Genomic DNA, 72,089 nt, shown 5'->3' with positions numbered 1-72,089 from the left:
CCTCGGACCACCCTCCCTCCATTTATTAGACTCCTTCAATGACATGGCCAATGGTTCGATCGCCAATGCGAACAACAGGGGGGACAGGGGGCACCCCTGCCTCGTCCCTCGGTACAGTCGAAAGTACTCCGACCTCCTCCGGTTCGTCACTACACTCTCCATCGGGGCTCTGTAAAGGAGCTTAACCCAAATGATAAACCCTACCCCGAACCCAAACCTACACAGCACCTCCCAGAGGTACTCCCACTCTACTCGGTCAAAGGCCTTCTCCGCGTCCATAGCTGCCACTATCTCCGCCTCTCCCTCCTCCGATGGCATCATTATCACGTTTAAGAGCCGCCGCACATTGGTGTTTAGTTGCCTGCCCTTTACAAATCCCGTCTGGTCCTCGTGGATTACCCCCGGGACACAGTCCTCGATCCTCGTGGCCAGCACTTTTGCCAGCAACTTTGCATCCACATTGAGGAGCGAGATCGGCCTGTACGATCCACATTGCAGTGGGTCCTTGTCCCGCTTTAGGATCAAAGAAATTGTCGCTTCCGACATTGTCTGGGGCAGGGTCCCCTCCTCTCTTGCCTCATTAAAGGTCCTCACCAGTAGCGGGGCCAACAGGTCTGTGTACTTCCTGTAGAACTCCACCGGGAATCCGTCCGGTCCCGGGGCCTTCCCCGCCTGCATGCTGCCCAAACCCTTGCTCAGCTCCTCCAACCCAATTGGTGCCCCCAAACCAGCCACCTCTTGCTCCTCCACCCTCGGGAAGCTCAGCTGATCTAGGAATCGTCTCATCCCCTCTTCCGCCGCTGGGGGCTGGGATCTGTACAGCTCTTCATAAAAGACCTTGAATACCTCATTTATTTTCGTCGCACTCCGAACCGTGGCTCCCCTTCCATCTTTGACTCCCCCTATTTCCCTCGCTGCCATCCTCTTACGGAGCTGGTGTGCCAGCATCCGACTAGCCTTTTCGCCATACTCGTAGGTCGCCCCCAGCGCTTTCCTCCACTGTGCCTCCACCTTCCCTGCGGTCAACAGGTCAAACTCCGTCTGGAGCCGTCGTCTTTCCCCAAGTAATCTTTCCTCCGGGGCCTCTGCTTATCTCCTGTCCACTCTCAAAATCACCCCCACTAACCTCTCCCTTTCCATACCCTCTGTCTTCTCCCTATGAGCCCTAATGGAAATTACCTCTCCCCTGTTCACCACCTTCAACGCCTCCCATACCACCCCCACCCGCACCTCCCCTTTGTCGTTGGCCTCCAAGTACCTTTCGAAACACCCCCTCACCTTCCCACACACCACCTCGTCCGCCAGCAGTCCCACATCCAGCCGCCACAACGGGCGTTGGTCCCTCTCCTCTCCCAGCTCCAGTTCCCCCCAGTGCGGGGCATGGTCCGAAACGGCTATAGCCGAATACTCCGTCCCATCCTCCCTCGGGATGAGCGCCCTACCCAGAACAAAGAAATCTCTCCAGGAGTAGGCTTTGTGTACATGGGAGAAGAAAGAAAGTTCCCTGGCCTGCGGCCTTGCAAACCGCCATGGGTCCACTCCCCCCATCTGATCCATAAACCCCCTAAGTACCTTGGCCGCCGCCGGCCTCTTTCCAGTCCTTGATTTGGAGCGGTCCAGTGCTGGATCCAACACTGTATTGAAGTCCCCTCCCATTATCAGGCCTCCTATCTCCAGGTCCGGAATGCGCCCCAACATGCGCTTCATGAATCCTGCATCATCCCAGTTCGAGGCGTATACATTTACCAACACCACCCACGTCCCTTGCAGCCTACCGCTCACCATTATATCACCCACCATTGTCCACTACAATAGTCTTGGCCTCAAATGACACCCGCTTTCCCACCAATATTGCCACCCCTCTATTCTTCGCGTCCAGTCCCGAGTGGAATACCTGTCCTACCCATCCCTTTCTTAGCCTGACCTGGTCCGCCACCTTCAGGTGTGTCTCTTGGAGCATGGCCACGTCCGCCTTCAGTCCCTTTAAGTGCGTGAACACTCGAGCCCTCTTCACCGGCCCCTTCAGGCCCCTCACATTCCACGTTATCAACCGGATTGGAGGGGCTCTCACCCCCACCCCCCCACGCCCCGCCGACTAGCCATCTCCTTTTCTGGGCCAGTCCCGTTTCCACGCCTCCCTCACCCTCCAGTCCCCCAGAGGGGGTACCCCCGTCCCGACCACCTCTTCTGTGTCCCATTCCCTTTCGGCCAGTGCAGCAGCAACCCTTTCCCCCCCCCCCCCTTCCCCCCCTCCCCTCCCCCCCCCGCTAGACCCCTCTCTAGCTTTTTTGCTCCCCCATGTCACTCCCGTAAGTCAGCTGACGCCTGCTGACCCCGGCTTCCCCCGCCGTCCCATTGACCTCCCCGCGTGGGAGTCTCCCAATCCATATGCATTCCTTCGTTCCCCTTCCCGGCTTTCCAAAGCCCGCTCCGCCCCTCTGGCACAGTTCCTGTCGCGGCCTTGTCTCTCTCCCCCAGCCCATGTAACAGTTCCTGCGTGTGATTGACCCCCTATATTCAACAACCATCACACATCAAACCCCAAAACATCCCCCCCACCCTCACAAATCCTCAGTTAGAGTCCAACGTTTCGGCTTGTACAAAGGTCCACGCCTCTTCAGGCGTTTCGAAGTAATAGTGTTGGCCCTTGTATGTGACCCACAGTCGCGCTGGCTGCAGCATTCCGAATTTCACTTCTTTCCGGTACAACGCCGCTTTGGCACGGTTGAAAACCGCTCTCCGCTTTGCAACCTCCGTGCTCCAGTCCGGGTATATTCGGATCTCTGCATTGTCCCACTTACTGCTCCGCTCCTTCTTGGCCCATCTCAGGACCCACTCTCTGTCCATGAACTGGTGGAACCTCACCACCATCGCCCTTGGCGGCTCATTTGCCTGGGGCTTCTTCGCCAGCACCCGATGTGCCACATCCAACTCCAGCGGCCTCGAAGGGGCCTTCGTGCCCATCATCGCCTCGAGCATCGTGCTCGCGTATGCCCCGGCATCAGCCCCCTCCACTCCCTCAGGGAGACCCAGGATTCGCAGATTCTTTCTCCTCGATCTGTTCTCCAGGTCTTCGAGTCTTCCCGCCCACCTCTTGTGTAGCGCCTTGTTCTGCTCCACTCTCACCGCCAGGCCCACGAGCTCGTCCTCGTTCTGACTGACTCTTTTCTGTACCTCCTGGATCTTAGCTTCGTGGGCCTTCTGGGTGATCCCGAGTCCTTCAATTGCCGAAAGCATAGGCGCCAACATCTCCTTGCGCATCTCCTCGCGCTGCTCCTCGAAGCAGCGCTTGATGAACTCCTGCAGCTCCCCTTTGTCCCTGGCTGCCGCCATTTTGTTTTCTTCCCCTCGCTTCTCCCGTTGCTCCAGTGCCGCTCCTTTGGCCGTTACACCTCTGGTCCGTTTCATAGAAGTTGGAGGGGGACCTCTCTCTTCCCTTCCCCACTGGCTGCGTCAAAAAAAAAAAGAAAAGTTCCGTTGGGGCTCCTCTAACGAGCCCGAAAGTCCGTGGTAGCGGGAGCTGCCGAATCTTGCGGCTTAGCTCCGCATAGCCGCAACCGGAAGTTGAGAGGGAATCCTTTTGGCAGTGTTCGCTTCACCAGTCTGCCCCAAAAAGTCCATGGAAACTCCTGAAAAAGGTCTGGGAGTCCGTTCCAGACGGGAGCTGCCGAATGCGCGACCTACTCCTCCTTGGCCGCCACCGGAAGCCTCATCCCTGCTTCTTCAATGGCCTTGGTAGATCTTTTCACAGTTGTTCCCTCTGCTGCTAGAATTCACCTTTGATAGAGTCAAGTCAGATTGCAGCTTTAAGCTTGCCCTTCCCCCGCCTGCATGCTGGAAGAGGCCCTGTTTATCCTGTTGCAGCCAAATCTTTTACTGTTTCTGCCGGGTCTGGTAGCCAAAAGACATAACATTCCTGGGACACTGTCAGGGGAATGCTGCAGTCTTCTTCCCACACCGGGAAATGTCAAACAAATGCCGTGGGGGCCCTGTAAAAGAGCCCAAAAGTCCGTTCCAAGCGGGAGCTACCGAATATGCGATCTAGCTCTGCATAGCCGCACCTGAAAGTCGCCTCCCTTTTTTCTCAGCCCATACGGTAGTGCCCCATCATATCCCATCCACATTCTCTCTTGTATGATTCCTATACTTTCTGCCTCAAAGGCTCTCAACCCGGCTTTGTCATTTAAGATTACAGGGATCCCTAACACCATCCCTCATGCTGTCCGCAGGGTTCCTTCAACTACCATTAAACCAGACCCTGGTCAGTTGTCATAACTGATAGTTAGTGATATTAAGGTGTCTTTTTGTCTGGGACAGGTGTTCGATCTGCTCATTGCTGATTCACAACAGAACCTCCCCGTTGTTGACCTGGTCGAGGTTCTCTCTGAACTGACCGACCATCCATTGCCCTTAGATACTGCACAGGGTTCGGTTCTGTTGCCTGGCATCGTCTGCCACCCCCCACCCCCCCTTGATTAATAGTTTGGGTGTGTCCTTCTAGCACAGCAACCAAAAGGCTGCTGGCTTTCTTCCCAGCCAATTCTATCTCTGTGTCTTGCCGAGTATTTTAATTTAAACTTTCCAAGGTCTGTTTAACTTGTCAGTTTAAAACTCTGAGCTTGTTGTCCAAATCAGCCAACGTGTTAATAGTGGATACCCCTGCCCTTTACGCAGTTGCCAAATCGTTTAGGATTTCCCTCCTCTCGTGCTCCTTCAGCCTGGGTTGATCTTCAACCTCGTCTGTACCTATCTTCCTGCCCAGCAGCCTAAAGCTCAAGTAGAGGAATATTTCCTGAGTGGAGAGGGGCATCAGTCTGGTAGTTGTGTCCCTGCTAGACCCATCACTACTGATACCAATTCATAGCACGTGTTGTCGAATACTACCTCCCCCGTATGTTTTAATGCCAACCAGTTTTGGGGCCCTGGGATAGTTTCAGGACAAATGGGGCGAGGTGTGGTAGCAGTTGGCCGTAGCCCATTCTAATTTCGCAGTAAATGTATTCTAGGTCTATAAGATGGTATAATCTAATAATATAACATAATATAGGGCGCACGGTAGCACAGTGGATAGTACTGTTCCTTCACAGCTCCAGGGTACCAGGTTCGATTCCCGGCTTGGGTCACTGTCTGTGCAGAGTCTGCACGTTCTCCCCGTGTCTACGTGGGTTTCCTCCGGGTGCTCCGGTTTCCTCCCACAGGCCCCAAAACACATGCTGTTAGATGAATTGGACTTCTGAATCCTCCCTCTGTGTACCTGAACAGGTGCCGGAATGTGACGACTAGGGGATTTTCATTGCAGTGTTAATGTAAACCTACTTGTGAGAATAAAGATTCTTCTTCTTATTAAAGATTATTATTAATCTTACAGGGGTATCTCTGTCCGAATTCTAGCCCTTTCTCCGGGCCATGGGCTAGACATGCTAACTCCATACACCCATGGTTAGTGTATCCCCACCACTCAATAGTGAGGGTAGTCCTTAAGGAGCAGTAATTGGAGCCCTCTCTGGTTGTTGTACCCATATGTTACACTTTTATTCGGCTGTACCCATAGGATACCATCTTCACAGTCACCCGCATCTGGTGGGGTAAATCACATGTAACTGGGGTACTCCAGACCGATTCTTCGGTTTTCCATCAAAAATCCTTCTGTAGCTCGGGGCCCTTGTGAAAATTTTGGAGGGCGGCAGGGGGGTGGGGGTGGAGTCCCACACAGAAAAAAATAGTATGTTGTTCATTCTGTAAGAGATCAAGGTAGCACCTGTTATTATTTATCAATACCTGATCGCTTTATCCTTCCCACCAGATATTGGCTCACGCTCTTACTGACTCTGCACCCCTCACATTTTTGAATATCACCCCAAGATCTGAGGTAGCCAAATCCCCATGTTTAATTTCACCTTCTGGGGATGTTGAGGTTTTGTGGCAAGTACCACAAGAGAGGATTGTTTGTAAATCCATGTGTTAATGAGTTGCCTTCCTGTGGTCGATGGGTTGAGTGGAGAGAGTTACACAGCCAGAGGCTGCGTGGAGGACAGGGTGAGTCAGAGAGCCAGAAGCCTCATGGAGGACAAGATGAGTCATGCAGCCAGAGGCCGTGTGTAGGATGAGGTGTGTCACAGAGCCAGAGGCCGTGTGCAGGACCAGATGAGTGACACAGTCAGGGGCCATCTGTAGGATGAGATGAGTCACACAGCCAGAGGCCGTGTGCAGGACGAGATGAGTGACACAGTCAGGGGCCATCTGTAGGATGAGATGAGTCACACAGCCAGAGGCCGTGTGCAGGATGAGATGAGTGACACAGCCAGAGGCCGTGTGTAGGACGAGATGAGTGACACAGTCAGGGGCCATGTGTAGGATGAGATGAGTCACACAGCCAGAGGCCGTGTGCAGGATGAGATGAGTTGCACAGCCAGTGGCCCTGTGTCGGACGAGATGAGTGACACAGTCAGGGGCCATGTGTAGGACGAGATGAGTGACACAGTCAGGGGCCATGTGTAGGATGAGATGAGTCACACAGCCAGTGGCCCTGTGTAGGACAAGATGAGTCACACAGCCAGTGGCTGTTTGTCGGACGAGATGAGTTACACAGCCAGTGGCCCTGTGTAGGACAAGATGAGTCACACAGCCAGAGTCCATGTTGAGGATTGGATTTGTTTATTGTCACATGTACTGAGGTACAGTGAAAAGTATTTTTCTGTGAGCAGCTCAAACAGATCATTAAGTACATGAAAGTAAACAAAAAGAAAAGAAAATACAGAATAGGGCACACAAGGTCCACAATGTAAATACTTAGACACCGTCTTCTGTGATGCATACAGGGGTGTATTATTAATCAGGTCCGTCCATAAGAGGGTCGTTTAGGAGTCTGGTAAGAGCGGGGAATAAACTGTTTTTGAGTCTGTTCGTACGTGTTCTTAGACTTTTGTATCTCCTGCCCAATGTAAGAAGTTGGAAGAGTGAGTAAGCCGGGTGGGAGGGGTATTTGATTATGCAGCCTGCTTTCCCCAGGCAGCTGGAGGTGTACTTTGAGGCAATGGATGGGAGGCAGGTTCGTGTGATGGACTGGGCAGTGTTCACGACTCTCTGAGGTTTCTTGCGGTCTTGGGCCGCGCAGTTGCCATACCAGGCTGTGATGCAGCCAGATAGGATGCTTTCCATGGTGCATCTGTAAAAGTTGGTAAGAGTTAATGTGGACATGCCGAATTTCCTTAGTTTCCTGAGGAAGTATAGGCGCTGTTGTGCTTTCTTGGTGGTAGCGTCGACGTGGGTGGACCAGGACAGATTTTTGGTGATGTGCATCCCTAGGAATTTGAAGCTGTTAACCATCTCATCCTCGGCCCCATTGATACTGACAGGGGTGTGTACAGTACTTTTCTTTCTGAAGTCAATAACCAACTCTTTAGTTTTGCTAGCATTGAGGGATAGATTGTTGTCATTGCACCACTCCACTAGGTTCTCTATCTCCCTCCTGTTTTCTTACTCGTCGTTATTCGAGATCCGGCCCACTATGGTCGTGTCATCAGCAAACCTGTAGATGGAGTTGGAATCAAATTTTGCCATGCAGTCGTGTGTGTACAAGGAGTATAGTAGGGGGCTAAATATGCAGCCTTGCGGGGCACCGGAATTGAGGACTATTGTGGAGGAGGTGTTGTTGTTCATTCTTACTGATTGTGGTCTGTTGGTCAGAAAATCGAGGATCTAGTTGCAGAGGGAGGATTTGAGTCCTAGGTTTTGGAGCTTTGACATGAGCTTGGCTGGGATTATGGTGCCGAAGGCAGAGCTGTAGTCAATAAACAGGAGTCTGATGTAGGAGTCCTTGTTGTCGAAATGCTCTCGGGATCAGTGTAGGGCCAGGGAGATGGCGTCTGCTTTGGTCCAGTTGCGGTGGTATACGAATTGCAGTGGATTAAAGCGTTCTGGGTGTATGGAATTGATGCCGTTCACGATCAACCTGTTGAAGCACGTCATTACAACTGATGTCAGGGCCACTGGTCGGTAGTCATTGAGACACGTTGCCTGGTTCTTCTTTGGCGTGGTATGATGGTGGTTGAAGGAGATGTGACTCACAGCCAGAGGCCGTGTGTAGGATGAGATGAGTTACACACCCAGAGGCCGTGTGTAGGACGAGATGTGTTACACACCCAGAGGCCGTGTGTAGGACGAGATGAGTTATACACCCAGAGGCTGTGTGTAGGACGAGATGAGTTACACAGCCAGAGGCCGTGTGTAGGACAAGATGTGTTACACACCCAGAGGCCGTGTGTAGGACGAGATGAGTTATACACCCAGAGGCTGTGTGTAGGACGAGATGAGTTACACAGCCAGAGGCCGTGTGTAGGACAAGATGTGTTACACAGCCAGAGGCCGTGTGTACAACGAGATGAGTTACACAGCCAGAAACACGTTGAGGATTGGATTTGTTTATTGTCATATCTACCGAGGTGTGAAAAGTATTTTTCTGTGAGCAGCTCAAACAGATCATTAAGTACATGAAGATAAAATAAAATAAAATAAAATACAGAATAGGGCACACAAGGTCCACAATGTAAATACTCAGACACCAGCATCGGGTGATGCATACAGGGGTGTATTATTAATCAGGTCAGTCTATGAGAGGGTCGTTTAGGAGTCTGGTAACAGCGGGGAAGAAGCTGTTTTTAAAAATAATTTTTTTTTCCGAATACCCAATTCATTTTTTCCAATAAACGGGCAATTTAGCGTGTTCAATTCACCTAGCCGCACATCTTTGGGTTGTGGCGGCGAAACCCACGCAAACACGGGAGAATGTGCAAACTCCACACGAACAGTGACCCAGAGCCAGGATCGAACCTGGGACCTCAGCGCCGTGAGACTGCAGTGCTACCACTGTGCCACCGTTCTGCCCAAAAAACTGTTTTTAAGTCTGTTCGTGCGTGTTTTCAGACATCTGTAACTCCTGACCGATATGGAAGAAGTTGTAAGAGTGAGTAAGCCGGGTGGGAGGGATCTTTGATTATACTGCCCGCTTTCCCCAGGCAGCGGGAGGTGTAGATGGAGTCAATGGATGGGAGGTAGGTTTGTGTAATGGACTGGGCGGTGTTCACGACTCGCTGAAGTTTCTTGTGGTCCTGGGCCGAGCAGTTGCCATACCAGGCTGTGATGCAGCCTGATAGGATGCTTTCTATGGTGCATCTGTAAAAGTTCGTAAGAGTTAATGTGGACATGCTGAATTTCCTTAGTTTCCTGAGGAAATATAGGTGCTGTTGTGCTTTCTTGGTGGTAGCGTCGGTGTGGGTGGACCAGGACAGATTTTTGGTGATGTGCATCCCTCGGAATTTTAAGCTGTTAACCATCTCCACCTCGGCCCCATTGATGCAGATGGGGGTGTGTACAGTACTTTGCTTTCTGATGTCAATGACCAGCTCTTTAGTTTTGCTGGCATTGAGAGAGAGATTGTTGTCACTACACCACTCCACTAGGTTCTCTATCTCCCTTCTGTATTCTGACTCGTCGTTATTCGAGATCCGGCCCACTATGGTTGTGTCGTCAGCAAACTTGTAGATGGAGTTGGAACCAAGTTTTGCCACGCAGTTGTGTGTGTACAGGGGGTAGAGTAGGGGGCTAAGTACGCAGCCTTGCGGGGAGCTTGTGTTGAGGACTATTGTGGAGGAGGTGTTGTTGTTTATTCTTACTGATTGTGGTCTGTGGGTCAGAAAGTCAAGGATCCAGTTGCAGAGGGAGAATTCGAGTCCTAGGTTTTGGAACTTTGATATGGTGTGTATATACAGAGGCCGTGTGTAGGATGATATGAGTTACACAGCCAGAGACTGTGGCCGGGATTCTCCCCCAACTGACAGGCAGGCCGTACCAGCGCCAAAGGGTGGCGTGAACCACTCCGGCGTCGGGCCGCCCGGAAGTTGCAAAGTCCTCCGCACTTCCGGGGGCTAGGCCGGCGCTCGAGTGGTTGGCGCCGCGCCAACCGGCGCCGGAGGGCCTACGCCGGCTGGCACGAGTTGGTGCATGCACGGGAGCACCAGTGTGTTCTGGCGCATGCGCAGAACCGCTGGCGTGATCGCTGCGCATGTGCAGGGGGTTTCTTCTCCGCGCTGGCCATGGTGGAGCTTTACAGAGGCCGGCACGGAGGGAAAGAGTGTCCCGACGGCACAGGCCCACCCGCAGATCGGTGGGCCCGATCGCGGGCCAGGCCACCGTGGGGCTCCCTACCGGGGCCGGATCCCCCTGCGCCCCAAGGACTCCGTAGGCCACTCCCAGAGCTAGGTCCCGCCGGTATGGACCTTGTCTAATCCACGCCGGCGGGACCAGCCGAAAACGGGCGACCACTCGGCCCATCGGGGCCCGGAGAGTCGCCGGGGGGCCCACTGCCAACGGCCCCTGACCGGCGCGACGTGATCCCTGACCCCGCCAAAAAACCGGCTCCGGAGAAGTCGGCAGCTTGTGTCAGAGCAGTGGCATATGTATGGTGAAGATGGATACCAGCCATTGGGTGTCGGATGATGAGTAGGCAGAGTCACACAGCTAGAAGCCGTGTACCTAACGAGGTGTCCTATATGGACAATGATGATGGTACAATCATTGGGTGTCAAAGCTGGCGGTCCCAGGAATTTGATTTCCGAACTCTGAAGCATTTCTCTTGGGAATAATGGAGGCTCTCTTCCATGAAATTCAGGGATGGAGGAATGCAGATGGGTAATGGGCAAGAGGTTAGGAACAAAATACATTAAACGATAAATAAACAAAGAACAAAGAATGAAGAACAGTATAGCACAGTAACAGGCCCTTTGGCCCTCCAAGCCTGTGCCGATCACGTGTCCTATCTAGACCAACCGCCTATATCCTTCTATACCCCATAAGTCTTAAAGGTCGCTAACATATCTGCCTCAACCACCTCACTTGGCAGTGCATTCCAGGCCACCACCACCCTCTGTAAAAAACGTCCCCCGCACATCTCCACTGAACCTATCCCCCTCACCTTGAACTTGTGCGCCTTTGTAACTGTCATTTCTGCCCTGGGAAAAACCTTCCAACTGTTTACCCTATCTATACCCCTCATAATTTTATAAACTTTTATCAGGACGCCCCTCAGCTTCCGTCTCTCTCGGGAGAACAATTCCAGTTTATTCAATCTTTCCTCATAGCTAATACCCTCCAAACCAGACAACATCCCGGTCAACCTTTTATATACTCTCTCCAAAGACTCTGCGTCCTTCTAGTAGTGTGGTGACCAGAATTGGACACAGTATTCGAAATGTGGCCTAACCAACGTTCTAAAAAGTTTCCAAAAAATTGCAGCTAATGCAGAGGAACTTGGTGCAATAACCTTCACTAGGGAGACGGCATTGAATAAACTGATGGAAGTAAGGGCAGGTAAGTCTCTGGGATCTGGGAATTCTGAAATACCACATCCAATGCATCCACTATCTTTGCTGCCACCTCCCTTAATACCCTATTATCTAAATGGAAAAATTCAAGATGCGTCTGGGCGTTGTGGCCTCGGTGTCTTTGTTCATGAATCGCAGAAAGTCAGTGTGCAGGTACACATGTAATTAAAAAGGCAAATGGAATGTTAGCAATCATTTTAAAGGATTGGAGTATAAAAGTAATAATTTAAAAAAAAATAATTTAGAGTATTCATTTAATTTTTTCCAATTAAGGGGCAATTTAGCGTGGCCAATCCACCTACCCTGCACATCTTTTGGGTTGTGGGGGCAAAACCCACGCAAACATGGTAAGAATGTGCAAACTCCTCACGGACAGTGACCCAGAGCCGGGATCGAACCTGGGAACTCGACGGCGTGAGGCAACTGTGCTAACCTCTTGCGCCACCGTGCTGCCCTGTATTAAAGTAATAATAATCTTTATTATTGTCACAAGTAGGCTTACATTAACACTGCACTGAAGTTACTGTGAAGAGAAGTGTTGTTGCAATTGTATAGGGTGTTGGTGAGACCACGGGTGAGATTTTCCGACCCCCCGCCGGGTCGGAGAATCGCCGGGGGCTGGCGTGAATCCCGCCCGCGCCGGTTGGCGAATTCTTCGGCACCGGATATTCGGCGGGGGCGGGAATCGCGCCACGCCAGTTGGCGGGCCCGCCCCCGCGATTCTCCGGCCCAGTTGGGCCGAAGTCCTGCCGCTAAAATGCCTGTCCCGCCGGTGTAGATTAAACCACCTACCTTACCGGCGGGACAAGGCGGCGCGGGCGGGCTCCGGGGTCCTGGGGGGGGGGGGCGTGGGGCAATCTGTCCCCGGGGGGTGCCCCCACGGTGGCCTGCCCCGCGATCGGGGCCCATCGATCCACGGGCGGGTCTGTGCCATGGGGGCACTCTTTCCCTTCTGCCTTCGCCATGGTCCCGCGCATGTGCCGCCCGGAGATGTCATTTCCGCACCCAGCTGGCGGGGCACCAAAGGCCTTTTCCGCCAGCTGGCGGGGCGGAAATGCGTCCGGCGCGGGCCTAGCCCCTTAAGGCTGGGGCATTCCGCACGTTTGGGGCAGCGCGATGCCCGAGTGATTTGCGCCGTTTTGGGCGCCAGTTGGCGGACATCGCGCCGATATCGGAGAATGTCACCCCACATCTGGAGTATTGTGTCCTTCTTTGAAGAAAGATCTGGTGGCATTGGAGGCAGTTCAGAGGAGGTTCACCAGATTGATTCCGGGGATGAAAGTGTTGACGTATGAGGAGATTAAACAATGTGAGCTTCTACTTTCTGGAGTTTAGAAGGATGAGATGGGATCTGATCATGGTGTATAAAATACCGAATAGGATTGATAACTTAAATGTAGACCAAATTCTGCCCCTTTTGGGAAATCTAGAATGAGAGGTCACAAATATAGGTTGAGAGGCGGTAGATTTAGATGAGGAGGAACTACTTCTCGGTGAGGGTGGTGAATTGTGGAATTTGCTGCCCCATATTGCGGTGGGATCTGAGTCATTCAATGGTTTCAAGAAAGAGGTAGATATATTTCTGATTTTAAAAACGGGTTAACGGGATCTGGGCAACAGACAGGGAGGTGGATCTGAGACCAGGAAGAGATCAGCCATGATCTGCTTAAATGGCAGAGCAGGCTCTAAGGACTGAATTGCCCACTTCTGCTCCTAATTACTAAGTTCCTATGTTCCTATGTCTTTAAGGATTAGCAAATCCTGTACCGTAATTGTGTCCTGCCACGTGTCAAATGAGGCAGGGTATGCTCCTTTCTGAAATTGTTTCATTTCCTGGTTGCTGTTTTGAACCTGTTTAAGGTCTTCGACCTTAGCCTGGCTGACAGTCATGGTGTTGATCCGTTTGGTGACGGAGGGTTGCCATGGTTCTCCCTCCCAGGCATTCTGCTTGGTCAATTTGCCCACCCTAATGTTCCCAATTTGGAAGGTCCGATGTTGGGCCTTAATTTTAATGGTGCCATACTCACCACCTTGGACAGTTTGAAAATGACATTTTTAAGAACATTTTTAAAATAAATTTAGAGTACCCAATTTAGTGTGGCCAATCCACCTAACCTGTACATCGTTGGGTTGTGGAGGTGACACGGGGAGAATGTGCAAACTTCACACAGACAGTGACCTTTGGCCGGGATCGAACCCAGGACCTCAACGCCATGAGGCAGTAGTGCTAACCACTGCACCACTGTGCCCCCCTTGGGTGGGAAGTTTTAAGGCTGTTTTCCTCAGGGGCTTGTCTTCATTGAATTTACAGTGCAGAAGGAGGCCATTCGGCCCATCGAGTCTGCACCGGCTCTTGCAAAGAGCACCCTACCCAAGCCCACACCTCCACCCTATCCCCATAACCCAGTAACCTCACGCAACACTAAGGGCAACTTTGGATACTAAGGGCAATTTATCACGACCAATCCATCTAACCTGCACATCTTTGGACTGTGGGAGGAAACCAGAGCACCCGGAGGAAACCCACGCACACACGGGGTGAATGTGCAGACTCCGCACAGACAGTGACCCAAGCCGGGAATCGAACCTGGGACCCTGGAGCTGATAAGCAATTGTGCTAACCACTGTGCTACCGTGCTGCCCACTGGGTTTCGTCTGGAAGAGGAGATTGTTCAAATACTGAACCAAACATTTGGGTTTTGAAAACCCTTCCAGACCCGTTGCGAGTCGCCGGTGAAATATGGAGGGGGAGTTATGGAAGCCTTGCAGCAGACACGTCCAAGTGTATTGCTGCCCCTGGAACGTGAAAGCAAACTTATACTGGCAATGCTGGTCTAAGGGGATAGGCCAGAAGCCGTCCTGGCCTTCCAGATGAATGCCGCATCCTGTTTTCCTGTTCTCATCCTCCACCATAGAGGATCCGTCCACATATGTTTTTAGGGCCTGATTATTTGTTCCCCTGGGTCCTCCCCCCTTTTGTTTTGGCACAAATGGCCCCTTGGAGTCATTTATTGCAGTGATGTAGCAATCATGGGGTTCCCTCCATAACTTAAATTGTCCGCTTCAAAGGTGGGGGCTCGGGTGCACTTGACCACGATACCGTGACCCTGGAGCATGAAGGTCCAACGGCTATACAGTTTTGGATAACCGTCCCATCTTTATTCTGGCCCCCCAACAATAATTGTATTGGGGTGTGATCCATGAGAATGGAAAGCGGGTTGAAATCGAGATGTAACTGAAACGTTGTACTGCCCAGTAAACCACTAAAAGGTGCTTTTTGCACACTGTGAAGCCATGTTCAACTGGGGTTAGGAGTCGAGAAGCATAGGCCACCAGGTTGAGTATCCCGTGGCACTCCTGCAGAAGCACAGCTATGTGTGCTGTCCGTGGCCACTACTTCCAGCACAAAGGGGACATCTGGGTTGGGTACTGTAGTGCTGGGGCTTGTGCGAGGGCCTGTTTTAACTCCGAGACAGCCTGCGTTTGGTGCTCGGTCCAATCCCATGGGGATTTCTTTTTTAAAAGGTCTGAAAAAGGGGGGGGAGGCTTTGATGGTGAAACCGTCAATGTGGTTTTGATAGTACTCCATCAAGCCCAGAGAAAGGAACACAACAAGCTCACATCCTTTGGCAAGGAAAGACATGTCACCGACTCGATTCACTTCCTTTCTCTCTCGTGCTTCCCCCCGGTCACTACTGTCCCCAAGTAAGAGACCTGTGATCTCATAATCTGGGCTATTTTGGGGTTTACTTTCAGGCCTAATATAGTGAGGAGGTTCAGCAGTTCCTTTAACAGTTTAAGATGTTCACTCCCTGGGTTTCATCTGGAAGACGAGATTGTTCAAATACTGAACCAAACATTTGGATTTTGAAAACCCTTCCAGACCCGTTGCGAGTCGCCGGTGAAATATGGAAGGGGAGTTATGGAAGCCTTGCAGCAGACACGTCCAAGTGTATTGTTGCCCCTGGAACGTGAAAGCAAACTTATACTGGCAATGCTGGTCTAAGGGGATAGACCAGAAGCCGTTGGTAATGTCCAGTATTATGAAATACTTGACATGTGGGGCCTGCCTCATCATGGCTTCAGGCCTGGTCGCCACTGTGGGTGCTGTGATTGGGGTGGTTTGGTTCAGTGCCCGGTAGGCGATCGTTAGCCTCCACGACCTGCCCGGTTTTCTTACCAGCCATTTTGGGGAATTATTAGTGGAAGCAGGATTCCCTGTTGTAGCAAAGTACTAATTACTTTGGCCACATCTCCCTCAGTTTGGTTAGGGAAGCTGTACTGTCTTTGGGGCTTTGGATCGGGGCCTTCTATGATGACTTCCCAGATCATCCGACCGCAATCGAGTTTGTGGCTCGCAAATGCCTGAGTGCATTTTACGAATATTCCCTGTCCCCCTGGGTCGTTGGTCATTGCGGTGGATTTGGTCCATAACTCCCTGATGGTGGAAATTCTGTCCACATTTTTCCGTGTGGCTACCTCAGTCGGAGATTCATATGCTGGTGCCGTTAACCATAGACAGCAGTTAGCGGGATCGAATGAAAGATTGCACTTTTGCATGATTTCGGAGCCCAGGATGTGTTCTACCTCGTGGTGTAACTTGACTAAGATGGCTGGGCGGTAACGGTAACGGTAACACAGCCTGAATTCTAACGGGCCTGTTTCTGGTCCTTCCAGTATGTCGCCTGTGAAGCCAACCAGCAGTATCTTTTTTCAGGTTCGCCATGTGTTACCAAGATCGCAGGATGTATTCAGGGTCATGCAGGATCCTCCTGTGTCCCATAGGAAATCGACAGGGCAGCCTTCTACCTCGCCTTGTGCCAGGGGTCTCCCCACACTATCCACTTGGCATTACATACCCAGGTCAGTGAGGCCTGGCACCATCACAGGCTCTGTCCAATTGTAAGGTCTAGGTCTTCCATGGGGGTTATTGTGGCCTGTCGGTCAACTCCCTCTAGTGGTATTGGTCAGAGACCCTGGTCGGGGAACCACTGGTAGGTTTGTGGGTGTTGACGGGGTGTCATGCACTCTCTAACGAAATAGCCTAACTGGTCACAATTGTAGCATGGCCCCAGTTGGGATGAATAGTTGGGGTCTGTTCTGGGCTGTTCCCAGTATGTGGGGTTGGGGGATACCTGGGGTCAGCTGCTCTCTGCTTCTGGGGTTGGGAACAGCCTATGGGAGCGGGTATCCAGCATAACCATGTCCCCTATTTCTGACCCCCGCTTTATTCTGTCACACAGGGCCTGGGTGTGAGTTTGGGGGGGATGGGGTTAGTTTTCCTCACTTTAGTTGGTTTGGGGGTGTCTATCTCATTTACCTCTGTCTCCCAGGCGGGAATCATCCTCCTGATGGCCCATGTTTCATTGTGTGTGTTGTCGGCTGGGTCGAAGCTCTCGCATGCTTTCCGACTCCCCTTGGTGGATCCATGTGGATAGGTGCTGCGCGTCTAGGTAGTCTCTGTTTAGCTACCCAAAATTTCTACGAATTGGGTCTATAGCCGACCTGCGTATGCCGTCGGGTGTTCCCCTTCTTCTGCTTGCAGTTATTTAGCCCGTCTACTGGGTCCGCTCTGTTGTATCCTACTGCAGTTCGAATTGCTGCCTTCATTTTCCAGGGTTCCCCAGGCTATGTTTTGGGGGTGGGGCAAGGCAGAACTGATTGCGGGGCTCAAACACATTAACATGAGTTTGAACTCCGCTATGCCATCTAAGCCGTTTAAAACCCTACAGTGGTTTGTACTCTCAAAGAGGGCATTAGGATGCCCCGTGGGTTTGAACACCCTGATTGCATTGGCAATGTCGCCGAGTTGTGCCATGGTGTACGAGTTTACAGAAGTAACATTGGCGTTCTGCCCGTCTGGCCGACTGGTGGTGAGTGGATTTATAGGGACAGGAGTATTTTCGGTGGGTCCAGTTGGTTCCATTGCTTGGAACGGGGGCAGGGATCCCCACTCATTATCAGGATCAGCCTCAACATATCCACTGGTGTCTTTCTCCATCGCCTCCCATTCTACCCATGGGTCAGTATGCTCGGATTCTGTGGTGAATGCACACATTACCCTTCGTTTAATGGTCAATTGTGGTTTTAATTTTTCGATCTCGCGCAGGCATTTGGAATGGTCAATTGAACGGGCTCTATTCTCTTTTCCTGCTTTGTGCAGGACTTTTACTGCAGGTCGTTATATTTCCTCTTCAATTCTTCTAACTTTTCTGGTGCTGTATCCATTTCTCAGACCACGCGCTCTTCCTTTTGGTAGGCTTTGTCGCACTGAGCCTGGAACAGGCTCATGTGCACCATGCTGCCGTGGGTCTTTTCCTCCCTCATCCCTACTTCATTTTCTCATCTTTTAAAAAAAATGAATTTAGAGTACCCAGTTCATTTTTTCCAATTAAAGGGCAATTTAGCGCGGCCAATCCACCTAGCCTGCACATCATTGGGTTGTGGGGGCGAAACCCACGCAAACACGGGGAGAATGTGCAAACTCCACACAGACAGTGACCCAGAGCCGGGATCGAACCTGGAACCTCAGCGCCGTTAGGCTGCAGGGCTAACCCACTGCGCCACCGTGCTGCCCTTTCATTTTCTAATCTTTGCATACGCAGTGTAGCATCAGCTAATTCTTGTTTCAGTTTTTACATCCTCTGCCTCTCTTCCGCGGAACTGAGCTAAACAACTAGTGATCGCAATCACCTCACTAATCTTGGAAGCCAGTCTACACGACTCTTTATGGGCATGGTTCCACCAAGTTCTACCTCCACTCCACTCATTTGGGCCATTTCTTACTCAGATAGCTTCTGAGGGTTTCATCCTATTCGACACAGCTGGCCATGTCTAATTCTCTCCCTTTAGGGTTCGTTGTAGGTGTATGGGAACTAGTTGGGGTAAGGGTCCTGTTTACACTAAATTCCCTCTCATAGTTTACCCAACTTCCTTGACTATCCTAGGTCCAGATACACAGTTTGTTCACCTCGTGTTACGGACACCTAGTTTATGGCCCAATTTACTACTTGGAAACCTGTACTCTTGTTCACTCACTTAATGCTGCCCGTAACGTGGGGCATTTGCCCTCTTAATTCAGGCTCAGATGGAGTGTTGGGTGGCACAATGGCACAGTAGTTGGTGATGTGTTGGGTGTTCTGGATCACAAACAGGTCACCAACACTGGAAGTGGTGCAACTCTATTTTATTATAAGGTTAACTATATTAACGTACTTGAACTGTGGGTAAATGCAATACCAGCTTTAACTGGCAGCACGGTAGCCTTGTGGATAGCACAATTGCTTCACAGCTCCAGGGTCCCAGGTTCGATTCCGGCTTGGGTCACTGTCTGTGCGGAGTCTGCACATCCTCCCCGTGTGTGCGTGGGTTTCCTCCGGGTGCTCCGGTTTCCTCCCACAGTCCAAAGATGTGCGGGTTAGGTGGATTGGCCATGATAAATTGCCCTTAGTGTCCAAAATTGCCCTTAGTGTTGGGTGGGGTTACTGGGTTATGGGGATAGGGTGGGGGTGATGACCTTGAGTAGGGTGCTCTTTCCAAGAGCCGGTGCAGACTCGATAGGCCGAATGGCCTCCTTCTGCACTGTAAATTCTATGATTCTAACTGTTGACCCTTGCCTAGTCCTAATCAGGTGATGCACTCAGCACATGGTGAATGTCTGTGTTGCAGGCTGTGAACTCTGTGCTCTAAGCTGGCTGCTACTAGAATGAGCGGGAACTCTTTTGTCCCTGTCTTTATAGTGCGTGTGCTCTCACTGGTGATTGGCTGCAGTGTTGTGTATGCTGATTGGTCCCACTGCATGTCCATCAGTGTGTGTGTGTCTGCACCATGATATACTGGTGTATATTATGACATCCCCCCTTTTATATAAAGAATATGTGCCTGCGTGACAATAAATATTGTGTAGTGAATGTACCTGACTATGTGTGTGCGTGTTATTTACATGACTATGTACATGAGGCTAATCTATTTACATGGGAATGTGCCTGGTGCCGAGAAATAGGGTGTCACACCAACAGCAAAATAAACATTAGATACAAACTAATGGAACGATGAAACAGGATAACAGAACAGATCAAAGAGTCCAACATCGTGAAACTCATAAATCAAGTCTCTGAGGTGGGCGATGAATTCTGGTTGACCGCCTCAAGGGTGGGTCAGGAGCCATCGGCTGAGGAACGGGCTGGGCCACGGCAGAGTGAGGAGGATGAAGAGTATTCGGAATCTCCACATAGTCCAGGTTGGGGACAACAGGAGGGCGTGGCACCGGTGGAGGATCACGTAGCGAGTGTGGGACGAGACGAAGGGCAACCGATTGCGGTGGCGAATGGAACCATCTGGCAGACGAACCAGGAACGAGCGGGGAGACACCTGCCGAAGAACCACAGTAGTTGCAGACCAGCCACCCTCCGGAAAATGGATGCGGACGTTGTCATCCGGCGCCAGAGCAGGGAGATCAGTCGCCCGAGCATCATGCGCTGCCTTGTGTTGTGCACAAGACTGTTGCATCCGCTGAAGGACCGTAACGTGGTCGAGGTCTGGGACGTGGTCCTGAGGGTGCGACCCATGAGCAGCTGGGCTGGCGACAGGCCCGTGGAGAGTGGGGCCGAACAATAGGCCAGCAAGGCGTGGTAGAAGTCGGATCCTGCATCGGCAGCCTTGCAGAGGAGCCGTTTGACGATGTGGACGCCCTTTTCCGCTTTGCCATTGGATTGGGGGTGCAGGGGACTGGATGTCACATGCACAAAGTTGTACCTGCTGGCAAAGTTGGACCATTCCTGGCTCGCGAAGCAGGGGCCATTGTCCGACATCACAGTGAGTGGGATGCCGTGACGAGCAACGGTCTCCTTGCAGGCATGGATGACCGCTGATGATGGGATGTCGTGCAGGCATATGACCTCCAGGTAGTTCAAAAAATAGTCTACAATCAGAACATAGTCCCTGCCGAGCGCATGGAACAGGTCCATGCCTACCTTAGACCAAGGGAACGTGACCAACTCATGGGGCTGTAGGGTCTCACGTGGTTGGGCTGGCTGGAACCGCTGACAGGTGGGGCAGTTGACCACAGTGTTGGCGATGTCCTCATTGATGCCGGCCGGTACACAGCCTCTCGGGCCCTCCGTCGGCACTTCTCGACGCCAAGATGGCCCTCGTGTAGCTGTTCCAAAACAAGCTGGCGCATGCTGTGCGGGATCACGATACGGTCCAGCTTCAGGAGGACACCATCGACTACTGCCAGATCGTCTCTGATATTGTAGAACTGCGGGCATTGGCCCTTGAGCCACCTGTCCGTCATGTGGCGCATGACACGCTGTAGTAGGGGGTCAGCCGCAGTCTCGCGGCGAATGTGGATAAGACGTTCATCCGTGGCCGGCAGATTGGAGGCCGTGAAGACCACATGGCCGTCAATCTGGCAGATGAACCCCTCTGGGTTACTCGGGGTGTTGACTGCCCCGGACAGAGCATCGGCTATGATCAGTTCCTTGCCCGGGGTGTATCGGAGCTGGAAATCGTACCGCCGGAGTTTAAGTAGAATGCGCTGGTGGTTTTGATTCGGGGACAGCCTATTCTTTGTTATAACAGCGACTCGAAAAGGCTCCCTCGGGTCCTCGGTGTCACTGGTCTGCGGGAAGTCGGAATCGGACTCGGTTTGGGGGGAGGTAACTGCTTGTTGCAGGGTTCTTCGGAGGTTTATTCCATTTCCTGGTTCAATTTGAGGCATTGTGCTGACATTCCAGGAGAAGGAAGGTTGTTTTACAGTTTAAAATTTTTGTTCGTTGATTTGGGATGTTTCCCCTTTAAATGGGCGTGGTCTGGGGCCTCTGATGTCATGACGCGCGTGACGTAGCATGTAGGAGGCGTTTGTACATGTGCAGATTGCAGTTCCTTTACTGATGGCCGTTTTCGTGATTGTGCAAGCGCGGCGTCGCGCAACTTCGCAAGTACAGTCCCTTTAGAAAGATGGCCGCCGACCAAAATCATTCTCTGGTCCGGGATTTCGGCCTCGAGGTGAGTACTGGCGCTTCTCTTACCTTTCCTTGCTGGTTGGAGTGTGTTTTCCTCACAGTATTTGCCGAATTTGTCGAGGACTGCCTGGAAGTCGCTCCTGTTTTGCCCCTTGGAGAACTTCAATTTTTAAAGATTTCTTCTGCTCTGGCACCGGCGATGGTGAGGAGAAGCTCTGTTTTTCAGGATCGGCCAGGTCTTCTAGTTCGGCTGCCAGCGGGAAGATTTCAAACTTTTGCCGGAATGCCCGCCAGTTTTCGCGGAGATCGCCGTGGCACTGGAGCTGCCGCGGAACCCGGATCTTGAACATCTTGCCTGGGTATCATTGCTGGTTGTCACTGTACGCTGAGGTATGGCTATCTGGACTGAACCAGTTCACTCCTGGTATCATGATGTGTTGGGTGTTCTGGATCACAAACAGGTCACCAACACTGGAAGTGGTGCAACTCTATTTTATTATAAGGTTAACTATATTAACATACTTGAACTGTGGGTAAATGCAATACCAGCTTTAACTGTTGACCCTTGCCTAGTCCTAACCAGGTGATGCATTCAGCACATGGTGAATGTCTGTGATGCAGGCTGTGAGCTCTGTGCTCCGAGCTGGCTGCTACTAGAATGAGCGGGAACTCTTCTGTCCCCTGTCTTTATAGTGCGTGTGCTCTCACTGGTGATTGGCTGCGGTGTTGTGTATGCTGATTGGTCCCACTGCATGTCCATCAGTGTGTGTGTGTGTGTCTGCACCATGATATACTGGTGTATATAAAGACAGTTGGCACTGCTGCCTCACAGCTCCAGGGACCCAGGTTCAATTCCAGCCTAGGATGACTGTCTGTCTGGAGTTTGCATTTCCTCCCCGTGTCTGCGTGGGTTTCCTCCGGGTGCTCTGTTTTCCTCCCACAGTCCAAAGATGTGCAAATTAGGTGGATTGGCCAATGCTAATCACAAAAGATCAGCCATGATCTCATTGAATGGTGGAGCAGGCTCGAGGGGCCAGATGGCCTACTCCTGCTCCTAGTTCTTATGTTCTTATGTTCTTACGTCTTTATTGGTGAGGTAAACAAAGGACAACCCAAATAGAAAATTCAACCAAATATATTTAACACACGGTAACACAATGTACCCTTCAATATCCCAAAATATTTGCTAAAAGGTCCCAAAATTCATAATCGGACCCGTGCTGATGGACTCAGTTGTGCTGCGGGTCCGATTCTCTGAGTCTCGCTTTCCTCAGAGTCTTCGTTGTGAAGGTGGATCTTGCACGCTGCTTCCTTCCATCTCTGGAAGTCTTCCAAATATTCACAGTCACTTCCATGTCAGGTCTTTGCTAGGGTTGTGTCCTGGTGGTCTATCTTTAGCCCCCCCCCCCTCCCTTCACCCCTTTCCAGAATGTTCTGTGGCTCTCAGCCAATGAAGTCGCGGGAGGGGGTCATATTAACCCCCAATGGAATTTGTACACTGTACAGGAGATGTTTGAAACGGTTCTTATTTACAATTTACATGCTGTCCTATTTTGGTACCCCCTGTCCCTCAGCGCCCCCCGCCCCCCACTCCCCCTTCCACTTTTTCGGGCCCTGTCTTAGGGCCTTTCCTCCGCCATAGATGGATTATTTGTCGCTCATTTTGCTTATTTGCCTTTTTGATGGGGGCCCTCTAACCCCCTCGTCGGCCTGTCCCTGGGTACCCTGCTAATGTTTCCTTCGGTCTCTCCCCCATTTCGCCCCCTCACCCTTGTTCCTGTCTGCATTCTGTGGCCCTGGTGGTTCCTATACGTTCCCCTGCCTCCCTCCCTTTCTTTTTTTCCCATTAAAATTTTTTTTAGAGTACTATTATAGGCCAGAGTTTAGAGAACACCAACGTATATCATGGAGTTCACCTGACCCACAACTTTTAATAGATTTTGGTTATGGGGAGCACAAGGGCCCACTTTACAGGTGTGATGCAACAGAGATCGAAGGTATTTTTTAAACAAAAACAATGTTTATTCAATGAATCCAGTTAACATTTTATAAACACACAGTAAACATCTTGTCAACTACCAATACGAATACCCCCCCCCAAGATACAGTACTCTATAGATAACCCTCAGTAACTCTCCTAACAACATCCATAAGCCAAACACCCCTTTTTCCTACAAAAACAGTAGGTTTGCATTCCTTACAGAAACAGGTATTACTTTGAAATTATCAAGTGATCTGGAGACATTCTTTAGCATGCAGAGAGCAAGACCAAAATACACCTCCTTGGTTTGAATGCAGCTCCCCAACTGAAAACGAAACTAAAACTCAGAGCCAAAAACAGCTTCCAGTTCAAAACAAAAGTAAAAAGCAGAGCCCAGCTCCACCCACACAATGACATTACTGCAGCCACTTGAGAAGACAAATATTTCTTAAAGTGATATTCCCATGACAGCACCCAATTATTTTCTTTCCAATCCACTTAACTTGCACATCTTTGGGTTTTGGGTGTAAACCCATGCAGATACGAGGAGAATGTGCAAACCCCACACGGAGACAGTGACCCAGGGCCTGGATTCGAACCCGGGTTCTCAGCGCAGTGCTAACCATTGTGCCGCGAGGTGCCCAATCCCCCCTCCCTTTTTATCCATTATTGGCATCATGAATAGTGTTCTTACAGGGAACAGATCAATCCAAGGGAGAGTCGTTGAGGAGTCTTGTAGCTGTGGGGAAGAAGCTGTTCCTTTGTCTGGATGTGCGGGTCTTCAGACTTCTGTACCTTCTGCCTGATGGGAGGGTCTGGAAGAGAGCAAAGCCTGGGTGTGAGGGGTCTCTGACAATGTTGCCTGCCTTTCAGTGCTATCCACTGTGCCACCGTGCTGCCCGACTCTGCAGTGATGTCTTAGGGATTCTTCCATTCTTCCCTCCCCATACAAACGCCATAATCATTTTATCTATTCTTTGGAAAAAGGCCTTGGGGATGAAGATCGATATGGATCTAAACAGGAAGAGGAACCTTGGCAGTACGTTCACCTTCAACATCTGTACCCTTCCTGCCAGGGAAAGAGGGAGTGCATCCCATCTCTGCAGGTTCTTTTTAACTTCCTCCACCAGACTGGTCAGATTCTGCTTGTGGATCTGACCAGTCAGTGGGAAAACCTAACTTTTGCCCAACTTGAGTATGTAGCCCGAGAAGGCTCCAAACTCTTCCAGGAGCTTCATGATTTCTTTCAAGCCGTTCTGTGGGTCCTAGGTGTAGAGGAGCAGATCATCCACATAGAGTGAGACTCTGTGCTCTCTGCCTCCTCTTCCGATACCCTTCCAGTCTCTCGCATCTCTCAGGGCGAACACCAGGGGTTCTATTGCCAAGGCGAGCAGGAGTGGGATAGCGGGCATCTCTGTCTTGTGCCCCTGTGCAACTGGAAGTATTCAGAGCTGGTGGTGTTGGTCCGAACGCTTGCTTTGGGGGCATTGTACAAGAGTTTCACCCACAAGGTGAACCCCTTCCCTCGTCCAAATCACTCCAATATCTCAATGAGGTACTTCCATTTGACTCTGTCAAAGACCTTTTCTACGTCCAGGGAGATGATCGCCGCCGGTGTTCTCTCCCCAGATGGGGTCATTATCACATTCAGCAGCTGTCTGCTGTTCGCAGTTAGCTGTCTACCCTTGACAAAGCTCATCTGGCTCTCTGCAACCACCACCCTCCGTCTATCATCCCCCACGATTTGCATGTCCAGTCCATCAAGGAACCATTTCATCCCCAAGTCCCTGTCCGGGGACTCGGAAATGTATAATCCCCGGTAGAAGGCCTCAAATGCTTTTTAAAAAATAAATTTTGAGTACCCAATTATTATTTTTTTCCAATTAAGGGGCAATTTGGCATGGCCAATCCACCTAACCTGCACATCTTTGGGTTGTGGGGGTGAAACCCACGCAGACATGGGGAGAATGTGCAAACTCCACACAGACAGTGACCCAAGGCCGGGATTCAAACCCGGGTCCTCAGCGCCATAGTCCCAGTGCTATTCACTGTGCCACATGCCACCCCTCAAATGCTTTGTTGACCCTTTTTGGTTCAGCTCCAGAGCACCTCTGCTGTCCTTTACTTGGGCTATTTCCCTTGTGGCTGCCTACTTTCTCCGCTAGTGAGCCAGCAGGCGCCTAGCCTTGTTTCCATGTTCATAAAAGGTTCCCTGTGTCTGGCAGAGTTGGTGCATTACCTTCCTGGTGGAAAGCAGGTTAAAGTCCATTTGTAGTTTCTTCCTCTCCACCAGCAGCTCTACTGACGGGGCCTTGGAGTATCTTCTGTTGACCTCCAGGTTGCAGTCGATCAGTTGCTGCCTACACGCCCTCTCTTCCCTGTCTTTACGAGCCTTGGAGGCTACAATCTCTCCCCCAATCACTCCAATCAATGCCTCCCAGAACCTGGAAGGTGAGACTTCCCCATGCTGGTTGTTCGTAATGTTCTTGCATTTGGCCTGTGATGTTTTTGGCCGAAGATCTTGTTGGCCAAGAGGTCCGTGTCCAACCTCCAAGTGGGGCATTGGGCATGGCCCGTCTCCAACCTCACATCCACGTAATGTGGAGCGTGGTCGGAGATGACTATCGTGTAGTATTCCACTCTGATTCTTTCTGGAAGCACCGATTCTCCCACTGCAAAGAAGTTGATGCGAGTGGACACCTTGTGAACTGGTGAGAAGAATGAGAATTTCCTCACCGGGGTGCAGGAACTGCTCTGTGTCTATCCACCATCTGCTCCATGAATGTTCCCAGTTCCCTCGCCATGCCTGCCCTTTTCCCTGTTCTGGGGTTTGATTAGTCCTTCAATGTGTCCTGCACATAGTTTTAAAATATATATATATTTATTCAAATTTTTCAACAGATTTTCAACAAACCACCCCCCCAACAAAAAAAAAGAAACAAGAACACAACAATCAAAAATTATACACAAATTATACATTGGATTTCCCCCAGATACAATAACCCCCCATATGACATTTAAAAGCACCTATAGGGAAGCCCCCCCACCCACCCAAACTCCCCCCAAAAGACCCCCCCCCCTCTCCCTCCCCCCGCCCCTGGGCTGCTGACCTCCTCCTAACGCTACGCAAGATAGTCAAGGAACGGTTGCCACCGCCTGAGGAACCCCTGCACAGACCCTCGCAAGGCATCAGCCCACAGACCCTCATCAATCTCCTCCCCCAGCTCCTCCTCCCACTTGCCCCTTAACTCCTCCACCGAGGCCTCCTCCTCTTCCTTCAGCTCCTGGTAAATCGCCGAAACTTTGCGTTCTCCAACCCATACACCCGAAATCACCCTATCCTGAATCCCCTGTGCCGGGAGCAGCGGGAATTCCCTCACCTGCCGCCTCACAAACGCCCTCACTTCCATGTACCTGAAAGCGTTTCCCGGGGGGGAACCCAAACATCTCCTCCCGTGCCCCTAGGCTCGCAAACGTCCCATCGATGAACAGGTCCCCCATTCTTTTAATCCCTGCCTGATGCCAGCTCTGAAACCCCCCATCCATACTTCCCGGGACGAACCGATGATTCTCCCGAATCGGTGACTAAACAGAGGCTCCCACCTCACCCCTGCGTCGCCTCCACTGCCCCCAGATCTTCAACGCGCCGCCACCACCGGACTCGTGGTGTACCTTGTCGGCGAGAGCGGCAGCGGTGCCGTCGCCAGCGCCCTCAGGCTCATGCCCACACAGGACGCCATCTCTAGCCCCTTCCACGCCGCCCCTCTCCCTCCATTACCCACTTACGGATCATCGCCACATTGGCTGCCCAATAATAGCCGCACAAATTCGGCAGCGCCAGCCCTCCCTATCCCTGCTACGCTCCAGAAACACTCTCTTCACCCACACAAATCCCATGATGCTCCTACTTACCCGTTTGAAAAAGGCCTTGGGGATCATAATGGGAAGGCAATGGAACACAAAGAGAAACCTCGGGAGCACCGTCATTTTGACCGACTGCATCCTACCCGCTAGTGAGAGTGGCAGCATATCTCATCTTTTAAAATCCTCCTCCATCTGTTCCACCAACCGCGTCAAATTGAGCTTCTGCAGGGCCCCCCAACTCCTAGCTACTTGGATCCCAAGGTACCGAAAGCTCCTTTCCGCCCTCTTCAGCGGTAGCTCGTCTATCCCCCTTCCCTGGTCCCCTGAATGCACCACAAAGAGCTCACTCTTCCCTACGTTGAGTTTATACCCCGAAAAGTCCCCAAACTCCCTTAGGATACGCATGACCTCCGCCATCCCCCCCCACTGGATCTGCCACATACAGCAACAGGTCGTCAGCATACAACGACACCCGGTGTTCCTCTCCCCTCCCGACCAGTCCCCTCCATTTCCTGGACTCCCTTAGTGCCATGGCCAGAGGCTCAATTGCCAGTGCAAACAACAAGGGGGACAGGGGGCACCCCCGGTACAGCCGAATGTGCTCCGACCTCCGCTGATTCGTAGCCACACTCGCCACCGGGGCTCTATATAGCAGCCTGACCCAGCTGATGAACCCCTCCCCGAACCCAAACCTCTGCAATACTTCCCAAAGATACTCCCACTCCACCCGGTCGAAGGCCTTCTCCGCGTCCATAGCTGCCACTACCTCCGCTTCCCCCTCCACCGAGGGCATCATATTCACATTGAGGAGCCTCCGCACATTTGTGTTTAGCTGCCTACCCTTCACAAATCCTGTCTGGTCCTCATGAATCACCCCCTGGACACAGTCCTCAATTCTCATAGCCAGCACCTTTGCCAGCAACTTAGCATCAACATTGAGGAGCGAGATTGGTCTATACAACCCACATTGCAGTGGATCCTTGTCCCGCTTCAGGATCAAAGAAATCAGCGCCCTAGACATTGTCGGGGGCAAGGACCCCCCTCCCTCGCCTTATTAAAAGTCCTCACTAGCAACGGGCCCAGCAGGTCCACGTATTTCCTGTAGAATTCAACCGGGAACACATCCGGCCCCGGGGCCTGCCCCGCCTGCATGCTCCCCAATCCTTTAACCAGCTCCTCCAGCCCAATCGGCACCCCCAAACCAGCCACCTCCTCCTCCTCCACCCTCGGGAACCTCAGCTGATCTAAGAATCGTCGCATCCCCTCCTCCCCCGCTGGGGGCTCAGACCTGTACAGATCCCCATAGAAGTCCCTAAATACCTCGTTTATTCTCACCGCACTCCGCACCGTATTCCCTGCTCTATCCTTAACTCCACCAATCTCCCTCGCTGCCTCCCTCTTACGAAGCTGGTGTGTCAGCATCCGACTCACCTTCTCCCCATACTCATACATCGCCCACTGCACTTTTCTCCACTGTGCCTCTGCTTTCCCTGTGGTCAACAGGTTGAACTCCGTCCGGAGGTTCCGTCGCTCCCTGAGTAGCCCCTCCTCGGGGGACTCTACATACCTCCTATCCACCCTTAAAATCTCCCCCACCAACCTCTCCCTCTCCCTCCCCTCTCTCTTCTTCCTGTGGGCCCTAATGGAGATTAGCTCTCCCCTGACCACCGCCTTCAGCGCCTCCCAGACTACCCCCACCTGCACCTCCCCATTGTCATTGGCCTACAAATATCTTTCAATACACCCCCGCACCTGCCAGCACACCCCCTCATCCGCCAACAGTCCCACATCGAAGCGCCACAGCGGCCGCTGGTCCCTCTCCTCCCCCAACTCCAGCTCGACCCAATGCGGGGCGTGGTCCGAGATGGCTATGGCCGAATATTCCGTTCCCTCCACTTTCGGGATTAGCGCCCTACTCAAAATGAAAAACTCTATCCGGGAGTAGGCTCTATGGACGTGGGAAAAGAAGGAAAATTCCCTAGCCAGCGGCCTGACAAACCTCCATGGATCCACTCCCCCATCTGGTCCATAAACCCCCTGAACACCTTGGCTGCAGCCGGCCTCTTACCCGTCCTGGACCTAGAGCGGTCCAATGCTGGGTCCAGCACCGTGTTGAAGTCCCCCCCCCCATTATCAAGCTTCCTACCTCCAGATCCGGAATCCGAACCAGCATGCGTTTCATAAATCCGGCATCATCCCAATTCAGGGCATATACGTTCACCAGTACCACCCGCACCCCCTGCAACCTACCACTCACCATCACATATCGAACTCCATTATCCACTACAATATTCAGTGCCTCGAACGACACCCGCTTCCCCACCAGTATTGCAACCCCTCTGTTCTTCGCATCCAGCCCTGAATGAAAGACCTGCCCTACCCATACCTTTCTCAGCCTAACCTGATCTGCCACCTTCAGATGTGTCTCCTGGAGCGTGACCACGTCTGGCTTCAGTCCCTTTAAGTGCACGAACACCCGTGCCCTCTTGACCGGCCCGTTCAGGCCCCTCACATTCCAAGTTATCAGCTGGATTGGGGGCTACTCCCCATCCCCGCGCCTCCACTCCCCCTCTTCCTCCGTGGGACCCTGCCCCTCCAACACCGATGCCCACACTCCCGCACAGCCCCCAAATCAAATCCATTCACCCATCCCCACCCAGCACTCAAACGAAGAGAACATTCCCCAAACCCAATAAACACAGTAAACATGCCCCCACGACAAACCCTCAATTTGAGTCCAACTTTTCAGCCTGGATAAAGTTCCATGCCTCATCGGGCGTTTCAAAATAGTGGTGCCGATCTTGGAACGTGACCCACAATCGCGCTGGCTGCAGCATCCCGAACTTCACCCCCTTCCGCTGGAGCACCGCCTTAGCCCGGTTAAAACCAGCTCTCTTCTTAGCCACCTCCGCACTCCAGTCCTGATAAATTCGGATCTCCGTGTTCTCCCACCTGCTGCTCCGCTCTTTTTGGCCCATCTCAGGACACACTCTCTGTCCATAAAGTGGTGGAACCTCACCACTACAGCCCTTGGCGGCTCGTTGGCTTTGGGTCTCCTTGCCAGGACCCGATGAGCCCCATCCAGCTCCAGGGGCCTCGGGAAAGCTCCCGCGCCCATCAGCGAATTGAGCATCGTGCTCATATATGCCCCGGCATCAGGCCCCTCCACTCCTTCAGGGAGACCCAGAATCCGAAGATTCTTCCTCCTCGACCTATTCTCCAGGTCCTCGACTTTTTCCGCCCACCTCTTGTGCAGCGCCTCGTGCGCCTCCACCTTCACCACCAGGCCCAAGATCTCATCCTCGTTCTCCGAGGCTTTTTGCCGCACCTCCCGGATCGCCGCCCCTTGGGCCTTCTGGGTCTCCTTCATTGGCGCCAGCATTTCTGTCTTCAGCTCCTCAAAGCAGCATTTAAGAAACTCCTGCTGTTCCTGCGACCACTGCGCCCATGCTGCTTGGTCTCCACCCGCCGCCATCTTGCTTTTCCGCCCTCGCACTTTTCGCTGCCCCAAGATCACTTTTTAACCGCTCCACTCCTGGTCTAATCCATATACTGTCGGGGGACCTTGCTGTCACCTTCCCACACTGGAAGCCGTCGAACAATTGCCGTTGGGGCCCCTCTGGAGAGCCCAAATGTCCATTCCTGGCAGGAGCTGCCAAACGTGTGACCTAGCTCGGCATAGCCGCACCCGGAAGTCTCCTGCATATAGTTAAAGACCCCCCTGCCATGATCAGTCACTGTGTGTCAATGTCGGGGATTTCCGCCATGGCTGTCTTTTTTTTAATATAAATTTAGAGTACCCAATTCATTTTTTTTCCAATTAAGGGACAATTTAGTGTGGCCAATCCACCTAGCTTGCACATTTTTGTGGGGGCGAAACCCACGTAAACACGGGGAGAATGTCCAAACTCCACGCAGACAGTGACCCAGAGCCAGGATCGAACCTGGGACCTCGGCGCCGTGAAGCAGCAATGCTAACCACTGCGCCACCGTGCTGCCTGCGCCATGGTCTCCTTTATGAAATCCGTGTCATCCCAGTTGGGCAGGTAATTGTTTACCGGGACTACCTGTGCCCCATCCAGGACACCACTGACTATGAGTACCATCCCCCTTGGTCCGTAACTGTCTTTGTCACCGTAAACACCGTCCTCTTGCTTATCAAAATAGCTGCCCCCCTAACCCTCGTCCCATCTCAGGAGTGGTAGGTCTGGTCTGTCCCACCCAGCCCTTCCTTACCCGCAGTTGATCCTTCTCCCTCAGGTGCATCTCTTGGAGGACGACTATGTTGGCTTTCAAACTTCTCAGATTCTGGGTCTTTTCACTGGGCCACTAAGTCCATTGACGTTCCAGGTGATAATCCCGGTGGAGGTTTTTTCTCCCCCCTTTCTGCGGGATGAACCATATTTACCCGGTGGAAGCGCCCCTGCACTCCGGGGTCTCCCTTGGTCCAGGGGGCACCCAACATGGCCATAAACTGTGTGTATGCCACGTGGGTGCACCCTTCACTCCGGGGTTTCCCGTTGTCCAGGGACCCACCAAAATGGCTGCTTGCAGCGCCATCTTGTTCCTTCAACCCGAATCTTACCTGCTGAAGCCAATCTAGAGCCTTTCCCTTCCTTCTCATTGTGTTCCCCTCATGGTCCCCCTTCCCTCCCCTGTCCCCCTTTCTACCCACCCCCTGTGTCCCCCCTCCCTATTTTGTTAGGGGGCTGTCCATTTTGGACGTCAGGGGACATAATGGCCCAGTGAAAAGATCCACAGTCTTCGCCCATTTCTCCCCTAACATTCCCCATCCCTGCTCCTGAGGTTCCCCCTACCCCGCTGTCAGACACTCCCTCCCCACCGGAGGAACGCTGCAGCCCCACTTGCTTTCATGCACCTTGCGCTAGCTTTCCCCGCTACTGTGATGCCCCCCCCCCCCTCCCTGGGATGATATTACCTTATTTCCATGCCTGCTAGATTGCTGTTCCCTCTGTCTCCTCTTTACCCTCTCCTGCGCTCCGCTGCCCTCACCCTTCCCTGTGACCTGATGTCTTTGCACAAAGCAAGGCAGTACTGCACAAACATTGTTCAAGTCCATCACTGTGCTTTCTCCTTTCTTTCTCTGCCTCGTCCTCAACGCTGCCTTGTCTGCCCTTTTCCAGGCCATTCATCCGTACAAATTGTCTGCCTCTGCCGGGGTGTTAAAAGAGTGTTCCTTGTTTTGGAATGTAACCCAGAGCCTGGCTGGGAATAACATCCCAAATTTTACTCCACTTTTGTACAGGGCCGATTTCGGCTGGTTGAACTCGGCCCTGCACTTTGCCAGATCTGCCCCAATGTCCTGGTACAATCATATTCTATGTCCTTCCCAGTTGCTTGCCTTTGTCTGCCTTCCCACTGCAGGATCTTCTCCAGATCCTGGTACCTGTGTAGTTTGGAGATTACCTCCCTGGGCTGCTCCCTGGCCTTGGGCTTCAGTCGAGGTGACCTGTGTGCCCTGTGATCTCCGGTGGCTTGGGGAAGCTGTCCCTCCCCACTAAGTTGCCCAGCACTGGGCCACAGAATCTGTCGGGTCCCTGCCCTCAATCCCCTCTGGCAGGGCCATGATCCGGATGTTTTAGCACCGAGACCGATTCTCCTGATTCTCGACTTTCCCCTTCAGGCTCCCCTGGGTCGCCACCAACCTTTTTATTTCTGCCTCCAGAGCAACAATTCTGTTGTCCTGGTCCGTCGACACCTTTTCAAGCTCTAGGATCGTCTGCCCCTGTGCTTCCAGTTTCTTCCCCATTCCATCGATTGCCATCTGCATGGCGACCAACACCTCTGTCACTGCCACCTTGACCTCCACCTGAATCTCTAGTTTAGTTACCTCTCTCATTGCCATGAATTCCTTTGTCAGGAATATCTTCCATCCATTTCCAGGCCGGGGTGGGGGGAGAACATTGTTCGGGTCGCTGGTCTCCCTTTCTCAGTGGTGGCCGGTGACCCCTCGCCTCGTGGGTCTGCCGACTCGCTCACTTGCTGCTCTTGACCTTCTCTGCAACTTTTACCTTCTCTGCGGCCTCTTGAACTCCCATTCACTGGCATACTGCACTTTCCTCTCCCTTTCTTGTTTGCGGGTAAAATGAGCCCAACATTTCGGGCTAAACTCATCCAAAAGTGCCTATTTTATTGCATTCTGGGGGAGATCCCCCTGATGTACGACTGCTCAGCACATCCCCGTCACTGGAAATCTCCACCAATGGAATTGTTGATGGCTGCTCAGTGGGACCCAGCAGGGGCTCGAACCTGGGACCCTGGTGCTGTGAAGCCACAGTGCTATCCACTTGGCTGATTTAGCACAGGGCTAAATCGCTGGCTTTGAAAGCAGACCAAGGCAGGCCAGCAGCACGGTTCAATTCCCGTACCAACCTCCCCGAATAGGCGCCGGAATGTGGCGACTAGGGGCTTTTCACAGTAACTTCATTTGAAGCCTACTTGTGACAATAAGCGGTTTTCATTTCATTTCAAAAGGGGTAAAGTGCCTTTGAATCCCGCAATGTTTCTCAACGCTGCAGCACCGAGAAACATCCCACTAAACATGCCATTCACCGGACTTTAACTGAAGTCCGCTGAATCACACCCATGTATAACAGAAAGGAGTGCCTGTTTATACTGCTCTGTGTCTGCTGTATAATGGTCTTATTTTGGAATTCATTTAAAAAGCTGTTGTAAAGTGATGGCCCACTTTATGATGCCAGAAATTTGATCGAAGTACATTATCAGAGTATTTTTGTTTACAAATTGAAAATGTCATGAAAAAGCTCATGGAAGTGTAAGCATAGGAGTGGAAAGTGTTGCAGGGTTATTTTAACGGCGGCATTCACCTCAGAATGAGGGCTAGATGGCCATTTTGTAATATGAAGGCAATTTAATGATTCCTTATTTGTGCAAATCCCTTAATTTTCCAAATGAATGTAACATTCTCAGTGAGATTAAGAGTGTTCTATACATAGAGCAGTGTTGAAAATTAATCATTGTACCACACACATAAAAAATGCAGATTGATCCATGCTTTACAATTCAATTAATGGCCAATTTATATGCAATGAGCTTTGGAATTATATTTGGTCGAACTAACAAAAGGATAAATATGTTTACTACTGCTGTGAGAACGAGAGTAGGAGTTTCTGGCTAGATTGTGTAAATAAATGCAGCACATAGTCACACAGACTGGAAAGCTCCCAGATTTGATCTCTGGTTTGAGATGGGTTAGCCGGTTTTTGCTGCATCAGCAGTTAGGGCAATGCATTTGGTCTCAAGAGCTAAGAATTCTGCCGTGTTCGCAGTGCTGATCACTATCCGGTTCTTACCGGGTAGCTCACATGTGGAGGTGATGGACAAGGATATGTCTAGGGATCTGCTGCAACACTCTCTGGTCATGATCCTATATAAAGAATGGGTGAAATACCAGAGGACTGCAGGGCCTGTGGGACTATACAAACAGAGCACTGCCTTCAAAAGGGGGGAGAGAAAAGTAAAACAAAGAGATTGAGAATTTCATAAATATGCATTTAGATAAGTTCCTGTTTTATTAAATGTTTTGGAAAAGATTCCTTGCTAAAAAAAAAGGAAAATGTTTGAACAGGCGATGACTTTATGGGAGACAACGCTGAGTGGATTAGAACGAAAAAGAAGGAAGTTACCATCGTCCCAGATGACCATAGGCTGCTTTCCCCTTTGAGGTAATTTAACCTGAGGATCACCACACCTCAGGCAAGGGGCAAGGTTGAGGAGGCAAGGCCTTCGTGAATAACCTGAATAGATTAAAGCAGTTGCTAATTAGTTAATCACATTACCCCTTTCTGTTTTGTGGTGAATCTGTCCTCCACTGTTGACCTATTTTAAACATTCTCAGAAGTAAAGAAGCACACTGCTGAATTAGGCCAATAACCAATGTAAAATAAATACATTGCATTGTCATTATTTTAAATGTTTCTGTTTATTGAGTTCACAGAAGCAGCCACACGGGAAGCGTTGGTTTATTTACAGGGATATGAAAAGACTGTGTACACAGGTCCCTATGGGACTACTTCGCCGGCTCACACCTGGCTGATTTAGCTCACTCGGGGCTGGTTTAGCTCACTGGGCTAAATCGCTGGCTTTGAACGCAGACCAAGGCAGGCCAGCAGCATGGTTCAATTCCCATACCAGCCTCCCCGAACAGGCGCTGGAATGTGGCGACTAGGGGCTTTTCACAGTAACTTCATTGAAGCCTACTCGTGACAATAAGCGATTTTCATTTCATTTATATACTCTAATTTTGTCTCCTGCTGATAAGGGGGCTCCGCTCCTCAGCGAGGAAGCTCGTACTTCACGAGACTCACGGGGATGCTAATTGGCCCGACCCTGTGGGTCCCATCTGGGTTAACATTCCTCCCTCACAAAGCCCGAAAACCCGTCCTGTTGTGTTGGGTGTTCTGATGCACAAGTGATCCAACACGGCTGTAGATGGTACAACTCTGTTTTATTGTCTTAACAACGACAACTACTAACTGCTGGCTTGGGTACATGCTTCACCAGCTAACCTGTGGACACAGCCCTATCACTATCCTAGTGAGGCACTCAGCACATGAGTGGCACGCTGTGAGCTCTGTGCTCTTAGCTATCTCCTGGTAGAATGAGCGGGAACTGTGCTGTTCCCTGTTTTCGTAGATTATCCTAGAATTTACAGTGCAGAAGGAGGCCATTCGGCCCATCGAGTCTGCACTGGCTCTTGGAAAGAGCACCCTACCCAAGGTCAACACCTACACCCTATCCCCACAACCCAGCAACCGCACCCAACACTAAGGGCAATTTTGGACACTAAGGGCAATTTATCATGGCCAACCCACCTAACCTGCACATCTTTGGACTGTGGGAGGAAACCGGAGCACCCGGAGGAAACCCACGCACACACGGGGAGGATGTGCAGACTCGGCACAGACAGTGACCCAAGCCGGAATCGAACCTGGGACCCTGGAGCTGTGAAGCAATTGTGCTATCCACAATGCTACCGTGCTGCCCTCAATATTAATAACCTTTTATCATCACAGGTATTAAGTTACTGTGAAAAGCCCCTAGTCGCCACATTCCGGCTCCTGTTCAGGTAAGCTGGTATGATAATTGAACATGCGCTGCTGGCCTTGTTCTGCATCACAAACCAGCTGTCTAGCCCACTGAGCTAAACCAGCCCAGGTACCCAAAATAAATTTAGAGCACCCAATTCATTTTTTCCAATTAAGGGGCAATTTAGCATGGCCAATCCACCTACCCTGCACATCTTTGGGTTGTGGGGGCGAAACCCACGCAAACACGGAGAGAATGAGCAAACTTCACACAAAGTGACCCAGAGCCGGGATCGAACCTGGGACCTCAGTGCCGTGAGGCAGCAGGGCTTACCCACTGCGCCACCTTGCTGCCCTAATAGTGCGTGTGCTCTCACTGGTGATTGGCTGCAATGTTATGTGTGTGCTGGTTGGTCGAACTGCCTGTCCATCAGTGTGTGTGTGATTGCACCATGATAAGCTGATGTGGATATCATGACATCCCCCCCTTTCACAAAGGATATGTGCCTACATGCTAATAAATAGAAATGTGTACTGAGTGCATCTGAGTATGTGTGTGCAATATTTACAACATGTACATGAGGCTGAACTATATACATAGGAAGGTGTCAGGTGCAACAGAACAACGAGGTTGTACCAATAACAAAACAAATGCAATCAGCAAACGACGAGAGAAAACTTCTGGAACAATGAACAACAAGAAAAGAAACACGTTAACTGTAAAACAATTCAGTGAGTCCAATGTGCTAACAGGCTCATAAGTCAAGTCTCTCAGGTGGGCGACGAATTTGGGTTGACCGGTAGGGTGGCACACCACTCATCGCCCGGATCAATGCTGTGCACTGGCAGTGGCTGGTGGTTCCGACTTGGGGACATCCGGTTCTTGTGGATTACCACAACGCGGAAGGGCTCCCTGTCTTCGGTATCGCTGGTCTGCATACTATCTGGAGATGACTCAGTGTAGGGGGGCTGAATCGCCCGTACGTCCCTGCGATTCTGGCGGAATTGTTGGGAGTTGGCAGGTTGAGCTGCTAGACAGCAGGCAGCATAGTGGCCCATCCTGCCACAGCGGAGGCATTGTCGCGCTTTGGCCGGACATTGCCGCTTTAAGTGGGTGGAGCCACAGTTGCCACACGTCGTGACGTCATGGCGTTCGTTGCGTTCATTGCGCCACCGCGCATGCGCGGTGCGGTCCTGCATAGAGCGTGCCTGCACATCACATCCCTCTGCATCAACGTCCCCTCTTTTGGCGCGTACAAGCGCGGGAGGCCTCGGAAAGCGCGCGAAATGGCTGCCCTCGTCCGGGCCGCGGGCCGGGAGGAACTCGACCGACTGGACCCGCTCCGCCTCGTAGGACCCCTGCCGTGCCGTTTCGGCCGCCTGGATTTGGGAGTACCAGTTGGTCGCATTCTCATGGAGGACGCAGGTCTCCATGGCAGTCGCTAGGGTGAGGCGCTTTATTTTAAGGAGCTGCTGGTGTGGGGTGTCCGAGATGACCCCAAAAACTATCTGATCCCGTATCATGGAGTCGGAGGTGGCCTCATAGCCGCAGGACTGCGCGAGGATATGGAGGTGTGTCAAGTAAGATTGGAAAGGCTCATCCTTACCCTGCAGGCGCTGCTGGAAGAGATACCTCTTGAAGCTCTCATTGACTTCCATGCTGAAGTGTTCCTCGAACTTCAGAAGGACCGTCTTATATTTTGTTTTGTCCTCACCTTCCGCGAATGCCAGGGAGTTATAGATGTGGATGGCGTGTTGCCCCGCCGTGGAGAGGAGGGTGATCTTCCTGGTGTCCGATGCATTCTCCCTGTCTGTGGCTTCTAGAAAGAGCTGGAAGCGCTGTTTAAACAGCTTCCAGTTTACGCCGAGATTCCCAGCGATTCGGAGCGGCTGCGGTGGGTTGATGGTTTCCATGGAGCAGGATGGCGGATTTCTGAAAGGGTGCAGGTAGGTCTCACAGTCGCTGGTTAGCTTCCGCTACTGGTATCATGTCGTGTTGGGTGTTCCGATGCACAAATGATCCAACACGGCTGTAGATAGTACAACTCTGGTTTTATTGTCTAAACAACAGTAACTACTAACTGCTGGCTTGGGTATGTGCTCCACCAGCTAACCTGTGGACACAGCCCTATCACTATCTTAGTGAGGCACTCAGCACATGGTGTATGTCTGAGTGGCGCGCTGTCAGCTCTGTGCTCTGAGCTATCTCCTGGTAGAATGAGCGGGAACAGTGGTGTTCCCTGTTTTATAGTGCGTGTGCTCTCACTGGTGATTGGCTGCGATGTTATGTGTGTGCTGGTTGGTCCAACTGCCTGTCCATTAGTGTGTGTGTGATTGCACTATGATATGCTGATGTGGATATCATGACACGTCCGACAAAGGAAGAGGAGGAGGAGGAAGAGGAAGTCTGCACCTCTTAGCCTGTGGCTGCCTCTCGGGCACGGCGGGGCAGGACGATAACAAGTTATCGACCGATGCTTCCTCGTCGGACGTCGCGGCGACGCCACCATCGGTGGTTGGTCATCGGGAGACTCCCCATCAGTGCCGTCCGATAGCGGAACCTCCATTGCAGAGTTGGAATCCTCAGCAACCTGCATCTTGGTGTCAAGTCCCCTGTGGGACGGCGCCTGTGGAACTGTCAGTGCCGGGGCAGCCTGGGGCTGTGCCAGTTCCTCCAGAAGGGGATCGCACATCACTGTGAACCTATCGCCGAGATGATCGAGGTGCCTGTTCGATTCCCAGTCCTGCACACGAACCCGGTATGAAACAGGCCCGGTCGGCTGAATGACAGTGCCAGGAACCCACTTGGCGCTGTCTATGAAATTGCGCATGTGAGTCGCATCACCTGGTGCAAATGGACTAGGTGGGGCACGTTAGAGGGGGCAACGCCCCAGCTGTTCCTGTTCTCGGTGTACCTCCCCGCTGATATCGGGCAACGCCAGGCTGAGGCGCGTTCGAAGCCGACATCCCATGAGAAGTTCCACTGGTGCCACACTGGTTGCGACTTGCCGCATGGAGAGGTAACAGAAAAGGAAACATGACAAACGTGTGTCAAGGGACTCCGAGTGCTGCTTATTCGTGCTACGCTTGAACACCTGGACCGCTTTGAGCCAACCCATTCGAAGCAGGGTAATATAGGCAGTGCGTATGTGGCGCACTCCATTTGTCCGCACAAAATTCCCGAACTCCGCACCAGTAAATGGTGTTCCGGTGTCGGAGGCCGGTACCTCTGGAATGTTGTGCATGCTAAATGAGAGCCTGAGTTTTTCGATTGTCACGCTCAAAGTCGTGGGTGAAATCCTGTGGACGTCCAACAATTTGGAGTGCGCGTCGATGAGGAGGAGGAACACGGACCCCTGAAAAGGGCTGGCAAAATCAGCATGGTGACGTATCCAAGGCTGACCCGGCCGCTCCCAGGGATGAAGCAGTGCCGTAGGTGGGAGCTTCTGGCACACTCTGCACTGTTGGGCGAGCCACTCAATCTCCGCGTCTAACCCCGGCCACCTTACATAACTTTGGGCGAGCATCTTCATCTTAGTCACGCCAAGGTGTCCGTTATAGAGGTCAGCCAAGATGGGGCCTTGTCCCCAGTGAGGAACCACCACACATGGCCCCCAAAGGAGTATACCGACCTCCACGGTGAACTCAGTGATTTTCAAGGTAAAAGGTTTCAGTTCACTGGGAAGGACACGATGTTGGACCCCATACAAAACGACATAACGGACTTTGTATAACAGGGGTCAGTCTGTGACCATTCACCTATCCGGGCTGCTGACAACTTTGTCGCCCTGGGGAGACGTCACCATTAATTTATAATCGCTGCAGATGCAAACCGTGCCATCGGTGCCCACAATGACAAGAGCTGCACTCCCACCCTGAGCCTCTCAAAAGCGTGTCTTTTGACAACTGAGACAGTGGCATCTGTGTCTAACTCCATTAGCAATGAGTGGCCATTGACCCGAACCGTGACTCTAATGAGGGGGACCTTGGGCGCTGCAACACAATTCAACTGCAGAAAATCGTCCATGCGCTCCTTCACAAAAAAGGTCCAGAACTGGGGGGGGGCGGCCAGTTCTAGCGGAGCTCCAGGTGGACGGAACATCCTGCAATTGTCGCTTCCTCCAGACTCTCCGATCGCATGTCCCGCAATGCCCTGGGTCTTTGTCTTCCAGATCGGGGAGGGGTCCCTTCCGGTCGTTGGGGCCTTAGGCCACTAGCCCAACCCCCGGTGGGCTGTTGCCCCGGCTGAGGGGGCGCCATGCTCTGGGGAGTGGATGCCCTATGCTGAGGACTTCCATCCGTTGCAACTCCTGTATGCCTTGTTCTGCGCTTTCTCGCAACAGGGTGATTTCCACGGCCCGTTTGAAGTCCAGCTGTGGCTTGGTGAGCAGCGTCCGTTGGGTCACTGGGCTATGCACACCACACACCAATCTATCCCGCAACATCTCAGAGAGGGTGGCACCGCATTCGCAGAATTCTGCAAGATTCCTGAGATGCGTCAAGAATTCCGTTAGGGACTCCCCAGGGGTCCACTTGGCCGTATTGAAGTGGTGGCGCTGGATGATAACCGAAGACCTGAGATTGTAATCATCCATCACTAGCGCTACCAGATCCACAAATGACTTTGAATCTGGGGTGGCGGGGTAGGTCAGGCTCTAAATCACACTAAAAGTGGGCATTCCACAGGCCGTCAAGACGACCACAGCATGGCGCTCACCCCCGACAATAGCGTTGGCCGAAACAAATAGCGCATCTGCTTGACATACTGTGACTAATCTTCTATGCCTGCATCAAATGCGCCCAGCTTCCTGAAGTGCAGCATCTTAATGGCGGATGAACCATCCTCCAAAGGTCTATGGTGAAGCGGCTGGATACAGCGAAAACGGTGCCGGCTGCAACTCCACTTAATCCTCGTTGCCAGTATTAAGTACACAGAAACTGACACACAGAGACTGTTGGGAACGAAAGGTTTGTTCACAGGAATATGAAAAGACACTGTAGACAAGTCCCAGTCTACCGCGCCGGCTCACATTCATATATGCACATTCGGCTCACAAAGTGTACACTTTGATTTCCTCTCCCGCTTATAAGGGGGGAAGCTCATACTCCACGAGTCTCATGGGGAGGCTAATTGGCCTGGCCCCATGGGTCCCATGTAGGTTGCAACACTTCTCCTGCATGAAACCAGAAACCAAACCCCACACAGACAGTGACCCTGGGCCGGGATCGAACCTGGGTTCTCATCACTGTGAGGCAGCAGTGCTAACCACTGCGCCACCGTGCCGCCCTAGGTGCTTGTTAATTTTTTGGCATTTGATAAGTTTCGCAACTTGTTTTTATGCGCATAAGGAAATAGAACAGGAAAATAAAGTAAGGCTTGCTGTTCCGTAATTGGTAAGTTAGGGGGTCCGAAGGCCCTGGTGCGGGCTCTGAGCTGGCAAGCTGAGCCTGTTAGTGTGGGAAATGAGTCTCAGTATGCCCTTGGCCGGGCATTCCTGCAGAGTTCCGTTTAGTAGTGGTGTTGTCCTCAGCGCTGCAAGCCCCAGGAAACATCCCGCTAAGTGCGCCCAAAAGCAGGACTTTGTTTTCTCATTAAATGGGCAGCACGGTAGCACAAATGGCTAGCACTGTGGCTTCACAGCGCCAGGGTCCCAGGTTCGATACCCCTCTGTGGCACTGTCTGTGCGGAGACTGCACATTCTCCCCGTGTCTGCGTGGGTTTCCTCCGGGTGCTCCGGTTTCCACCCACAGTCCAAAGACATGCAGGTTAGGTGGATTGGCCATGATAAATTGCCCTGAGTGTCCAAGAAGGTTAGGAGGGGTTATTGGGTTACGGGGGTAGGGTGGAAGTGAGGGCTTAAGTGGGTCGGTGCAGACTCGATGGGCCAAATGGCCTCCTGTATGCTCTATGCTCAATGTTCTAAATCGCGTCCAACAAGCATATATTGCAAGCTAATTCAAATACTTTGAGTGTGAGGCTAAGACAATATGGTCCTCCTGCCACACACAACTCACAACTCCCCCCGCCCCCCCCAACACTACCCCCCCCCCCCCCCCCCCCCCCCCCCCGGTGTTTATCTTCAGAATAAATAATTCCTTCATAACACTCGACCGCCATTCATCATAAATTACTTTGGTAGATCTGTGGCAGTGGAAAGGGACAGTGCCAGTTGTCGAGGGAGAGAGCACTGAGTAAGTAGGAGGGCAATGCACAGGCAGGCGGGCAAACCAGCAACAGCAGGTCAGGAGGCTGAGGTCAGAGAGGATCGAGTCTGTCAGCTTGTGCTTGCAGGTCTCTGCATGCGGCCCATGGCCTTGGGATGAGATTTACCATCTGGGCTGTCTTGCCAAATCAGATTTGCACAGGTCCCATCATTTGACAAACAAAAGAAAAGCACATCAGACAAGTCTGAACATCTAGGCTACGAGTACTGTAACCAAGGATGAAATATTGCGAACCCAATTAAGTGCATCCCAGAATTTGAATTCTGCTCATGAATATAGAATGGTAAGAAATGCAGAGGAGGCGATGATGCAAGAACAAAATAAGCTGCATTTGTTACGTATCTTTCCCTGATTTTGTGTCTGTGTGTCTGTCTATATGTCAATGTCTAAGTGTTGCCTCTAACAGAGTACGTCTTGTGTCTAAAATTTGTGATGTGAACAAAACTCATTTCAATCTACGTACAAACATCACAAATGATGCAGCAACAGGTTTGTTCGGAAAAAGACAAGAGTGCCCTCTTGTGGATTATTGTAAGACTTGCTAACCTGTCAAAATATTAAAACATATATGAAAGGGATTCACAAATTAAAATTCCACAGAAAGAATAGTAGTTTTTTTTGAATTGCACAAAATAGGTAATGTATATACTTAAATACAGTACTACCTAAAATTGGATATCCAGATAATTTAAGGGGCATTGTGGGACATAGCTGTACAGACCAGCATATTCTCAGGCACTAATAAATTTGACAGAGTTATTATTTTTTATTTCTTTATAAATTTAGAGTACCCAATTCATTTTTTCCAATTATGGGGCAATTTAGCGTGGCCAATTCACCTACCCTGCACATCTTTGGGTTGTGGGGGCAAAACCCACACAACCACGGGGAGAATGTGCAAAGTCCACAAGGACAGTGACCCAGAGCAGCAGTGCTACCCACTGACAGAATTATTATGGGATATTAGACTCTGCTCAAAATCCAACCCTCACCTGTCACCCCTCAGCTGTCTCTGAACTAAAATAGGGGCCAAGTGCTGGAGACTGTTTCAACAGACGAGCGAGGGGAGCCAGCAGTTAATACTGGCTCTCCAGTTTCTAAAAAGCAGAGAGAACTTTCATTTGGGCAATGGCAGCCAAGCTGGCAGCAAAGCCGCTGTCCAAAGTTTAGTGTGAAGTCAGGGGTATCAAGGGTGCTCTGCCTGGCTCACTGCAGCAGGCAACATGTCATCTCCTATTCTGACTCCACCCCCTCCCAATCACCCCATTCCTCCATTGCCCCTCGCCCTTCCGATCGTGCCTCCCTTGACTTGTCTTATACCTTCTTTATTTTAACAAATACAAATAAGTTATACATTGAAGGCTATTTGTAGAAAATAGAGAGGAAACATAATTTATAGGAGGGAGAATTGAGAGAGATTTTGCTCCCTCACCAGTCGTCCCTCAGGACATTGAGTGGGACTAAGGGAAATGGATGGAGGATTAAGACTGAGATGAGTTACAATGGAGAAAGGCCGAGAGAAGGATTGAATGGATTACTCCAACAGGAAAATCAAGGATAAAATAAAGACCTGCACCAATATGGTGCCTTCGTGACCTCTCGAAGCCCCAAAGTGCTTTGCAGCCCAGGGTTACTGTTACAATGTAGGAAATGTGGCAGTCAGTTTGCACATAGCAAATGGGCCTTTAACTAAGCACCTGGAAAACAAAGATCCTCTTCCAACCAGCTCCCACACCACAACACTACCGGGCAGCACAATAGCACAAGTGGCTTCACAGCGCCAGGGTCCCAGGTTCGATTCCCCGCTGGGTCACTGTCGGTGCGGAGTCCGCACGTTCTCCCCGTGTCTGCATGGGTTTCCTCCGGGTGCTCCGATTTCCTCCCACAGTCCAAAGACGTGCAGGTTAGGTAGATTGGCCATGATAAATTGCCCTTAGTGACCAAAAAGGTTTGCTGGGGTTATTGGATTACGGGGATAGGGTGGAAGTGAGGGCTTAAGTGGGTCGGTGCAGAGTCGTTGGGCTGAATGGCCTCCTTCTGCACTGTATGTTCTATGTTCTAACACCTTCCCCATTGATTGAGGTCAACTGAGAGATTTAAGAAAATGACGACAAGTTTCCATGTCTTGGGAATCTCCTTTCAATGAATGCAAACATAGTCAACTAAATTCATCATTGCCTCCATTGTGCCATCTCAGCATTCGTCAAAATAGTGTCACTGTATCTTTCACGTTCACCTGAGAGGGCTGATGGGGTTGTGACAGGTGCAGGTAAAAAATTTTAAAGGACGGCCTTTGACTGCAACTCCAGCAGTTAGGCAGGAAGGGCCTTGGAGGCCTGACTGGAGTGCTGCACCACATAGTCCGTCATCCCCCCACATCCCCCCACCCCCAAGCCTGTCACTAGGTGCCCACCTCCAGCAGGCTCTTAATGTGCCTGTATGGCTAACTTCATCGAGACCCTGCAGCTTTGGACAGGGAGCCCTGCTGACCCCAAACCCACCTCGGCAAGAATAGCAAGCACCAGGAAATCATCATGCCAGCCAGGGGTAGAATGTTCAGAGCCAATGGGTCTGACAATTCAGCTCCTGAAGTGGGTCTTGAATCGATAATATACAAACATAGAAAATAGTTGCAGGAGTCGGCCATTCGGCCCCTGGAGCCTGCGACACCATTCAAGAGGATCATGGCTGATCATGCAAATTCAGTATCCCACTCCCTCTTTCTCCCCATACCACTTGATCCATTTAGCCAAGGGGTACGTCCAGCTCCCTCTTGGATATATCCAACAAACTGGGGCTAACAGCTTTCTGCGGTACAGAATTCCACAAGTTCACAGTTCTCTGAGAGAAGAGGTTCTTCCTCATCTCAGTCCTGAATGGCTTGCCCCTTATTCTTAGGTTGTGACCCCTCGTTCTGGACTTCCCAACATCGGGAACATTCTTCCCGCATCCAGCTGTTCAGTCCCATCAGGATTTTATATGTTTCTATAAGATCCCCTCTCATTCTTCTAAACTCCAGTGAGTACAAGCCCAGTCGATCCAGTCTTTCTTCATATATCAGTCCTGCCATCCCGGGAATTAGTCTGGTGAACATTCGCTGGACACCCCCAATAGCAAGGATGCCCTTCATCAAACTAGGAGACCAATACTTCACACAATAGTCAAGGTGTTGCCTCACCAAGGCCGTGTATAACTACAGCAAGACATCCCTACTCCTATCCTCAAATCCTCTTGCTATGAAGGCCAGCATGCCATTAGCTTTCCTCACCACTTGCTGTACCTGCATGCCAATCTTCAGCGACTGTTCCACCATGACACCCAGGTCTCGTTGCACTTTTCCTCAACTGCCACCATTCAGATTATGATCTGCCTTCCTATTTTTGCCATTAAAGTGCATAACCTCACATTTACCCACATTATATTGCATTTACCAAGTATTTGCCCATTCATCCAGCCTGTCCAAGTCACCTTGCAGCCTCTTTGCATCCTCCTCACAGAACGCACTGCCACCCAGCATAGTATCGTCTGCAAATTTGGAGATATTGCACACAATTCCTTTGCCCAAATCATTAATGTATACTGAGAATAGCTGGGGTCCCAGCACTGAACCCTGCGGTACCCCACTTGTCACTGCCTGCCACTCTGAAAAGGATCCGTTTATTCCCACCCTCTGATTCCTGTCTGCCAACCAGTTCCCTATCCATATCAATACATTACCCACAATACCATGAGCTTTAAGTTTGCTCTCTAATCTCTTGTGTGGGACCCTGTCAAAAGCCTTTTGAAAGTCCAGATACACAATATCCACTGGTTCACCCTTGTCCACTCTACTGGTCACGTCATCTAGAAATTCCAGAACCTTCTGACTCAGGGGCAAAAGTATTATTAATGGAGTCATATGGCTGACTCCTCGGTTTGATTTTGGATGGGTCACTGTCTATGCAGAGTCTGCCCGTTCTCCCAGTGTCTGCGTGGATTTCCTCCTGGTGCCCTGATTTCCTCCCACAGTCCCGAAAGACGTGCTTGTTAGGCGAATTGGACATTCTGAATTCTCCCTCTGTGTACCCGAACAGGTGCTGGAATGTGGCGACTAGGGGATTCTCACAGTAACTTCATTGCAGTGTTAATGTAAGCCTACTTGTGACAATAATAATGATTGTTATATTATTATTATTATTAGAAGGCTTTATTCTGTGTTTAATTTCTGAAGTACAAGTTTAAACTAACAAGGAACACATTCTTTTCTTGTTTTACTCCATTGTTTCTTTCCTTCATTCTCATTTAATCTTCGGTGATTCGTTTTATTTTTGTTATTTCGTTCCTCTCCCTCTCATTCTTTCTTTGCATCATGAAGAGTCCTCAGCTGCTAACTTTATTATCTTCTCAGGGCGGCATGGTGGTGCAGTGGTTAGCACTGCTGCCTCACGGCGCCGAGGACCCGGGTTCAATCCCGATGCGGGTCACTATCCGTGTGGAGTTTGCACATTCTCCCCGTGTCTGCAGGGATCTTACCCCCACAACCCAAAGCTGTGGAGAGTAGGTGGATTGGCCACGCTAAATTGCCCCTTAAAAAAAAGAAAACGAAACCCTCTATTATCATCTCAAGATAACGCACTTTAGTAAAAGATCAGAAATGCTCTTGTCTTTCTTAATTTATCTCTTGGGGTCAATGAATAATGTTATCAAATTTTCTTCAATAGTTTAAGTGAGTATGACAATTTCTGATCAGCTGATTTGTACCAATGTCTGTCAAATTAATTGGCCACGTGCAGTTTTTGATTCCACACATTTTTAAGTTATTTCTATTTTACTCTTCTCTCTTATCTGTCTGGACTGTACGCAGAACAATACTTTTACTGTACCTTGGTACATGTGACAATAAATCAAATTCAAATTCAATTCAAATTTTACTCTGCACTTTTATCTTCACTTAATTTCTCTTTCATGTCTTGCTTAAATGTTCCTTTTTGATCTTCTTTCTATCATATTTTCTCTCATTTTTGTGTCTTTTATCTTTTTCTTTTGCATTTTGATGAATTGCTTGTTGGCTTCTTTCTCAATTTCTCCACTCTTTTGCTGAGTCTGTACTTAATTTTTTAATAAGTCAGAGGAATTTACAAGCAAGGAATGTTTCTCCTCAATCTGGCACAGCAGGTGTCACACACCTGCAGTAACAATATGGCTTCACCGAAAACAAAGGCAGTAGATCTTCAATCAGCAGCTCGAAAGGCTTCGATACAGGGTAAAAACTGTTGCGGCAGCAATAGAGGATTGAGGGGGAAACAGGAAACACTGGAGCAGATGCTTTAAACTAAAATGACTTACAAAGAACTAAGCAAATAGAAAATGTTAAAGGCTAACCAAATTAATGATTGATAATGCAAAAATAAATGACAAATCTCACAGCTGTTGTATATACACTGTAAGCTAAACAATAACATTTAGCCATTTAAGGTTGAGTATTAAAGAGGGAAGAAAGAATAAATGATCATCAACCTCTAACTTGGCGCCGAACTCAAGAGTTACTTGCACCCAGCTTGAGTTTCCTATGGCTGATCCAGGTATATTAAACAGGAGCCTTGAACAGTTCGAGCTGTAAGCTTCACGCTGGCCACACCAATTCTAACGGATGTCAGGAGATGTTCTTGTAACAGGGCAAGATGGGCAATGCCAATGTTTCCTCCCTTCAGGTGGAATGCACAGCTACTGTGAGGCACCCATCTAGCAGCCTGGCCAAAAGCTGATGAAACTCATTACAACAGTGGCAGGTGAATTCAAGTATCCAACGGCTCTGGGATCCAAACCTGTGACCATCTGGTTATGAAACCAGTGCTATTCTCACATAATGCCCCACCAGCCTGCAGGGGAGACCATTTTATTCATGTTCTTCATCTGTATTTCAAAGCTGTCTAAAATAACCATTTTCCGAATATTTAAAAACAAATTAATTTATACATTGAGGATTTTTAAAGTGAGCACAAGAGCTGCCCAATTCAGCGGAATAAGATTTATGATTTGATTAGTAACACAATTAAATTATAAATCTAATTAAACATTTTAGGTAAAATTTTACAGCATTGTGCTTCCAAACAACTTCACCTGCAATGCCCTGGAGCATGAAGGTTGGAGCACCCCACACAATTTTCAGTCCATTCGGCACATTTTTAATTAAAATGAATGGATGGAAAATTATGCCGGTACACTTAATTCCTTAGAGGTAAAATACTTGAAACAAAGGAAATTTCAGAAGGGATTTGATAAGCAATTAGGGTCTGATCAATGGGATATGGGTGTGGGTGGCTCTGAGTGTAGTATCATGGCTCCACATGGCTCAAGAAGGCATCTCAAAGCTATTTACTGGAAAACACAAGAGAGATCTGTTACAACTGCTGATTCACTTTGGTGTCTGGACCATCTGTAGATATCATCCATAACTTGAAAGCAGTTCTTTGCGAGTTTACTGAGAGGAATAAAGAGCAATCTATTCCTTCAAATTTTACTTCAATGACAACAAAATTCCGATGCTCATCCAACCTGTGCTGGATAAGATACTGCATGCAAACAGATCTAGTAAAGTACTTCCGTTGCACATGCCCTATTCAGAACCTAATGGTGAGGTGAATGTGTGCAAGAAAGGAAAATATATTGTGGGTAGGGAGGGCTCTTATTTATGTTTTTTAAAAAATAAATTTTGAGTACCCAATTCATTTTTTCCAATTAAGGGGCAATTTAGTGTGGCCAATCTAGCTACCCTACATATCTTTGGTTGTGGGGGCGAAACCCACACAAACATGGGGAGAATATGCAAACTCCACACGGACAGTGACCCAGCGCCGGGACCGAATATGGGACCTCAATGTGCTAACCACTGCACCACTGTGCTGCCCTTCTAATCGATGCTGATCTGCCACTCTGGATCCTGTGTAGTGGGTCTCAGCCTTTTAATGGCACTTTCTTTGCTAAAAACCCTCACCGTAGACCGTATCACTCCTGCCTCTGAGTCAGCAGGTTATGAAGTCCTATTCTAGGGTCTTGAGTGCATAATTCAGACTAACCCTTCACTGAAGTACTCAGGGAGTGTTGCACTGTTAGAAATGTCTCTTTTGGTGGGTTAGCCCTGCTGCTTCACGGCGCTGAGGTCCCAGATTCGATCCCGGCTCTGGGCCACCGTCCGTGTAGAGTTTGCACATTCTCCCTGTGTTTGCGTAGATTTCGGCCCCACAACCCAAAGATGTGCAGGTTAGGTGGATTGGCCACACTAAATTGCCCCTTAATTGGAAAAAATTAATTGGATACTCTAAATTTATTTTAAAAAAAGAAAACAAAAAGAAATGTCTCTTTTGGATGAAGTATTAAAACCAAGACCCCCATCTGTCCATCAGAAAATGATTCTCCTGACTATTTTAAAGAAGAGCAGGTGAGTTCTGGCCAATATTCATCCCTCAGTTAACATCGTTAAATGAAATAGATTACCTGGCCATTAACTCATTCTGTTTGTGGAACCTCACTGCATGTAAATTGCTGCTTTTTTTGCATAACAACAGAGACTATTCAAAAGTACCTCTTAAAAATTCTTTTCAAAGAACTTCATTGACTGGAAAATGCATTTCAGCATTCTAAGGTTACAAAATGTGAGTCCTTCTTTCTCACATGAAGACCTGATTTTAACAATTAGTGATGACTAAGTTTTGTATGCAATACTGATTTTGAATGTCTAGAATATCAAGGTTACTGTGCATCATATGCCATTTTAGGTGTAAGTGTCAAACTTAATTCATTTGCCAATACAGTTGCCTCTGAATCAGAAGATTATGAATTCAAATCCCCCCCCTCCCAGGGCACCATGGTGGCGCAGTGGATAGCACTGCAACCTCATGGCGCAAGGTCCCAGGTTCAATCCCGGCTCTGGGTCACTGTCCATGTGGAGTTTGCACATTCTCCCCGTGTTTGCGTGGGTTTCGCCTCCACAACACAAAGATGTGCAGTGTAGGTGGAGTGGCCATGCTAAATTGCCCCTTAATTGGAAAAAATGAATTGAGTACTCTAAATTTATTTTTAAAATAAAATGAATTCAAATCCCGCTTGAAGCACTTAATTTAGGTCAGAGATCCTAAATTGATTTTTGCTGAGATCCCTTCAGAGAATCTACAGTGCGAAGAAACCGGAGCACCCGGCGGAAACCCACGCAGACAGGGGGAGAACTTGCAGACTCTGCACAGACAGTGACCCAAGCCGGGAATTGAACCCGGGTCCCTGATGCTGTGAAGCAACTGTGCTAACCATTGTGCTGCTGTGCCAGCTGGTATCTCCTTCTTGGGGATTTGTGGCAAGCCCCCATTCTACAGGCAATTGTATGATGAGGAAGTTCTGAGGTTGGGCATGAGGTTCAAATAACCTGGATTGTAGTGAGGTAGCCTCCATTTAGTATGATTATTGTTCAATGGGATACGGTGTGTATCAATGCTATAGTCAGAAGGGTGGTGGTAATTAACACAAATTCTGCTACTTTTCATTCCAGCTGTGTTATCTGCTGACAGCCTGGTGGGACTTCAAACCTGCACATGCCAGTTTTCTTATATGGTCAAATCCTCCATGTGTGGAGATAGCAGCTAAACCAACAAATATTGCATTCATATAGCACCTGTAATGTAGCCAAATGTCAATGGTGCCTCGCAAGAATAGACAAAAGCAGACAAAATCTGACACTGAGCAACATAAGGAGATAAAAGAGGAGCTAGTGACCAAAAGCTTGGTAAAAAGAGTCTCTTAATGAAGAAGAGAAAAAAGAGGTGTAAGAATGGAATTCCAATATGTAGGGCCTCAGCGGCTGAAGGCACAACCACCAATGGTGGAGCAAAATAAATCTGGGATTGGGATCCTGACTTCTGGTCAAGACCCTGCTTTGCGGGCGCCTGAGGCCTAACGTGGTTTTTGCGAGCTAGCCAATTAGAGATGGCAGCTGCTGATGCAACTGGATCCATGGACGCAACTGTAGCCTTCTCTTGATCGCAGACACAGAGGGGAGAGGGTTGGGGGTGGTGGGAGAGTGGTCAGAAGGATGCGATGGAGCGTTGTTCCCTTTGTCGGCTGCCGGGAGAACCTCCCTTTGGATTGTGTTTCATTGCTCCGAAGTTACCTGGTTTTAATTGAATCATCATTGACTGTCCCTCAACTTGAGGATGATGTCTATGCAGAATCATGAGTTTCTGCCATGGGTCGTCATGGGAATTCTTGATCCGCAGATCTTTGGGCACATGGAGCAAGACAATAACCTACAAGGTAGTGGGATCCAGAATGTAGGATCTTCCAATACTTCCCATTTCTGCTGGCATTCTACCTCATCATTAAGGTTTTTGGACACGAAGGATGCAGCTTGATGGACAGGTTATTGCTATTCTGATTGGTAACAAGCTTCCCCCAGTCATTAAAGACAATGCTGCCAGACTTAGAAGAGTTTCAGAGTGTATACGGTGTGTTTCCTTTGTCCTTCCTCGAACATTTCCCATTTAGAAGACAGGATATGACGAGGGACTATCAGGTAGATGAATGTCAACCATTTGGACATGTGGTCTGACCAGGTGAAACTTCATCGTACCACTTAGATCGCACACTTAGATAATTATGTGTATCTCAATGAGCTGCTAGTGTGAACACTAATATATCAGCAAAACACTGGTGGATTTCCTTGGTAGCTGAAGCCTTAATCAGATTTTGGGGAGCTAAATGAGAAAAATTGTTGAGTTTTGTGTAACTCCATGATGAATAGGAAACACTGGAATTTAAATATGTGCATCCAGCAGGAAAAGCAGGAAGATAGTCAGGGCAGGGATTGATTTTCATGTGTGGGCCTGTTTGAAAAGCAGGTAGGATAGCAGAAAACAGGAGAAAATAGGACAGTGAGATCCAATGCCACTTTATAAACCATGACTTACATAGATTACATAGAACATACAGTGCAGAAGGAGGCCATTCGGCCCATCGAGTCTGCACCGACCCACATTAATCCCTCACTTCCACCTTTTCCCCGCAACCCAATAACCCCTCCCAACCCTTATGGACACTACGGGTAATTTAGCATGGCCAATCCACCTAACCTGCACGTCTTTGGACTGTGGGAGGAAACCGGAGCACCCGGAGAAAACCCACGCACACACGGGGAGAACGTGCAAACTCCGCACAGACAGTGACCCAGCGGGGAATCGAACCTGGGGCCCTGGCGCTGTGAAGCCACAGTGCTAATCACTTGTGCTACCGTGCTGCCCAAAGGGTTGGACTTCACTGGCATGCCAGCAGCAGCACTGTTCAACAATTTCACTGGAAGCAGCCTACTAATTGGTGTTCTCCGGGCTCACCACCTGATGTTTGCCAGCCAACTCGGAGGGCCAGCCAGCAGACCCACTGGGATTGGTGGGCGGTGCAAAGGCAGGTTGGAGGTTGAGAAAGTGCCTCAGAATGGAGAGGAAAGTGAAGTTAAATATCAGAGTGGTCAAGCAGGCTCCTCCAGATGAGTCATTGAGGCCTCGGTCACAGTCGTCCCTATCCAGACCCAACCTTTTAGGATTTGGAAACTCAAACCCAATAACAAACCAGGTGGCGACAGCGGGGAGGCCACCTTCATGAAGCTGTCAACTTCACACTGTCGGCACAAAGCTGGCAGGTCTAAGGAATCAACCACAATCAAGGTCTTTAAATACTGAAACTGGCTGCCTGCCTCTGATCAGCGGGTAGCTGTTCCGCATGCGGTTACACCAATGGGAAGCTTCGCCAACAGTGGAACTGCATTGGAGAATCATCGCGCACCACTTCCCAGCACTATCCACACCCCCTCACCCTCCCACCCACCTCCCAGTCTGCCGCCCTGCAGCCTGCAGCAGGTTACTTCTCCCTAGCTGATTACTGAGCATTCCGTAACCGTCAGGTTAGCAAGGTACCCAACTTCCCAATTTTCCGTCTTTGTGAACCAAAGGAACCACCAGGAAAAGGCATCCCTTGCGCACTGCAGGAAAACACCTTGTCAGTAGAGGGAGGAAAGAGCTTACCAATGCCTCTTCCTCTGTAAAAAAAAACAAATATTTTCCTGCTGGGGTGAATGTGCAAACTCCACATGGACAGTGACCCGAGCCGGGATCGAACCCGGGGCTTTGGCGCCATGAGGCAGCAGTGCTAACCACTGCACCACCCGTGCTGCCCTAAATCTGTGATCTTCAATCAAACCAGGACCATGCTTTCCCGGGTGGGGGAGGTAGTCAATTTTGATTGACAGCTCTAAAAACTGTCTAAAGCTGTTAGTTATGATCTTTCAAAAGTCACTGGAGTCCGGGAAAGTCCCAGAGGATTGGAAAATCACTGTTGTAGCCCCCCTGTTCAAGAAGGGAACAAGGAAAAAGATGGAAAATTATAGGCCAATTAGCCTAACCTCGGTTGTTGGCAAGATTCTAGAATCCATTGTTAAGGATGAGATTTCTAAATTCTTGGAAGTGCAGGGTCAGATTAGGACAAGTCAGCATGGATTTAGTAAGGGGAGGTCGTGCCTGACAAACCTGTTAGAGTTCTTTGAAGAGATAACAAATAGGTTAGACCAAGGAGAGCCAATGGATGTTATCTATCTTGACTTCCAAAAGGCCTTTGATAAGGTGCCTCACGGGAGACTGCTGAGTAAAATAAGGGCCCATGGTATTCGAGGCAGGGTACTAACATGGATTGACGATTGGCTGTCAGGCAGAAGGCAGAGAGTTGGGATAAAAGGTTCTTTTTCGGAATGGCAACCGGTGACGAGTGGTGTCCCGTAGGGTTCAGTTTGGGGCCACAGCTGTTCTCTTTATATATTAACGATCTAGATGACGGGACTGGTGGCATTCTGGCTAAGTTTGCCGATGATACAAAGATAGGTGGAGGGGCAGGTAGTATGGAGGAGGTGGGGAGGCTGCAGAAAGATTTAGACAGTTTAGGAGAGTGGTCCAAGAAATGGCTGATGAAATTCAACGTGGGCAAGTGCGAGGTCTTGCACTTTGGAAAAAAGAATAGAGGCATGGACTATTTTCTAAACGGTGACAAAATTCATAATGCTGTAGTGCAAAGGGACTTGGGAGTCCTAGTCCAGGATTCTCTAAAGGTAAACTTGCAGGTTGAGTCCGTAATTAAGAAAGCAAATGCAATGTTGTCATTCATCTCAAGAGGCTTGGAATATAAAAGCAGGGATGTACTTCTGAAGCTTTATAAAGCATTAGTTAGGCCCCATTTAGAATACTGTGAGCAATTTTGGGCCCCACACCTCAGGAAGGACATACTGGCACTGGAGCGGGTCCAGCGGAGATTCACACGGATGATCCCAGGAATGGTAGGCCTAACATACGATGAACGTCTGAGGATCCTGGGATTATATTCATTGGAGTTTAGGAGGTTGAGGGGAGATCTAATAGAAACTTACAAGATAATGAATGGCTTAGATAGGGTGGATGTAGGGAAGTTGTTTCCATTAGCAGGGGAGACTAGGACCCGGGGGCACAGCCTTAGAATAAAAGGGAGTCACTTTAGAACAGAGATGAGGAGAAATTTCTTCAGCCAGAGAGTGGTGGGTCTGTGGAATTCATTGCCACAGAGGGCGGTGGAGGCCGGGACGTTGAGTGTCTTTAAGACAGAAGTTGATAATTTCTTGATTTCTCGAGGAATTAAGGGCTATGGAGAGAGAGCCGGTAAATGGAGTTGAAATCAGCCATGATTGAATGGCGGAGTGGACTCGATGGGCCGAATGGCCTTACTTCCGCTCCTATGTCTTATGGTCTTCTGGTCTAAAGCTGGGTAGTTAAAAACTTCCTAAAACTGGGAATGATATGTGTTTGCCAGCTCACCAAACCTCTTCTTGCATACTGTGCAGTTCATTAAAAGAAGCCTAGCAGCCTATAGCCCACTCGTGCCACAAGTCTCCAGTTCCACACAACATGTTTGACTCTTAATGCCCTCAGGAAAACTAGGTCTGGGGAATAAACACTGGCAAAATCATTTAAGCGTTATCAATATGACACATCCTGCACCAGATGTTTATAGTAATTGTAGGTCTGAAATGTAAGGAGATGACGGATGAATTCAGTAAGAAGCAACATTTCAACTTTTCCCAAGAACAACTTGTTGCTTCGGCTAAGAACGGAAATAGTTCGGGAGACGGAGGAGCTGGAATAACAGAGATCGGAAGATGTGGATATTGTGGGAGCTGGAGGGTGTTTTTTTCTCAGGTGGTGTGATTTTGTTGTTGTGTTTGTTTTCTATGGGGCAATAAGTTTGCAAGGGGCAACTGCGCCCCCCCCCCCCCCTCCCCCCCCATTGTTTGTGGCGGTTTTTCTTGGAGGGGATGACCTGTGGTTTTGGATCTATCCTTCTTTGTGTCGGAGAGGGTGGGCTCCACAGGGAGCCGTTTGCACAGACCAAGGAGGGAAAGGAGGGGAGAGGGGTGGATAGGAGGAGCCTTCGAGCAGTTGCTGCCACGCCAGCAGGTAATTAATAGAGGGATACGGACTGAGTAAGGATTTTTTTTTAGTTAGGGTATCATGATCAGCACAGGCTTGGAGGGCCAAAGGGCCTGTTCCTGTGCTGTACTATTCTTTGTTGTTTGTTCTAATGCTTTCATTATATCTGAAATATTCTCAGTCTGTTCTCCTAGATGAATGCATGTTGAACAATAGATGTGCTTTGATATATACATTTCAGAAATGCCAGAAAGGATTTGAACAAATGTCTGGAAAATGCCATGGATTGGATTGGATTGGATTGGATTTGTTTATTGTCACGTGTACCGAGGTACAGTGAAAAGTATTTTTCTGCGAGCAGCTCAACAGATCATTAAATACATGAAAAGGAAATAAAAGAAAATACATAATAGGGCAACACAAGGTATACAATGTAACTACATAAGCACTGGCATCGGATGAAGCATACAGGGTGTAGTGTTAATGAAATCAGCCCATAAGAGGGTCATTTAGGAGTCTGGTGACAGTGGGGAAGAAGCTGTTTTTGAGTCTGTTCGTGCGTGTTCTCAGACTTCTGTATCTCCTGCCTGATGGAAGAAGTTGGAAGAGTGAGTAAGCCGGGTGGGAGGGGTCTTTGATTATGCTGCCCGCTTTCCCCAGGCAGCGGGAGGTGTAGATGGAGTCAATGGATGGGAGGCAGGTTCGTGTGATGGACTGGGCGGTGTTCACGACTCTCTGAAGTTTCTTGCGGTCCTGGGCCGAGCAGTTGCCATACCAGGCTGTGATGCAGCCTGATAGGATACTTTCTATGGTGCATCTGTAAAAGTTGGTACACCAGAGGTACACCAGAGAGCTGCTCGAAAACCTCATCCTGTGTTGTGAGCTTCCATTCTTCAACATAACCCATGTACTTTGTTCCCATTTCCTCCATCTTTTTCCTCCTCCTTGAGATGATAAATAAAAGGCAATGGATCAAATGTGGGAGCCAGGAGCAGTTTGAAACTATCTGGGAAAACATCAAGGATTGGGATCCAGAAGTCAGGAAAGATTCAATCACACAGGTAAATCAAAAAACAGAGGGAAGAAACTAAGTTGGGATATTTTCTGATTTGCTGAAGTATTCTGTAAATTCATTTCTTTCTCTGCCTGGACCTGCAGTACTGACAGGATGAAATAGATGCTGATATTTCTCTTTCTTCCTGGAGAGAGGTGCCAACCAGTTATCCTTTCTGAGAATCTGAGTGGAAACCGGGCATTGTGTGGTCTGGGCAGGAACTCACCAATCCACCTTAGGCAGCACCTTCCAAACCCATGACCACTACCACTCAGAAGGACAAGAGCAGCCAATTCAAGGCAAGACAACCTCCTGGAGGTTCCCCTCCATGCCACACACCATAGTGACTTGGAAATATATTGTCATTCTTTCACTGTCGCTGGGTCAAAATCCTGAACACCCCCACTAATAGCACCATGGGTGTGCCTACATAGCATGGATTGCAATGGTTCAAGAAGGCAGGTCGCCACCATCTTCTCAAGGGCAATTAGGGATGGGCAATAAACGCCTAGCCAGCAACACCCACAGGCTGTGAATGAAGAATGTGAAAGTCCCAATTCTCCATCCTAAGATGGATTTGGGAAAAGCTGTCTCTTAAGGTCCAAAGTGGTTGAAGTCAAAGTTCAAGCCAAAGACCAGTGCAAAAGAATGAAAATGAAAATGAAAATCCCTTATTGTCACAAGTAGGCTTCAAATGAAGTTACTGTGAAAAGCCCCTAGTCGCCACATTCCGGCGCCTGTTCGGGGAGGCTGTTACGGGAAAAGGGCAGAACTTCTCCGTTGGAGAGTGCAGCTGATTGCTGGGAGGGGCCGGGGATAGGCTGGGAAGGTGGGGGGGGGGGGGGGGGGGGGGAGGTGGCTGTGGTGTTTGCTTCCACCCATGAACGCTGGAGGAACACAATTGCGTGATGACTGGCCAAAGAAGGGCTGGTCAGCATGAATCGTGGTGCAAATGGCAGGAGTGAGAGCTTGGCCGGCACCGGGTCGACTAATGATCTGGGGGGGAATAAAAAGAGGTCAGGCAGCTGGAAGAAGGGAAGGAAGACCATGGAGCTGGCTGAGCTACCATTGAAAAGTAGACTTTATGATGGCCTCGGCACCAGGTGGGCGCGGCAGGCGGGCTGCCAGTATTGATGGACACTCAGCTCCATGCTTCACAGATGACAGCTTGTGGGCTGTGGTACAGGCAGTGAATGCCCAGTGTGATGTCCTCATACCACAGGACACCCCATCAGACCAAGGGGATGTTTGGCTGCGCTGGTGAGTGGGTGTAATGTGGTGTGCTGCATCTGGATACTGTGCCATAAAGTCTTTGATGATCTTCTGTGCTCCACAAGGGTGAGTACCAACCTGGCATGGCATTCAGTATGGAAGACTTGTAGCATGAGAGTCAATAGGCTCAGGGTTGAGAGATGCATAGTGCCAAAGGGCACATATCCCTGTGCATGCCACGGGTGGGAGATAGGGCCAACCATCTTCAGTGTATAGAAGGGTGAGGAGTCCCAGTCTGCTGGGCACTGAAGGCTGGACATTCAGGTGGGAGGCTCATGAGGCTGGAATGATGTCACTGGAGAAAGCTTCACTAGTTGGATCACTTGTTCACATTCAGAAGAAGAGAAGCCATGACACACAGGAGTGCACACGCAGGTGTGTTGGTGTGCACAACATATATTCACAGTTTCACAATTCGAAATGGAAACCTTGGACCTTGAGGACATGCGAGAAGCACAGTCAGGGGTCAGTGAGACAGGGGTATCAGAGGATAGAAAGAGGGATGGGGAGAGAGTGGGGGAATGTGCCATGCCAGTGAGAAGGGAACGTGCTGAGATCCTACAGACTGAGGTTGGCTCTAAAACCCTATCTGAGGCACATGGCTGTGGAGGAGAGGGACCAGCCTGCTTGTACAGACACTTAATGAGGATGTTCTTCATGACATTATCTGTTGTTCCCATAGAAGCACCATCCACTAGATACACTGCTAACTCCGACATCTCCCTGCTCCACCAACACCCAAACATGAGCTGCCGAGGGATGCACCTGTGTCACATCTAATCTCAGCACCAAGCTGGGTGTCACGGTAGCACAGTGGGTAACACTATTGCTTCACAGCGCCAGGTCCCAGGTTCGATTCCAGCTTGGGTCACTGTGCGGAGTCTGCACGTTCTCCCTGTACCTGCGTGGGTTTCCTCCGGGTGCTCCAGTTTCCCCCCAAGTCCCGAAAGATGTGCTGTTAGGTGAATTGGACATTCGGAATTCTCCGTCTGTGTACCCGAACAGGCGAGGGAATGTGGCGACTAGGGGCTTTTCACAGTAACTTCATTGCAGTTAAGCCTACTTGTGACAATAAAGATTATTATTTTAAAAATAAATTTAGAGTACCCAATTCATTTTTTCCAATTAAGGGGCAATTTAGCGTGGCCAATCCACCTACCCTGCACATCTTTTGGGTTGTGGGGGCGAAACCCACACACACTGAGAGAATGTACAAACTCCACACGGACAGTGACCCAGAGCCGGGATCGAACCTGGGATCTCGGCGCCGTGAGGCAGAAATGCTATCTCCTGAGCCACTGTGTTGCTCGGTTATTATTACTATTAAGCACCAGTACAGATACCAGCGCTTTGGTGGGCTACAGTGCATTCTCTCAGCTGGATCTGCACTGTGGTGAGGGCACATCATACTCACTGGAAGAGCTGGTGGAGGCAGAGAGTGCCCAGGCTGCTGGCAGTCTGAAGACTATTAGAGACCAGGAGGGTGCTGTGTCCGAGGCAGATGACCAGCCTCTGAAGTCAACCATCAGGCGGCAAATGCTGGATATACAGCAGGGTGTGTGTAGGCGCTGGATTCTCCAGTCACCCAGCTGCGTGTTTCTCAGCGGCGTGCCATTCGCTGGCTGGATTTACCATTGAACCCACCCCACGCCATCGGGACACATGTGGGCGGGTTTGCTCTGCCAGCGGAAATAGAGAATCTCAACAGCTGGAGAATTCTGGCCGAGAAAATGGAAAACCATTCAGGTCAGACGAAAGTGTGCTTGCACAAAATATGGAAGCAGCTCAATATAAATATTAAAATTAATTTCTATACACCTGATTTCGGGGTAGCATTGTTTTTTAAAGATACAAATGCACTGTGAAATCTGTCTGCCCATATACAATTAGTGTAAAAGTAATATTCACATTATTCAGATTGTGGGGTTTTTTGTACGATACATTTGCAGTTTGTTAACTTCGTTAGGTGGGGTTCTCTTTTTACAAACACAATCATACTAGAAGAGCTGGGGACTGATTAGGAAACAAAAGTATCTCAGTGAAGTATCTTCAGCACATTAAACTGAATGTAAATAAAGCACTCAGAAGATTTAAGCCAACAGGTAGAACAGGAACTGTGGTCTGGAAAAGGCTTGTTTGAATACACACATTCACTAGGGTCGGCAAATCAAGTTAGATTTAATGTGAGAATGGTTTTAAAGTTTACAAAGAACCCCAATTTTAGCTGGGGGCAAGTTTTCAGTGGGTCAGTGTGAGTGTCAGCTTACCTTCTTCAAAGAAAAGACCAGGGGTATTTTGACTCTTTTTCATGACAGACTCTGGCAAACCTATTTGGCAATGATTTTTTAAAAAAAATTAATTTTGAGTACCCAATTCTTTTTATTTTCCAATTAAGGGTCAATTTAGCGTGGTCAATCCACCTAACCTGCACATCTTTGAGTTGTGGGGGCGAAGCCCACGCAGACAAGGGGAGAATGTGTAAACTCCACACAGACAGTGACCCAGAGCCGGGATCCTCTATTTGGCAATGATGAAGTCCAATTGCCTCCATGAGCTTTGGTCACGGTGGCATGTCAGCCTCCATCATCTGCTGCAAGAACATCTGTAGCTGACTTCATCATGGGGAATTCCACTGCCAGTGGCAGTCAAGGTCACTTCCATTTCCTTCCAGGCTACTGGGGAATCGACCGCAGTGTCAGTATGAACGATGATCACAAATGGATCAAACAGATGACAAACATCCATCAACATGGACCAGCATTTCATTGTTTTTCACTCAATAGCAGCAACACCATAATCCAGCAGTCCAATATCATTTCACAGCTACATTTTATACAGTACACCATGTCACTGATAACAGATCATCCAGGCATCAGGGGGTCTTCTGAGCATCAGGTGCTTATCCAGACAACAGATAGTCATCCATTAGATAACCATCAGGGTATCAGGTGGTCATCCAAACAAGGGGTAATCATACAGGAATCATCCAGGAATCATCTAGGAATCATATGGTCAACCAGGCACTAGGCTAGTGCATTTGATGGTCATTTGGGAATCAGATGGTGTTCTGGGCTTCAGGTGGCCATCCCAGCAACAGGTGACGTTCCAGGGATGAGATGGTCATCCAGGCATCAGATTCCTGTTGGTTTTATCCACCCAACACTTGCTGTTTCTGACTTGTGCACTGTGAGTGACCCAGCAAAGTTCACCAGCTAAATTATCGAGGCTTTACTTAGTTGTTCTGGTGCCTGCAAATGTCACTAAGTGAAGTAGAAGTTGCTGTGATTTGCTTTGTTTTTCTGGACACCTCTAGGGGGCTCCGAGGCCTCTCCTCCAGGCTTTCAGTAACAACAAGAAAGGTTACAGGGGCTGGATTCTTAGTTTCAGTGGCTAAGTGCCGACTCGAACGGAGAATCCGTGGAAGGTTTACGCGAACAAAATCAGCGGCAACCCCTCACCGATTCCGGAACCGGTGAGGGGCTAGCAGCGGCGGCAATGAAGACTCCCGCCTCCCGCGCTGAAAATGGCTGGAGAATGGCTGGGTCCCGGGCTGCACATGCGCACGGCTGATGAGCTGCAGCGGTTGCGCCGTACAACATGCCGCCAGCCGTGGGCGGACCCAACCCGCCATCTGCGACCCCATGGCCCACCCCCATCAGTCCCCCCAGCCCTTGCAGAAGCCCTCCCCGGTCAGCAGCATGGATCCCGGTCGAGTGTGGCAGCGCTGGACACAGACTGCAGAGTTTTCTATCCGATGTATATGTATGGATGGTGCCAGAGAACTGGAGAATTGCAAATGGTAAACACACTTGTTCCGAAAAGGGTGCAGGACAATCAAGCCGATTGAGAAAGTCTGGAGGAAACTGAAGGACCATGTGGATAACGCAGGAAGGGAGTGGGAGTCACTGGACAACTCATTTCACAGAGCTAGCACAGGCAGCGTGGGCCGAATGACCACCTTTTGTGTTGTAAAACTGTGAACCCTGAGCTCTTTAAGTGAATTTAACTTGGATTCACTCAGGGTCTTGGGATTCACAGGGAAATGACCTCATCCTTCCCTAACTCTGTAGCCTCACCCAGCCCTGGAGCTCTTGGAGATATCTGTGGGGAGCTGCAAGTCCTCCCCATGTCTGCGTGGACTTCCTTCGGGTGCTCCAGTCTCCTCCCACAGTCCAAAGATGCACAGGTTAGATGGATTGGCCATGCTAAATTGCCCCTTACCGCCTGAAGATGTCTAGGTTATGGAGGCAGGGCAAGGGGGTTGGTGGGCATAGGTAGGGTCAGTGCAGACTCGATGAGTTGAATGGCCTCCTTCTGCACTGTAGGCATTCCATCTCTTCTCCTCGCGTTCCAACAGCTGATTTCAGTTGCTCCACCTTTAGGTGCCGTTCCTGTAGCTCCTAAGGTCCTGAGTTCTGGAATTCCCATCTAAACATTTCCGTCTTTCCCTCCTCCTTTACAAGTCAACTTAATCCTTCCACTTTGGCCAAGCTTTTGGTCACCTGCCCCTAATATCTGTTGATGTGACTCAGTATTAGATTGTGTGATAATAACACTCCTGTGAAGTGCCTCTGGATGTTTTACTATGTGACAGGTGCAAAATAATCACAAGTTGTTGTAAATAATGAAAGAAAGTCAGACTTGTAGCAATACAGATTCTGACCAGAAATGAGACACAGAACAGATGTTAAAGAGATTCCTTATGAGTAATCGAAAATGAACGATACAGGGACCGCAGTGGAGAATTTCCATCAGAGCACGCTGGATATTCCAACTGGATCCAGAGACTGTGGCTGTGATCTAACAAAATTGCAACAAAGTCCCGTGCCGAGTGTGTTTAGTCGGGTATTTCCCGGAGCTCGCAGCACCGATAATGACCGCTATCTCCTGGGACTCAATCCGGCACCTCAGTGGGGAACGACCCATTGAGACCACACTTAGTCCCATTTCCTGCACTGAACAGCTCCACTCTCCAAAACCCCACGGTGCAGGAGGAAATTGGAACGCCATTTCTAAGTGTTGTCCCGATCTTTCGACTCCCCAACGTGACCCACGGACCGCCTGAATGCCCCAACTGACCCATAAGGGCATCCTCAGGCCTCATCACACCCCACATGGGCAGTCTGGCTTTGTCACCTGGGCACCTTGGCAATGGCAGGCTGGCACCCAGGCCAGACCAGCTGCCTCACTCTAATATGCAGATTTGCCAAATACTGATCCCGCCCACAATGGTCAGGATCCAGATCCCGACGTCTTACAAACACCCGCTTGATCTTGCGAGGCATAGCAGACCTGGTAAATCCCAGAAGAGGTCTCTCCTGGCATCTAGTGGATGCATCCTGCCCCCGTTTGGGCACAATGCGTATAGCAGATCGCAACCTGGACCTTAGTTTTCAACGATGATCACCCCTGATCTCCTTAATAATCACTACATTGAGCTCTTGCAACCCTTCCCATCACTGTAACATAGTATAGAACCAATGACCCTCACCAGCTCTGTCAGCTCCTCTGGCCCCTATAACTCTCGCTGGCCAGAGAACTCTCCTGTTGTTGTGATTCACTTTTCCCGCTGGTATTACACCCACGCCCACGGGTTTCTCGGTGGCGTGGAGTGATCACAATTGGAAATCCCATTGACAAGCAGTGGGAAGTTAGAATCATGCCGTCAGACGTCCGGTGGCGGCCATGGAGTGAGGGGTCGTACATTTGGTGGCTCCTGCTCGAGGTGGAATTGTTCAGATCTTTCCACCCGATATAAAGGGTGTTTAAGACCATAGGACCAGAGGACATATGAGCAGAATTAGGCCATTCGTCTCATCAAGTCTTCTCCGCCATTCAATCATGGCTGATATGTTTCTCATCCCCATTCTCCGGCCTTCTCCCCATCACCTCTGATCTCCTTTTAATCAAGAACCTATCTATCTCTGTCTTAAAGACATTCAGTGAATTGGCCTCCACAGCCTTCTGGGGCAAAGAGTTCCACAGATTCACCTCCCTCTGGCTGAAGGAATTCCTCCTCATCTCAGTTTTAAAGGATCGCCCCTTCAGTCTGAGGCTGTGGCCTCGAGTTCTAGTTTTTCCTACAAGTGGAAACATCCTCTCCACGTCCACTCTATCCAGGCCTCGCAGTATCCTGTAAGTTTCGTGAGATCCCCCTCATCCTTCTAAACTCCAATGAGTACAGACCCAGAGTCCCCAACTACTCGTTGTGTAACAAGCTCTTCATTCCAGGGATCGTTCTTGTGAACCTCCTTTGGACCCTATCCAAGGCCAGCACATCCTTCCTTAGAAACGGGGCCAAAACTGCTCACAGTACTCCAAATGGGTCCTTATACAGCCTCAGAAGTACATCCCTCCTCTTGTATTCTAGCCCTCTCAGCATGAATGCTAACATTGCATTTGCCTTCCTGACTGCCGACTGAACCTGCACGTTAAACTGAAGAGAATCATGAACTAGGAGCCCTAAGTAACTTGGTGCTTCTGATTTCCTCAGCCTTTTCCCATTTAAAAAATAGTCTATGCCTTCATTCGTTCTCCCGAAGTGCATAACCTCACATTTTACCACATTGTATTCCATCTGCCACTTCTTTGCCCACTCTGTGAGCTTGTCCAAAGCCTTCTGCAGTCCCCTGCTTCTTCAATACTATCTCTGCATATCTTTGTATCATCTGCAAACTTAGAAACAGTGCCCTCAGTTCTTTCTTCCAGATCGCTAATGTATATTGTGAAATGTTGTGGTCCCAACACCGACTCCTAAGGAACACCACGAGTCAACGGCTGCCATCCTGAAAAAGACCCCTTTATCCCCACTCTCTGCTTTCTGCCAGTCGGCCAATCCTTTATCCATGCCAGGATCTTACCCTTAACTTATCCTTATTTAACAGCCTCCTATGCAGCACCCTGTGAAAGGCCTTCTGGAAATCTAAATACATCACATCCACTGGTTCTCCTTTGTCTAACTTCCTTCTTACCTCCTCAAAGCAAAGGGTGGAGGGGCTTGCCTCCTCATCAACTCCACCCTGGCAACCTACTGCTCCCTGGACAGGGAACACCTGACCGTGAAGTGCCGCCCATACTACCTTCCACGTGAGTGATCGGCATGGTAGCACAGTGGTTAGCACTGTTGCTTCACAGCACCAGAGACCTGGGTTCGATTCGCGGCTTGGATCATTGTCTGTGCGGAGTCTGCATGTTCTCCCCGTGTCTGCATGGGTTTCCTCCGGGTGCTCCGGTTTCCTCCCACAGTCCAAAGATGTGCAAGTTAGGTGGATTGGCCATGCTAGATTGCCCTTAGTGTCCAAAAAGATTAGTTGGGGATAGGGTGGAGGTGTGGGCTTAAGTAGGGTCTTCTTTCTAAGGGCCAGTGCAGACTCTATGGGCTGAATGGCCTCCTTCTGCACTGTAAATTCTATGATTCTAAGATGCCTCGTCCTTTCCTTAGCATGTTTCCTCCTCTTTGGGATGAATTTCTGTTGTGCCTCCTGAATAACCCAGAAAAAACCCTGCCATTTGTAGCACAATCAATCACTCACGAGACGGGATGAGAAGGAGTCGAATGATGGCTTTATTACGCAGACTTGTTCCCCAGCAGCACAGTTACAGAATGCGGCTGTTGGGAGAACCCGGGCTTTTATACTCCGCCTTACTGGGTGGAGCCAGTAGGTGGCTGATCCAATCGGGACCCAGTGTCTATCCACCAATAGCCTCTCGGCATCACAGGGTACCTTAATACCCCTAATACATACCACCACATTCACCCCTTGTTAAAAAAGAACCCGGCGGGGTAGTGGGCCGTATGGTGGTAGGGGTTTACAGAGACGGTACCTAGGATGCCGCTAACACAACAGCTATGCTCCAATATCAACTACTAGTACTACTTACAATGCCGCTTCTACTGGGCAACCCAAAAAAATTATTTACAGAGGCATTTCTTGCTTTACTATACTGATTCGATGAATCGAATGGGTGCCCTGGTCATCCTCACCGATCGTCTTAGCCCCGGTGGTGATGCAGGCGCTGGTTCGGGCCCCGTTGTCTCTGGGAGCGTCGCGATGCCTCTTCCCGCTCCAATACCCCTATTCGGGGCCGGGGGAAGGACCGATCCACCCGGGAAGGGGGTGGCTGTGGGGTGCGCCAGTGGGAAGGAGGGGGTGATTGGTGTTGGAGGGGTGTGTGGAGCTCCAGAGAGGGTGACTGGTGTTGGGGGGGGAGGGTGTGGAGCTCCGGGGGGTGCCAGGTCCCGCAGGAAGACCGTGTCCTGTCGGCCGTCAGGGTACGCCACGTAGGCGTATTGAGGGTTCGCGTGGAGGAGATGAACCCTCTCGACCAACGGGTCCGATTTGTGCGTCCGCACATGTTTTCGGAGCAGGATGGGTCCCGGGGCTGCCAGCCAGGTCGGAAGTGACGTTCCGGAGGAGGGCTTCCTCGGGAAGACCAGGAGGTGTTCGTGAGGTGTTTGATTCGTTGTTGCTGTTTGGAGCGTCCGGGGCCACGACTGGTCCAGGGTCACAGAAGCCAGTCGTAGTTGCTGCACGGGGCGTTTACTTCAGGCCCCATGGGGCCGTCCATCCCGGGGTCCTTAGCCGTCAGCCAAGATGGCGGCGTCCACGGGTCGCACACGGTCGGGGGTGGACAAAATGGTGCCGCCCATGGATCGCACGTTGCCGGAAGCGCACAAAATGGCGGCGCCCATCCCTCCCGCATGGAGTCCGGGACCCAAGATGGCGGCGCCCATTGGCCGCACATGGATCGCTGGGGGTGTTGAGTTTGGGGTTCTCCCACGGAGATTGCAGCTACCCCCCGGGCCTGGCACATTGCACATTACAGAGGGCCGAGCAGGCCGGGCAGCGCATTTGGGGGTGTTTCCCCTGCCCAGAAAAGTAGCAGCGGGGCCCCCCCAGGTGATCTGCCGCTCTGGCAGCGCAGGCCTGCGGTGGGGCCCCAGGGGTTCGGTCGCGGCAGGGGTCCACGCTGCCCAAGGGGCTGCCACGCGGTTGGGGGCGTAGGCACGGGCGTTCTGTGATGCCACATCGAACGAGGCCCCGAGGGCCCATGCCTCTTTGAGGCCTAGTGCGCCTCTTTCCAGCAATCGCTGGTGAATTTGGGACGAAAGCATACCTGCCACGAACGCATCTCAGACCAGTATCTCTGTGTGTTCATTAGCCGAAACCGATGGGCAGTTGCAGTTTCTCCCCAGTATTAACAGCGCACTGTAGAATTCGTCCAGCGATTCCCCGGGGATTTGCCGTCTCGCCGCGAGCTGGTGGCGTGCATAGACCTGGTTGACAGGCCGATCGTAGATTTCTGTCAGCATGGCGAGCGCCGCCTGGAAATCGTCCACATCCTCTATGAGAGTGTAGATTTCAGGGCTCACCCTGGCATGCAGGACCTGCATTTTCTGGTCTTATGTAGGTATGCCGGGGGCCGTTCGGAGGTATCCCTGAAAACACGCTAACCAATGTTTAAAAGTGGCCGCTGAGTTTGCCGCGTGGGGGCTGATTCGCAGACACTCCGGAATGATTCAGAGCTCCATGTCCTTTAAAGTTTGCGTAATAAATTGTAGCACAATCAATCACTCACGAGACGGGATGAGAAGGAGTTGAACGATGGCTTTATTACGCAGACTTGTTCCCCAGCAGCACAGTTACAGAATGCGGCTGCCGAGAGAACCCGGGCTCTTATACTCCGCCTTACTGGGTGGAGCCAGTAGGCGGCTGATCCAATTGGGACCCAGTGTCTATCCACCAATAGCCTCACGGCATCACAGGGTACCTTAATACCCCTAATACATACCACCATACCATTACTGTTCCACTATCTTCCCTGCTATGCTCCTTTTCCAATCAACGCTGGCCAGCTCCTCCCTCATGTCTTTGTAGTTACCCTTATTCAATTGTAATACCGTGACATCAGATTCCAGCTTCTTCCTCTCAAACTGCAGGGTAAATTCTATCATATTGTGGTCATTGCTCCCTAAGGGTTCCTTCACCTTAAGTTACCTAATCAAGTCTGCCTCACTACACATCACCAAAAAGAATTGCCTGTTCCCTAGTGGGCTCTGTCGCAAGCTGCTCAAAAGAAATCTTAGACATTTCAGAGATTCCTTTTCTTGGGATCCACTACCAATCTGATTTTCCCAGTCCACCTGCATATTGAAGTTCCTCATGACTATTGTAATATTGCCTTTTTTTATATGCCTTTTCTATCTCCTGATTTATTTTCTGCCGCAAATGCTGACTACTGCTAGGGGGCCTGTACATAACTCCCATCAGGCTCTTTTTTCCTTTGCGATTCTTCAATTCTACCCACACAGATTCTTTGCCTTCTGATCCTATATCGCATTTGCCGTCGATTTAATTTCATTCCTTAGCAACAATGGAACCCCGCCCCCTTTGCCCATCTGCCTGTCCTTTCGATAGGACACATATCCTTGGATATTTAGATCCCAGCCCTGATCCCCTTGCAGCCACGTCTCTGTGATACCCACAACATCGTACCGGCCAATTTCAATGTGCGCAACAAGCTCATTTACCTTGTTCCATATACTGCGCGCGTTTAGGCACAACATCCTCAGTCCTGCATTAACACCTCCCTTCTCATATTTGTCCCTGTTTTTGCTCTGCCATAAGTTAGATTCCTTCCACTTTCTATACTCTCTGTTCTATTACGTGTTCTGGAAACTTTACTAAACTCTCCTGATCCCTCAGCTCCTTTAACAAATTCAAAGGCCTTGTCATTAACCTGCACTTCTGCCTTCTCCTTTAACTTTGATTTTCTAATTCTTCATACAACTGAACCCTCCCCCCCACTATATAGTTTAAAGCCCTATCTAGAGCCCTAGTTATGCGAATCGCCAGGACTCTGGTCGCAACATGATTCAGATGAAGACCGTCCCATCGGAATAGTGTCAATGCCCCTAACTATACTATCCCCAATAACGACTACAATTGTTTCTTTCCCCCACTTGAACAGCTCCCTGTACCACGGTGCTGTGGTCAGTTTGGTCAACTTCCCTGCAATCGCTGTTGAAATGAAATGAAAATCGCTTATTGTCACAAGTCGGCTTCAAATGAAGTTACTGTGAAAAGCCCCTAGTCGCCACATTCCGGCGCCTGTTCAGGGAGGCTGGTGCGGGAATTGAACCGTGCTGCTGGCCTGCCTTGGTCTGCTTTCAAAGCCAGCGATTTAGCCCTGTGCTAAACCATCCCCTGTGCTAAACCAGTTCCCGTCCACATAAGGAGCAAGAATCTTTCCAGGTACCTCATCCCCTCCCTGATGTGTTGCAGCGTCCGAAGCTGGTGCAAAGTGCAGGAACACTGAGAGAAATTCTCCTCCAGTGGGGCCTGTTAATGGCTTTCCAAATGAGGAGTGCAACGATCAAGGGGCAGCTGTCTGGCCGGGAGGGCTTTCGAAGTGCGACAGAAGGAAAGATGGCAGGGAGCTCTGGGGCCTTGTTGCCTGCCCAGTGGTTTACTGACCAATTGGTGGAGTTTCTGAACGGCAAGTTCTAACTGCAGAGCCAAGAGGCCCCAGAGGACCTGGAAAAGGTGTTGGAGCTGATCAAGGCGGTTATTGAGAGAGTGGAGCAGAGACTGGAGGTGCAGACATCGGCACTCCAGAAGGTGGAGGAGTTGGTGGTGTCATGAGGACCAGTTGACCTCATTGGAGACAGGGGCAGTGCTCGTGGCAGAGGGCCAGAAGTAGCTGAGGGAGAAGGTGGAGGACCTGAGAATCGCTTCAGGGGGTAGAATCTCTGGATTGTGTGGCTGGTTGAAGGGATTGAGGGAATGCAGGCCACAAAGTATGTGGCAAATATGTTCAAGCAGTTGGTGGGGGGAGGGGGTCTTTGACCAAGGTGGATTGAACGCACAGGGCATTGAGGAGGAGGCCAAAGGCGGGGGGCAGCCGAGGGCGATGGTGGTGCGGCTGCATCGTTTTCTGGATAAAGAGAAGATTCTGTGCTTGTCGAAGCAGACGAGAGAGGGTACCTGGGAAGGAAACGTGGGCCAGGATTCTCCCGGAATCGGTGGGGCGGCCAGAAGGTGCGGAATCCTCCACACCTCCGGGGGCTAGGCTGGCGCAGGAATGGTTGGTGCTGCGGCAACCGCCACCGAAGGGCCTCCGCTGGCCGGCGCGAGTGGGCTTATGCGCAGGTACGGCAGCGTGTTCTGGCGCATGCGCAGAATCGCTGCGGTGTTTCCTGCGCAGAGGAGGGGGTTTCTCCTCCGCGCCGGCCATCGCAGAGCCTTACACAGGCCGGCGCGGAGGGAAAGAGTGCCCCCATGGCAGACGTCCGCCCGCAGATCGGTGGGCCCCAATCGTGGGTCAGGCCACAGTGGGGGCCCCCCCGGGGCCGGATCCCCCCACGCCACCCCCGAGGAGTATGCAAACCGCCCTCACAGCCAGGCCCCGCCGGTATGGACCTTACCTAATCCACGCCGGCGGGACTGGCCGAAAACGGCGGGGGAGCGGAGAATCCGCCCGTGGTGAGTATCTGCCAGGAAGTGGGTGCAGATTTGGCCAAGCGGTGGGCTGGGTTCAGTCTGGTCAAAGCCGCTCTCTACCAGAGAGGAGTGATACTCGGGGTGTTATATCCTGCTCGTCTGTGGGTCATGCACCAGAATCAGGATTTTTTTTTTGGTATGCCAGAGGGGGCGAGTAAATTCATGAGACAAACAAACAAAGAACAAAGAAATGTACAGCACAGGAACAGGCCCTTCGGCCCTCCAAGCCCGTGCCGACCATGCTGCCCGACTAAACTACAATCTTCTACACTTCCTGGGTCCGTATCCCTCTATTCCCATCCTATTCATGTATTTGTCAAGATGCCCCTTAAATGTCACGATCGTCCCTGCTTCCACCACCTCCTCCGGTAGCGAGTTCCAGGCACCCACTACCCTCTGCGTAAAAAACTTGCCTCGTACATCTACTCTAAACCTTGCCCCTCTCACCTTAAACCTATGCCCCCTAGTTATTGACCCCTCTACCCTGGGGAAAAGCCTCTGACTATCCACTCTGTCTATGCCCCTCATAGTTTTGTATACCTCTATCAGGTCTCCCCTCAACCTCCTTCGTTCCAGTGGGAACAAACCAAGTTTATTCAACCGCTCCTCATAGCTAATGCCCTCCATACCAGGCAACATTCTGGTAAATCTCTTCTGCACCCTCTCTAAAGCCTCCACATCCTTCTGGTAGTGTGGCGACCAGAATTGAACTCCAAGTGTGGCCTAACTAAGGTTCTATACAGCTGCAACATGACTTGCCAATTCTTATACTCAATGCCCCGGCCAATGAAGGCAAGCATGCCGTATGCCTTCTTGACTACCTTCTCCACCTGTGTTGCCCCTTTCAGTGACCTGTGGACCTGTACTCCTAGATCTCTTTGACTTTCAATACTCTTGAGGGTTCTACCATTCACCATATATTCCCTACCTGCATTAGACCTTCCAAAATGCATTACCTCACATTTGTCCGGATTAAACTCCATCTGCCATCTCTCCGCCAAGTCTCCAAACAATCTAAATCCTGCTGTATCCTCCGACAGTCCTCATCGCTATCCGCAATTCCACCAACCTTGGTGTCGTCTGCAAACTTACTAATCAGACCAGCTACATTTTCCTCCAAATCATTTATATATACTACAAAGAGCAAAGGCCCAAGCACTGATCCCTGTGGAACACCACTGGTCACAGCCCTCCAATTAGAAAAGCATCCTTCCATTGCTACTCTCTGCCTTCTATGGCCTAGCCAGTTCTGTATCCACCTTGCCAGCTCACCCCTGATCCCGTGTGACTTCACCTTTTGTACTAGTCTACCATGAGGG

Source organism: Scyliorhinus torazame, chromosome 6 (genome assembly GCF_047496885.1).
Source record: "Scyliorhinus torazame isolate Kashiwa2021f chromosome 6, sScyTor2.1, whole genome shotgun sequence".
NCBI lineage: Eukaryota > Metazoa > Chordata > Chondrichthyes > Carcharhiniformes > Scyliorhinidae > Scyliorhinus > Scyliorhinus torazame.
Note: the sequence above shows the minus strand (reverse complement) of the source record.